This window comes from Ursus arctos, unplaced genomic scaffold (assembly GCF_023065955.2).
Source record: "Ursus arctos isolate Adak ecotype North America unplaced genomic scaffold, UrsArc2.0 scaffold_34, whole genome shotgun sequence".
Taxonomy (NCBI): domain Eukaryota; kingdom Metazoa; phylum Chordata; class Mammalia; order Carnivora; family Ursidae; genus Ursus; species Ursus arctos.
The window spans coordinates 954,379-1,026,467 of NW_026623030.1; the positions used below are offsets into that span (position 1 = coordinate 954,379).

Below are 72,089 nucleotides of genomic sequence, written 5' to 3' on the forward strand. Positions count from 1 at the left end.
TGCCAATCCTGTGCAGAGGGGGCTTCCTGCAATGTGGCCATGAGAATTCAGTTCTTCACCCTCTCTTGTCCTCCAACGATGTCTGAAAGGAAGACATTTCCTTGATGAATTTTCTAGGGACACAGTCAACTTAGCAAAAAAAAAATTATTATTAAAAAAAAAAGAAATTCCACCATTGCTCACACTGGTTCAGGGCACAGATGGTTTCCCTTGTAACTTGTGATCCAACAAAACGTCAGGAATGGAGTGGATGCCTTTGGAATTTCACAAAGTGAAGACAACCTATGGAATGGGAGAGAATATTTATAACATATACATCACATAAGAGGTCAATATCCAAAATTTCCAGGAAAACAATTTCTTACATTCATGCCAGGAAGTAGTTCTGTAAATTGGAGCCAGGTTCCCAGTCATGTTAGACCCGTGCTCTTCAACCCAATGAAACTGTAAAGTAAGGGCACTGTCACCCTTGCTGCTTTCATTTCAAAGTGTGAGTCTTAGAAACTTGGAAAAGAGATCCCTTGCTTGTAAAAATGACAAGGGTCTTATTTACATGTGAAACACATTGTGTAATTAAGGGAGGGCAGAGAAAAAATTTACAACTCATGTTTTCTTGGTAAACAGGAAAAGGAAGGAGCTGAAGGCCTTTCTTTCTTGGTGATCAGTGACAATTTCTTCCACCCCCCAACACATTTTTTTTTTAGATTTATATTTACTGTTAAACACTCAGGCACATTTGTAGGAAATTACTAAGGAGTCAGCCTGGCCTATTCTTGTCTTGTCTTTGTGTCTCCAAAGCATTCCATGTTCAGACTCATCTTTCTTTCCATTTTACCTACCCTCTGGATCTGCCCTGAACATGCTGGGGTGAGCCAGGAGGTAGGTCACAGACCACAGCTGCAACAGAACCATAGAAGAGTGGCTTTGTCCTACCATTGGCTCATTCTCTTTTCCAGTTTGTTTCTCAAGGATTCTGTGTGAATTTATTTCCACGAAAAACAAAATACCCACGGGGTAGTGTTTTCTCCTTTTTCATCTTGTTGCTCATGGCAACTGTCTCTTCTATATTTGTTCACAGTATATTCTGCATATAGTACAGAAAAAGTGCTCAGGTGTATTTCACTTTGCTTTCAAAATTCTTTCATTATGATGCTTATCCTATCTAAACAAGAGTGCGTAAAATAAATGTTTATACTTTTAGAAGGAAAAATAAATGGAAACCACATCTACCCACTCAAAGCAGAGCCACCTTCTAAAAAAATAAAACCAATCAACTGTCTATCCAATCTACAATTAACTGGTATAATGAGTGTGGTATTACTCATCCCATCTATTTCCTACACATTCTTTCCACCTTGGTATGCATCCCCAAACTTTTGAGAATGTGAAACAGTAGGTAGAAAGCAACAAACTCCCTGAGAAGGAAAGGACAATGTGTCCTTTGGGTGAGATCCCAGGAGACGTTATGCTTAAGAGAGCATCCTGGTCAGTGTGGGTTGGGTTTCCTGGGAGTTTTTCATAGCACCTACTGAAGAGAGAAACAAGGTCCTGGGAAAAGAGGAGAGACCCCCTAGACCTCGACACCTGGTCTTGCTCTATGTGTGCCAGTTACTGAGTATGTATCAGGAATATTGTCACAGGTTAAGACTCCCAAGTCCTGTGCTAATTGGCTCAGCATGTCCCCCGGGAGGAGTCCCTGGACACTTCTCTTGAGGGAGAGAGAGGGTGTCCTCTTGACTGACCATGACATTGGTGCTTTGTCATGTCAGGATCAACCTAGCTCAGAACAGAAAGTACTCAAAAGGAATCCAGGCTAGAGACACATAGGCATTTCAAGCTGGTATCATTGTTGCCAGCCCCTTAGTGATGTCAGTTTCCCCATGGATGAGCTTTTTGGATTCATGAGGAAGAATCTGAAAAGGGGATGATCACCTGAGGGAGGTCGCCCCAGATCTCAACATCTATATCACACCCATGTTCTCATCCTAATAGCACACTGCCAACTCACTTGGCTTCCCCTGATCCAGGCAGGTGTGTTTTATCCTCTGCTGAGACAAATCTGTTTGGGGAGGGTCTGGTAGAACATGGGCTATTAGTCTTTCTACACCAGGGAGAGGGGATGTGGAGACTTACCTACTTATGTACTAACTTGCACTCACTCTAATTTTTGTTTTCATCACCATCATCATTTCGATGCTCATGACCAGCTGAGAATCATGAGGGAACAAAATTCCTCACTTGATGGTTTATTAAGAAATGAATAGTTACTCACGTCAAACAATTGTCTGGAAAAGGGTCCACACAACCACGAATCAGGTAAAATGTGCCTTCACGTGGTTTTGTTCATGTCTCTTGTCCTTGAGGTTTGTTCAGCGTCTGGTAGCACATGTTTCCCTCTAGTTCTCTTTGTCTTCTCTTTTAGGATCCCCTGTTCAATGCATTTTGGGGCACCAGAAGACGTTCCACAGTTTCTTGATAATTTCTGATCTCTAAATTTTTTTCCTCTATATCTTAGATTGCAAGCTTTTCTTTGCTATGACCCTGAGGTCATTAGTCTTTTATTATCCAATCTGTAGTCAGTTCCATATAATGTACTTTTGAGATGTGCTTCATTAGGTCTTCCTTTTTGTGGCGGAGATGTATTATCCGTCCTATCATTTTCAGAAAAATTCTCCCTTTTTTGTGTCAGTTTTTAAGTAGCTGGTTAAAAGTCTTTGTTTGATAATCCAAATTATCTGTTGTACTGTATCTTTAAATTTCATTTCGATGCTAACTGAGATTTTCCTTGTTTCATATACTGAGTAATTTTGGCACCTGTCCTGAATCTATCCAGTGTAATGTTATGAAACTGAGATTCCTGTGTAAATCCCAGGTGAAGTTTTTGTTTTAGTAGGTTCTTGACCCAATCAGGTCCAAGCCTCTAGTTTCAAAGAGCCTTCTGTGGAATGTGATTTCTGTGTCAGACAGTTTGCAAAACATTTATTCTCCTATTGGCATCAGTCCTACTTGGAAGCTACACATTGAGCTCCTCAGGTCACATCTGGGATGTAGGTGGAAGTCCCTTCCAGTTCTGTTACCCACATCTTTCCATCCTCCTTACTGTCAGACACTGCACAAGTGCAGCTTAGATGTGAACCACGAACTCATAAACAAGTTACAGCATTGCTTTCCCAGGCTTTTCTCCCTCTACTCTCTCCCCAGGATTTCCAGTTCCCTGGATCTTCCTTCTGGTCTTGTGGATAGAAACCTGTAACTTTGGCTCATCTCCACCGCTGTTCAATTCCCCTGGCAGTGCTGTTGTCTGGGCCATGTTGCCCAAGGACAGAGAAAATTGTGTTAGGGGTCAAAAAGCAAGTTCCCAAATCCACCACTGTTATTTTTCTCACAAGAGAAGTATTTCCTTTCTGAAGGGGCATAGAGAAGGAAAAGAAGAAACTCTAAAAGAAAAGAAAAAGTGGATATCCAATCTTGCTCTGAGTGTTAGAAATCATCTTTCGCACATATCAAGCCAGAACAATGGGCTATTCCGAGATCTCTTTCTGGCTCAAGCTGTTGCCTGGTCCTTTCCCCAGCTGCCTTGACGGCAGGTGGCAAGACTGTGAAGGGAAAATAGGAAATCAGCATGTTTCTATGCTACTTGAAATGTCAATGCCATTCCCAATCTGCCTTGTAGGAGCCTGTTCTAGGGACTCAAATGGCTCCCACTTGCATTATTTCTTGGCTTACAGCAGCATTCATGGGGAATTGTGGTGTCTGCTCACTATATCCTAATTCGAAACTGAGCCGAGTTATATAGTACTTCCATTTTGGTCTATGTTATATGTTGAAACAGGCATTAGGGAAAAGGGAAAATTGAAAATGAATTTTATGACTTTCACAGGAAAAAATAGGATGGGATATTCCACAATGGTTCTATTCCCTCAGTGGTCAAAGTTCCAGAGATTACTTTTATGGTGACCGGTGGGTGAGTGATGACAAAAACCTGAGTAGAAAAATCATGTGTCTACTACCAGACAAATAGATCAAATATAAATGGAATGAGAGCTGGAAAATATAAACCTTATAACAAATAACCTCCTGGGCACTGAGAAATGCCCCATTATCAAACCAGCACATCTTTATTCTGATTCATGTCTCCCTAGGTCATGTACCACGGACAGTGAATCTTTCTTCTTCATTTCTCAGGTTGAGATTTGAGGCTGATGAAGGGAAGTGGCTTGTAATTGAGTGGAATGTGCAGAATGTCCTGGCATGTGCTCCTTTTCCCCTCCTAGGGTTTGCTTACACCTGTGGACCTAACCCTCCATATGGCATGTGGGTAAGAAGCTAGGGTGACTGACAAGCTGATGGGTTTCAATGTTGCATGTCCAACAACAAAAACAAGTATACATGGGACGGTGGCAATCCCGCAGCTGGGGGAGAACCCAGCAACAACCACCAACTCACAGCAGATGTTTCCATTGGTGTCGGCAGTGACACTTTCCTAACAGTAGAGAGATCCTCAGAAGTTGGTGCCCAGCAGAGGGCACAGAAAAAAGGGCCCCAAGACTTTTATGGCCACAGAGAAATACTCATGGTATTGCAGAAACACCAAAGGTCCAGGAGCTCACATGCATGAGGTCTTCAGGAGATCCTTCTCTTCTGGACATATCATGCATAAAAATTCAAATTCTTGACCTTGAGAAGGTACATGTCAAAGTGTTTGAGTCTATTCAGCTAAGATTCGCTGACCAAGCATGTACAAGTATCTAGATTGAAGGGTCAGATCAGAGGTGGAGAGGAGAGGAAGGTGCAGGAAGCATATTTGCATGCAAGCCACTCCCTCCTTGAGGCAGGGAGGGGGAGGAGATAATAGAGGTCTGGGAGAGACAAGCCTGGGATTGGGAGTCTCAGAAGGCAGTGCTGTTGAGGAGTCACCACCATGGCCTGGACTCTGGTCTTTCTCAGTCTCCTCACTCAGGGCACAGGTGAGGTCCTCAGGGAAAGGTCCATGGGGACATCTAAGCTGATCCTTTCTTTCCTCTTCAGGTTCACCTGAGGCCCCAGCACAGAGCTAACTATTGCATTTATCCCTTTTTTAGGTTCCTGGGCCCAGTCTACCCTGACTCAGCCGGCCTCAGTGTCTGGGGCTCTTGGGCAGACAGTTACCATCTCTTGTACTGGAACCAGCAATGACATTGGGAATTATAATCGTGTTTCCTGGCACCAGCAGTATCCTGGCATGGCCCCCAAAGCTCTGATTTATGATGTAAATACTCGGCCATCAGGGATCCCTGATCGCTTCTCTGGCTCCAAGTCTGGCAACACAGCTTCCCTGACCATCTCTGGACTCCAGGCTAAGGATGAGGCTGAGTATTACTGTGCCTCACCTAGAAGTGGTGGCACTTACCACAGTAGTCTAAGTTCATGGGGAAGTAAAACCAAAACCTGTCCTCTTCTGGCAAGTTCCCTCCTTGCTTGGAAGATGCTTCCTCAATCCTAACCATGTATAGAGGAGGCTTCATGCAATATGGCCTTGAGAATTCAGTTCTCTCTCAGGTCCTCTCCCTCCTGCAATATAATAAAATGGAATAGGCTTCCTGGTGCATTGTCTGGGGAACTGTCAGTCTCTTTGTTCCTTTACATGTTCCCGGAAGATGATCTTCCCATTCCTCAATGGTAGGAAGAGACTGACAAAGAGATATTTGTTCTGTATAATTTTCACAGGTCTCAGGGACATCCTTACTTTCGATGACATCCTCTCAGTTCTGTTAGGCCTCGTTGGAATAATTTATCCAGAAATGACCTTGTCTTACTCAACTCAGTGTCCGCCTTACTCTAGTCAACATGATCCACCTTGGTGCGATATTGTTCAGCATGTCAGTGTTTGAGAAAAGAGCAACACAGTGAAAGCTGAAGATCTAGCTGAAGGAATGAGTAGAAAAGGAACACGTTGTTTTTCCAGTGCCCCTTCATCGATGCCCCCATATCCAAGGAGCTGAGCAGGGGATTTGGAGTTGAGTTTATACCGTATGTAGAAGTTCCCCTACCACCGACCAATAAATCTTTATGCAGGATTCAGCCCTGTCTCCCTGACAGGGTGGGCTCTTTTCAACATGGTTCCATTTTCCACATGGGAAGAGAAGGCTTGTCTCCATTCCTCAGGGAAACCCATTATATGTGAGTTTCAAGAGGAGCCAACCCACATTCTACACAAATCCCAGTTATGACAATCACTAAATACAAATACGCATTATATATATCCAAGGATTCTCTGTCCCTTAATTGAGCCTGGTGTAGACCACAGAAAACCTGTTTCAGTAACCAATTGTTCTCAGTTTGCCAGACCCTTCCTAGTTTTTGCAGTGAAAGTGCCACATCCTAGCAATTCCCTCACTCTGGGGCTATTCAGGATGCAAGGTCAGATTACCTAAGAACTCAGTCTTTCTCATTCTGTTCTCTCATTTAGTTACTTTTCCAAATCTCTTTCCAATTACCTCCTTTCTTTTTTCTAAATAATAATTTTTTATTATATTATGTTAGTCACCGTACCGTACATACCTAGTCTTTGATGTAAAGTCCCATGATCCATTACTTGCGTATAACACCCAGTGCACAATGCAATACGTGCCCGCATTAATAAGTATCACCAACTCTCCCATTCCCCCCACCCCTTCCCCTCTGAAGCCCTCAGTTTGTTTCCCAGAGTCCAAGTCTCTCATGGTTCATTCCACCTTCTGTTTACCCCCCATTTTCTTCTTCCCTTTCTTCTCCTGCTGATCTTCCTACTTCTTATGTTCCATAAATGAGTGAAACCATATGATAATTGTCTTTCTCTGCTTGACTTATTTCACATAGCGTTATCTCCTCCAGTCCCATCCATGTTGCAGCAAAAGTTGAGAAATCGTTCTTTTTGATGTCTAAGTGCAGAAAAAGCATTTGAGAAAATACAGCATCCTTTCCTGATTAAAACACATCAGCTTGTAGAGATAGAGGGTACATTCCTCAATCTCATAAAAAGCATTTATGAAAAGCCTACAGCAAATATCACTCTTAATGGGGAAAAGCTGGAAGCCTTTTCATTAAGATCAGGAATATGACAAGGATGCCCACTCTTGCCATTATTATTCAATATAGTACTAGAAGTCCTTGCAACAGCAATCATACAACAAAAAGGATAAAAGGTATCCAAATTGGCAAAGAAGAAATCAAACTGTCTCTCTTCGCAGATGACATATTAGTCTATATGGAAAACCAGGAAGAATCCACCCCCAAACTATTAGAAGTTATAGAGCAATTCAGTAATGTGGTGGGATACAAAATGAATGCTCAGAAATCAGTTGCATTTCTATACACAATGAGACTGAAGAGAGAGAAATTAGGGAATCCATTCCATTTACAATAGCACCAACAATCACACGTTATCTTGGAATTAACTTAACCAGAGACGTAAAGGATCTATATTCTAGAACTACAAATCACTCTTGAAAGACATTCAAGAAAAAGACACAAAAATATGGGAAAATATCCCATGCTCATGGATCAGAAGAATTAACATAGTTCAAATGTCTATGCTACCCAGAGCAATATACACTTTCAATGGCATCCCGATGAAAATACCAATGACATTTTTGAAAGATCTGTAAACAAACAGCCCTTAAATTTGTGTGGAACTAGAAAAGGTCCCAAATCACCAAGGAATTGTTGAGAAAGAAAAACAAAGCTGGGGGCATCACGTAGCCGGATTTCAAGCTATACTACAAAGCTGTGATCACAAAGACAGCATGGTACTGGCACAAAAACAGACACATAGACCAAAGGAACAGAATAGAGAACCCAGAAATGCACCCTCGGCTCTTTGGGCAACTAATCTTTGATAAAGCAGGAAAGAACATCCAGTGGAAAAAAGACAGTCTCTTCAATAAATGGTGCTGGGAAAATTGGACAGATACATGCAAAAGAATAAAACTTGACCACTCTCACACCATACACAAAGATAAACTCTAAATGGATGAAAGACCTCGATATGAGACAGTAATCCATCAAAATCCTAGAGGAGAACATAGGCTGCAACCCCTTTGATATCGGCCACAGAAACTTTTTTCATGACACATCTCCAAAGTCAAGAGAAACAAAAGAAAAAACGAACTTGTGGGACTTCATCAAAATAAAAAGCTTCTAAAGAAAGGGGAGGGAATGAGAAGGGGGAATGAAGCATGACAGACTATGGACTCTGAGAAACTGAGGGCTTCAGAGGGGAGGGGGTGGGGGAATGGGATAGGCTGGCGATGGGTACTAAGGAGGGCACATATTGCATGGTGCACTGGGTGTTATACGCAACTAATGAATCAACGAACTTTACATCAAAGACTAGGGATATACTGTATGGTGAATAACATAATATAATAAAAAATATTATTATAATAAATAAATAAATAAATAAATGTAAAAAAATAAAAACTTCTGCACAGCCAAGGAAACAGTCAAAAAAAATAAGAGGCAGCTCACGGAATGGGAGAAGATATTTGCAAATGACACTACAGATAAAAGATTAGTATCTAAGATCTACAAAGAACTTCTCAAGCTCAATACACGTGAAGCAAATAATCAAATCAAAGCATGGGCAGAAGATATGAACAGACACATTTTCAATGAAGACATACAAATGGCTATCAGACACATGAAAAAATGTTCAAAATCATTAGCCATCAGGGAAATTCAAATCAAAACCACATTGAGATATCATGTTACACCAGTTAGAATGGAAAAATTGGCAAGCCAGGAAACAACAAATGTTGGAGAGGATGTGGAGAAAGGGGATCCCTCTCACATTGTTGGTGGGAATGCAAGTTGGTACAGCCACTCTGGAAAACAGTGTGGAGGTCCCTTAAAAAGTGAAAAATTGAGCTACCCTATGTTCCAGCCATTGCACTACTGGGTATTTACCCCAAAGATACAGACGTAGTGAAGAGAAGGGCCATATGCACCCCAATGTTCATAGCAGCATTGTCCACAATAGCTAAATCATGGAAGGAGCTGAGATGCCCTTCCACAGATGAATGGATTAAGAAGACGTGGTCCATATATACAATGGAATATTACTCAGCCATCAGTTACCTTCTTTCTTCCTCCAATAAACACTCAATACCTTCATGTGTTATTCATCCACCTGGAAATGAGCCTCACATGGACCCCTAAGCATTTGGGTCAAATCACAGAAGGAAGGAACATTTGCTTTTGAGGACACAGCATGAAAACCTAAGTTAGTCCCTCATGTTTGTGGAATGCTGTATAAAGACTATATCTGCATGTTGGATGTGCGTCCTGGTGGAGAAAACCTGAAGGAGGTAGAGGGTCCACTGTCTGGTTATTCTCTGTGGTATCTGGCATAAGTGTGCTTCCAGACGGGAATGACATCAATAGGATCTTTAACAAGTATCTACATGGGCAGAGGAGTGTGGGAGGCACCATTTCCTATTCTAATGAGTCTCTTTTTAAGATGGGGCCACAATATCCTTCTGAGACAGTAGTTAGTATGTTAATAATAGGGAACTTTACAGACTAATCCTAAGCTTAGATATTGTTTGAACAGGATGGGTCCAGTATGACATAATGGGAAGCCATAGCCCTTTATGTTTTGAGTATGTGGAGACTCAAGTTGTAGGAACAGCCTCTTGGGTATTCTGAAAAAGAGAAGCAGTATACACTTAAATATTTTTATGAAAAGATGAGAGCGGTTGCTACTTCAAAAATTTAGGTAAAATTGGTATATGGTATTATGTTAGTTTTAGGTCACTTTTTAAAACATGTTTTTAAATTAATTTATTTGAGAGAGAGCAAAAATTAGAGAGAAAGCACGAGAGGGGAGAGGGAGAAGCATACTCCCACTGAGCAGTGAGTCTGACAGAGGGCTTCATTCCAGGGCCCTGGGATCCTGAACTGATCCTAAGGCAGACCTTTAACAGACTGAGCCATCTGGTGCCCCTTAAAAAATGTTTGTCAACTTTTTCAAAAGTAGTCTCTGCACCCAACATGGCGCTGAAACTTATGAACTTGATCAAGAATCACATGCTCTACTGACTAGTCAGCTATGCACCCCTAACGAGGTTACTTTTTTTTTTTTTTAAAGATTTTATTTATTTATTTGACAGAGAGAGAGACAGCCAGCGAGAGAGGGAACACAAGCAGGGGGAGTGGGAGAGGAAGAAGCAGGCTCATAGCGGAGGAGCCTGATGTGGGACTCGATCCCAGAATGCTGGGATCACGCCCTGAGCTGAAGGCAGAAGCTTAACGACTGAGCCACCCAGGTGCCCCAACGAGGTTACTTTTGATAGAGATGATCTGAAAATTTTTAGGTGTCCAAATGTTCTAAATATTGACTAATATTTTTCTCTGTGTAGTCAGAGAATCAACACTTCAGGCAATTCTCATTGAAGCATTCATAGAATTTCTCATTAAGTGCCAGCCATTTTCCTTGCCATCATTTCTGCATTTTTTCTTACTTTATTTATTTTTAATAATAATATTTTTATTACATTATGTTAGTTACCATACAGTACATCCCTGGTTTCTGATGTAAAGTTCCATGATTCATTAGTTGCATATAACACCCAGTGCACCATGCAATACATGCCCTCCTTACTACCCATCACCAGCCTATCCCATTCCCCCACACCCCTTCCCTCTGAAGCCCTCAGTTCATTTTTCAGAGTCCATAGTCTCTCACGCTTCATTCCCCCTTCTGATTACCCCCTTTTTTATCCCTATCTTCTCCTACTGATCTTCCTAGTTCTTATGTTCCAAGATGAGAGAAACCATATGATAATTATCTTTCTCTGCTTGACTTATTTCACTTAGCATTCTCTCCTCCAGTGCCATCCATGTTGCAGCAAATGTTGAGAAATCGTTCTTTTTGATAGCTGAGTAATATTTCATTGTATATATGGACCACATCTTCTTAATCCAGTTATCTGTTGAAGGGCATCTCGGTTCCTTCCACGATTTAGCTATTGTGGACAAGGCTGCTATGAACATAGGGGTGCATATGGCCCTTCTCTTCACTACGTCTGTATCTTTGGGGTAAATACCCAGTAGTGCAATGGCTGGATCACAGGGTAGCTCAATTTTTAACTTTTTAAGGGACCTCCACACTGTTTTCCAGAGTGGCTGTACCAACTTGCATTCCCACCAACAACGTAGGAGGGATCCCCTTTCCCCACATCCTCTCCAACAATTGTTGTTTTTTGCCTTGTCAATTTTTCCCATTCTAACTGGCATAAGGTGGTATCTTAGTGTGGTCTTGATTTGAATTTCCCTGATGGCTAATGATTTTGAACATTTTTTCATGTGTCTCTTAGCCATTTGTATGTCATCATTGAATAAGTGTCTGTTCATATCTTCTGCCCATTTTTTGATTTGTTTGTTTGTTTCTTGTGTATTGAGTTTGAGAAGTTCTTTGTATATCTTGGATACTAGTCTTTTATCTGTAGTGTCATTTGCAAATATCTTTTCCCATCCCGTGGGCTGCCTCATAGTTTTTTTGACTGTTTCCTTGGCTGTGCAGAAGCTTTTTATCTTGATGAAGTCCCACAAGTTCAGTTTTTCTTTTGTTTCTCTTGCCTTTGGAGATGTGTCATGAAAATGTTGCTGTGGCCGATGTCGTAGAGGTTGCTGCCTATGCTCTCCTCTAGGATTTTGATGGATTCCAGTCTCACATCGAGGTCTTTCATCCATTTAGAGTTTATCTTTGTGTATGGTGTGAGAGAGTGGTCAAGTTTCATTCTTTTGCATATACGTGTCCAATTTTTCCAGCACCATTTATTGATGAGACTGTCTATTTTCCACTGGATTTTTTTCCTGCTTTATCAAAGATTAGTTGCCCAAAGAGCTGAGGGTCCGTTTCTGGGTTCTCTGTTCTGTTCCATTGGTCTATGTGACTGTTTTTTTTTTTAAGTTTTTATTTATTTATTTGACAGAGAGAGACAGCCAGTGAAAGAGGGAACACAAGCAGGGGAAGTAGGAGATGAAGAGGCAGGCTCCCTGCAGAGGAGCCTGATATGGGGCTTGATTCCTGAGCACCGGGATCACGCCTGGAGTCGAAGTCAGACGCTTAACAACTGTGCCACCCAGGCGCCCCATATGTGTCTGTTTTTGTGATCACAGCTTTGTAGTACAGCTTGAAATCCGGCAATGTGATGCCCCCAGCTTTGTTTTTCCTTTTCAACAATTCTTTGGCGATTTGGGGCCTTTTCTGTTACCACACAAATTTAAGGGCTGTTTGTTCCAGGTCTTTGAAAAATGTCATTGTTATTTTGATCGGGATAGCTTTGAAAGTGTAGATTGCTCTGGGTAGCATGGACATTTTAACTATGTTAATTCTTCCGATCCATGAGCATGGAATATTTTTCCATCTTTTTGTGTCTTCTTCAATGTCTCTCAAGAGTGATTTATAGTTTCTAGAATATAGATCCTTTACGTCTCTGGTTAAGTTAATTCCAAGGTAATGTATGGTTTTTGGTGCTATTGTAAATTTACAATTGCTAGTGTATAAGGAATCATCATCTTTAATTTGTCTTGTACAATAAGATACTGGGTGTTGATTTGTGTATATTTTTAATCATATTTGCTTTCCTATTGGAACCTAAGGATATTGTGTACATGTCATCATTTTGTCACTTTTGGATGACGGTCAGATTTAATGTTTGAATATCATGTCTTATTGTGTGGACATAAAAATCCAAAGGGATTGAAATCAGTCAGTTGCTCTAGCCTTTTGCAGAGGGAGAGCTGAATTTGTTTCTGTTACTAACAGAACACAGAACAGAAGCAACCGGTTCATTGTAATGTTCAGGGTTTACTTCCTGCAAGAAGTGCCTGAGATCCAGATAATTCTCAGGAGGCCTTTCCAAAGTGATATCAAGAGACAAATATCCAGTCAATGAGGCTACAAAGCCATGCTCAATGTCCAGCTGACTGATTTATGAAAAAGTCAACTGGTTACCATTTGGTATTGTATAAAATAATAGACACTGATATCTAAATTCTCTCCAAAATTATAGTACGTGAGAATTTAAAATACACGGGAATGACTGCAATTGTCAGTACCAAAGCTATCATATCTATTTCCTTCTGACTCAATCACTGAGGCCACGAGGGAGCTAACAGGTCCAAACCTAGGCCAGAGTGTCATCTAACTTGTGCTCTGAGAAACACCTGTTACAGATATGTGAATAGTGGTACTTAAATGGTTTCTTTAGGACATCCACACTGTGTGGAATTCCAAATCTGTTTCCTGAGGGGACATTTCTCTTGTGGCAGGGACCATCAACCTTGATCAGAATTTCCCCCTTTAAACCATGTTGTTTAGAAAGCACATTAGGTCAGGCATCTCCTTCTGGATGGAGAGGAATTTACCTCAAGAAGGTGCACAGCTCTGAGCTAAGTTAGTCTCTTTGTAGAGAAGATTAAGACAAGAATGTCTTCTCTCCGATGTAATCGACAGAGAAATGCCCTCTGATGAGAGATCCCTGGAGTTGAGCCCTTTAGAATATACCTGACCCCGTTTCCTTCTACCAGATCCACAAGTAGTGGAAAATGAAATCACGATTTTCTTTAGGTTGGTCTCAATGCTCACTGAATTCTCTACACTTCCTGCAATAGTTTTGATATCAAGATCATCAGAGACCAACCCTTGGTCTCCCCGTGCCATTTTGCTCATAAAGATTTCCCTCAGGGGTTGCTTTTATTTGACCTCTAACATTACCTTGGCCCTGAGCCAAAAACTCTCACACTAACAGGAAACCTGTGACAAGGCTGGGGAAGGGGAGAAGCTACCTGGTCTTGAGAGACGAGTCCATGCCACCTGGTATGGTATGTGACTTTTTTCATTCCTGAGGAAGACGGAAAAAAGTCAAATGAACTCTAATGGATTGAAGAGTAATCTAGGGACTTGGTAGTAACTGGGCTGGGAAGAAGGATGGAGGAGAAGGATCACAGCAGGGATTCCAGCTCTCATTCACCTTCCTTCCCTGGTGCTTGGGTTGCACCATGTGCAGCCACCAGGGTATCATGGATATGGATTTAGGGAAGGTCATGAACGTGCTTTACCCTGACCTGTAGAATTCCCAAGAGCTGATTCCTCCTGAGTGCTGCAGAAGAGGACCACGTGGGAGGGGTGATCCAAATCTATTCTGTCTCAATAAGTTGTAACTTGAAAGTCCAACAAACACCTCCAGTCCTCAGACTCAGTGCCCTGTGAGGAAGTGGACCAAAAGAGGCATGAGAACCCATGCTAGTGAGGAGGAGAAGAAGACTGTGAGGCATGTGAATAACTCCAGCTCTGTTTTTGGTGCCTACAAAAGAAAGAGTGAATCTGTCCTAATTCCAGCCTTTCATGGCCCTGTTCTCACCCTCGATCCATATGGCACAAAGGGTAAGTTCTGGGATTATTTATCAACTGCATGGGGATACTCACTGTAGGAACTAAGGGGCATTCCAAGTCTCGTTCCATTTCCTGGGCACTAACATGAGTTGTGTCCTAGAAAATTCATGTCAACGTGTTTTAATCCTTCAGCTATGTTCTGCTGCCCTGGGATGGAAAATTATCTAGAATGCAGGGTAGGTAAGAAGGGGCTGAGGAAAGGCAGATACAGGAAGCACATTTGCATAGAGGCCTTTCCATTTTCTGGGGCAAGGGCAGGGGATAAGTGAGGTCTTGGGGAGCCTGAACAGGGGTAGGGGTCTCAGAAGTCAGTGTTCTTGGGGTGTCTCCACCACGGCCTGGGCTCGGGTCCTCCTCAACTTCCTTACTCAAGGCATTCTTGAAGTTCTGTGGAAGGAACCAAAGGGACATCTGGGCTGATCATTGTCTCCTTTTCCTCAGTTCTTTAAGGCCCCAGGACTGAACTCAGCATGTGTGTTCTTCCCTTTTTAGGCCATGGGCTCGGTCTAACCTAACTCAGCCTCTCTTGTTCTGCAAGACTCTGGGAAAGACTGTCAGTAGCTCCTGTGCTGGAAGCAGCATGATATTGGGGATTCATAATGAAATCTCCTGGTACCAACAGCACCCAGGAATGGCTTTGAAACTGCTGGTTTACTGTACAAAAACAGGGCCCTCAGGTGTCCCTGATTGCTTTTCTGCCTCCAAGTCTGGCAAGACAGCATCCCTGACCATCTCCAGATGCCAGGCTAGAGGTGAGGCTGGTTATCACTGCTGGTAGTATTCATTTCCAACGTTATGGAAAAGTGAGACCAAAACTTCCCCTGTGTTCGCAGGCTCCCCCTTTTCCCTGCAGATGCTTCCCCACCCTCTGCAGAGGGGGCTTCATGAGGGATGGTCCTGGAAATCAGTTTTCCTTTATCTCCTCTGCTTGATCACCAGAACATCCTAGGGTAACACTGCATCTGATGAGTACAATGATGGCTTCCTCTTTGCCTTTGTGCTCTGGTCCCAGAATGGGACTCTTCTCTACTTTTCAATTCAGCCACATAGAAATGAGGAGACTGTCCCCGTTAGCCAGAGCTCTTTCAAAAATGGTTCCTTCTCTTCTAGATTGGAAGAGAAAGCTGTTGGATGTGTCCCTCTTTCCTCAGGAAAGCCAATGCATCCATTTTCCTGATGTGCAACCGATATCTAGCTGGAATTGCAGTTAGAATGGATCACTAATTATATAAACCTAAAAAAATTTATTAAAAGATTTAACAGTAAATCTATGAAGTCCTTGAACAACTGAATAAAGCTAGGCCTGGGTATCAGAAGACCCCAGGGCGACCAACTCTAGTCATGTTGCCAGAAGTTTCCCAGTTGATCACTGGAAATGCCATGTCCTCGCAACAACCTCATTCCCTGTTGGGGAATCAGGAAAGATGGTCACTGAGATGGTGAGGTTTTTGTGTCAACCTGCACGGGGTGCAAAGAGGAAACATTATTTCTGGGTGTCCCTCTGAGGGTGTTCCTGGCTGTGATTAGAATTTGAATTTGTGGGTTCAATACAGTAGATTGTTGTACTTAAGGTGTGTGTGCCTGACCCAGTGCATGAGGGCTTGAGCGGAACAAAGGCCACAGACGGAGGAATTCCCCTCACTGCTAACATCGCTGGTTGAGCTGGGAATCTTATCTCACCTTCTTCTCCCGATGGGCTGGAAGGCCTGGATCCGCTGGCTTCCCTGGTTCTCAGGCCTTTGGGACCTAAGTGAATTATGCCGCTGACTATACTGGTTCTGTAGGTGGCAGATGGCAGCTCACGAACTTCCCTGTCTCAATAATCATGAGAGTCTGTCCTGATTGGATACATTTTAACAAGTATACAAATACATTTTAAATGTATATGTACGATTTTTGTATATTTATATATAATGTAGACCTCATATAATTTATATATATTATACTTATGTACAAAACATATTATATATGTATAAAGTATATTATATACTTATATAAATGCATATAAGTACTTCATATATTTAAAATAGAACAAATAAACACAAACAGAACACAATGTGTATAGTTTGGTTTCTCTGGATAGGCCTCACCCACTTGAGAGCTCAATCTTTCCATAATGTTCTCACCATCAATTATTTTCAAAAATCTTCTCACCACGTACGTTCTTCCTTTCCCCAGTAAACAGGCACCACTATCGTTGTTGAATTATTGAATTATTGAGGCCAGAACAGTGTCGTACATGGAATCCCTCAGCATCTTTGTCAGCACAGTGGGAACGGAGTCTGTGCTACTGAACACAGAATAGTGTCCTGAGTCATGGATCCCTGTCTATGAGAGGCTGGTCAGAGGCTGCACCTGCTGTAGGGTGTGGTTCTTCATGGAGACAAACAAGTTGGCAGAGGGACCATTGTCTGGGTGGGCTCTAGGGCCTCTGGTGGAAGCCCTGCTCCCTGACTGTCATGGCATCAGTGAGATCTTTACAAAGTACCCACATGTGCACGGGAGGGCAGGGAGCCCCCACTGCCACATGGATTCTGTCTCCTCTTAGATGGGACCACAGTTACCTTGTGAGAAATTAATCTCTATTTTCATAATAGGGAAATTGCCAGGAAAATCACAGGCTAGATGTGGAGTGAACAGGATCACTCCAATATGAGATCTGTGGAGCTTCCATAGCCCTTCTGTCTCGTATGCTGTGCCTCAAACTGCAAGAACAGTCTTTTGTCTCCTCCAATAATTCAACAGTACCTAATTCAAAATCTTCTTTTAAAAGATGAGAAAATAGACACTTCAGATAGAATGATTTGAAATGTTTTAGAAGTCCGTGAGGCCAGCTAATCCACCCGTGCTTTTATTATACTACATGGGAAGGAATCAGCACGTGAAGGAGTAACCATTCATGTGTCCATTGATTTTCTGGGTCAGATACCATACATATGATCTGGATATTTTCTCTCTCTTTCTCTCTCTACCCCTTAACTTGCTATTATGAAAGGAATCTCTGTACTTATTATATCCTGAATGATACAACCTAGATATTGATTTTTGTGATTTTAGAAACTTTACATGCTTTAGCTGTATTGTGCATTCATCATATTATGTGCAAGTGTTCAATTTGCCTCCTTTTGTGGTAATCAAGCTTATTATTTCTGTGATGTGTGATTGTGTGGGCAGAATACTCAAAAAGACTTGACATGAAACCCTTAGTCCTCTATTATGGAGGCCCTGAGGGTGCTGCTAGTACTCACAGAGATGAAAGAGATGCATGCTATCTCCTCGGGAAGAGCAGTGTTGGTTTTCTGCAGGAAGCATGTGGACACCAGAATGTTCACAGGCGGTCTCTCTGCTGTGATCCCAAGATGCAGTGATCCAAACTAAGGGGCTGCAAGTCTAGTTTCAGATGCGTCCCTGATTCTGACAAGGTCATGATCTAGTTATGATGGTATTCTTATCCAAAAATTAGACATCATTACTTAAACAATGGTCTAAATAGTTTAGTAGTTGAATGTTTAAAGCACATAAAGAATCTCAAGTCCCAAACGATTCTTGTTTCCCAGAACACTTTTCCTTGCCCCCATCCCAGTGGTCACCACTCTCCTCATCCCATGGTCTGGTCCAGAGACATATTGTTCAGAAGCTCTTGAAGCCACTGTCTTATGGTATGAATAGTGATATGAAAAGTCTCATCAGAGCATCTCTATTCCACAAAACTCCTAGAAAGGATCCGTGAGTGCTGAACAGTTTTTCTCCAAACCCACCTGCTACTAGAAAACACACTAGATCAAACATCTCTGTGGATGAAGAGACTTTGCTTAGGAAGGACCTAGCTGTGAGGTCAGGTCACAAATGTGCACCAAGAGGCAGATAGAGAACATCCTGTGTTTCCTGGGCACACAGACTTGCCCTGTGAGATGTCCTTGGAGCGGGACCCCCGAGGCCAATCTTGACTCCCGTCTCCTTCTCCCAGAGGCTCAGACCCTGAATCCTTTCTCTGGATTTCAATGAGGTATTTCTCCACCCTCCTCGGCTGTCTCTCTTGCATTATTCTTATTTCTTAATCATGTTGAGAATAAAAGCATTTTCTCAATATCCCTATTTTGTCGTCCTCGAACCAGCTGGGGCTGGATTAATTCAATGTGTGATGTTTCCTCAGCCCTGAGCCACCTCCCCCTACACACTCTTTCCCTGCGATGTGGCTTCCTGGTGACTTTGAGAAACAGAATGTGGGCCACCCAGTGTGGCAGGTTCCATATTTCGTTATGTGCGAAATAAAGGAAAAATGGGAAGGATCTCAAATTGCACCAGAAAGGATCAGAGGTTGGGACAGAGCTGGGAGATTTGGAGGGTGGGCAGGAGGAGGAGCAGAGCATGGGTTTCCAGCTCCCTCAGCTGCCTTCCCTGGTGCTTGGCCTTTATCCTCTGTGGCCACTAGGAAGCAGTGAGGACCTGAATTTGGGAAAAGCAATTTTTGCTGTTCTCTTATCCTGGAGGTAGGTCCAAATGTGCTTCTGGAGCCACTCTACGTGCGACACAAGGGAAGGGGGGCCTAATATCTGTTATATTCCAGTAGTTCCCTTTATGGAAGTTCCGGGAAACATCTCCTAATCTCAAGGCACTGTAGAGCAGGAGAGTGAGTCTTGAGAAAATTAACTGAGGGCACCAAGAGTGATTTGAGGGAGAATGAGACCCCAGCTCTGCCTGTGCTCCTGGCGAGAGGAGTAATTGAATTTCCCCTAATCTCAGCCGCCTGGAGAGCTTCCCTAACCCTCCTCCTGCACAGCAAAGTGGTCCTGGGATTCCACCCCCAGCCACACCAAGACTTCCCCAGTAGAAGGCAAGGATATATCAAGGCTGGCTTGAAATCCTGGGGTCTGTCACAGACTCTGCCTCTCGTGATTCAGCGAATGCATCTGACGTGTTAACATCTGGACACCTAGGCTTTGTTACCAGCGATGAAGAAGTATTTGGTATAGAGAATCACATCAGAGTGGGTGAGGAGAGGCAGGGCAGGAAGTACATTTGCATGGAGGCCCTCCCTTCTCTGAGGAAGGGGGAGTGGATATGAGAGTTTTGGGGGAGCCAGGCTCAGGGTTGGGGTCTGGGAAATCAGTGCTCTTGGAGCGTCTCCACCATGGCTTGGGCTCTGGTCTTCCTCACCCTTCTCACTCAGGACAAAGGTGAGCCCTCCAGGAAAGGGAGCACAGGGACATCTGGACTGATCCTTTGTCTCCTCCTCAGACTCACCTGGGGCCCCAGCACTAAACTCACTAGATCATGTTCATTCATTTTTCAGGATCCTGGGCACAGTCTTCCTTAACTCAGCCTCTCTCAGTATCTGGGGCCCTGGGTCAGACCATCACCATCTCCTGAGCTGGAAGCAGCAGTAACATTGGGAGTGGTAATTATGTCTCTTGGTATCAGCAGCTCCCAGGCACGTCCCCCAAACTCCTGATTTATAATGTAAATACTCAGCCATCAGGGATCCCTGACCCCTTCTCTGGCTCTAGATCTGGAAACATGGCCTCCCTGACCATCTCCTGTCTCCAGCCTGAACATGAGCCTGAGTATTACTGCTGCTCATATGGTGGTAGCGACAATTTTTCACAGTGATCCCATTTCATGAGGAAGTGAGACCAAAACCTGCCCTCTGTTCACAGGCTCCCTACTTGCCCTGAGATGCTCACCCAACATGGGGACATCTGGATGCACATTTCCATGGAGGCCCCTTCATTCTCTGGGGCAGGTGCAGTAGTTTCTTTAGGAATTCACACTTCGCAAATGTCGTAGCCCGTTTCCTGAAAGACCTGTCTCTTCTGAAACGGACCATTCAACCTGATTTGTATTTCTCCTTTATTTTTAAAAAAAAATTTTAAAGTTTTATTTATTTATTTGACAGAGACAGCCAGCCAGCGAGAGAAGGAACATGAGCAGGGGGAGTGGGAGAGGAAGAAGCAGGCTCCCAGCAGAGGAGCCTGATGCTGGGCTGGATCCCAGAACGCTGGGATCACGCCCTGAGCTGAAGGCAGACGCTTAACTGCTGAGCCACCCAGGCGCCCCAATGGTATTTCCCCTTTAAACCATCTAATGAGAAAGCACACTATGTCAGGCAGCTCTTTGTGAGTGGAAAGGACTTCTCCCCAGGAAGGTGCACAGCTATGAGTTGTTAGTCTCTGTACAGAGGAGATTAAGTGAAGAATGGCTTCTGCCCCATGTGATAGAGAAATGCACTCTGATGTTAAGTCCCAGAGCTGGGCTCTTTAGAGTAATCCTGACCCCAGTTCCCTTCTACCTACTTCACAAACCCTGGAAAACTGCTCCTGTTTACTTTGGCTGTTTCAGATGCTGACTGAACTCTCTTTCTCATTCTCTCTCCCAGTATTTTTTGATTCAAAAGTATAAGTAACTAATACTTTTTTTTCTCACCTGTGCCATTGTTCTCATCCCGGCTTTCTTCAGGATATGGTTTAATTTGACCTCTAATATTTCCTCGGCCCTGAGCCAAAACCTGCCACACTAACACAAACCGTGTGACAAGGCTGTTAAGGGGGAAAAGCTAGCTACTTCTGAGCGGTAGGGTCTGAAGCCCCTGTTGTGGCAGGTGACCCATTCCTTTCTTGAGGAAGATGGATTTAAGAGGAATCTCAGGACTTGGTACTGACTGGAGGGGGAAAAAAGAAGGGGGAGAAGGGGCAGAGAAGAAATTCCAGCTCTCACTCAGCAGCCTTCCCTGGTGCTTGGGTTGCACCATCTGTGACCAACAGGGGGCAGCAAGGACCTGGATTTGGGGAAGGTCATGACTGAGATTTACCCTGACCTATGCAGAGTCCCAAGAGCTGATTCCTCCTGAGTCATGCAAAGGAGGACCATGTGTGAAGGGTGATCCATAACCATTTTGCCCCAATAAGTCCCCTGCATGAGAGGCCAAGAGACACCTCCAGGCCTCAGCCTCAGAGTCCTGCAAGGAAGGGGACTGAGAAGGAGGAGGACCCACCCTACTGTGGAGGAGAGGAAGAAGATAAGGGATGTGAACCACCCCTGCTCTGTTTTTGGAGCCTGCCATGGAAAGAGTGAATCTCTCTAACTCCAGCCTCTCTGGTTCTTTTCCCCAGGCACAATCAGCACAACACAAGTGGAAAGGAATGGGATCATTCCTCAACTATATGGGGACTCCCACAGTAGGAACTAAGGGACATTCCAAGTCTGGCTCCATTTCCTGGGCAGAAACATGAGCTCTGTCCTAGAAAATCCATGTCAAATTATTAGAATCCTTCAGCTAAGTTCTGTTGCCTCGTGATGCAGATATACCGAGAATGAAGGGTCAGAAGCAAGGGGGTGAGGAGAGGCTTGTGCAGGAAGCACATTTACATGGAGACCTCTTCCTCTTCCAAGCAGGGGACGGGGGTTAGAGGAGGGGACAGCCAGCCTTAAGGTTGGGGTCTCAGAAGTCAGTGCTCTTGGGGCGTCTCCACCACAGCCTGGGCTCTGGTCCTTCTCACCCTCCTCACTCAGGGCACAGTTGAGGCTTCCATACAAGGGACCATGGGTACATGTGGGCCCATTTTTTTCTCCTCGTCGGTATGACCAGCCCCACAATGAATTAAAAAGGGTGTGTTTTGTACTTTTCAGTGTCCTGGACCCAGTATGCCCTAAATCATAATCAGCTTCCCTCAGTATCTGAGTCTCTGGGAAGGGCTGTCACCATCTCCTGTGCTTGAAGCAGCAGTGATAATGGGGCCTCTGACTATGTCTCCTGGCAGCCACAGTACCTGCGATCGAATCTAAAACTTTTGATTCATTGTGTCAATAAGCAGCCCTCAGGGATCCCTGATTGCTTCTCTGGCTCCAGCTCTTTCCACACAGCCTCCCTGACCATCTCTGGGTTCCAACCTGAGGTTAAGGCTGATTATGACTGTGACTCATATACAGCCAGTGACAGTTATCACAGTGGTGGAAATTCATGGGGATGTGACACCAAAACCTATCCTGAGCTCACAGGATCTCTCCTTGCTCCGAAGATGATTGCCAATCCTGTGCAGAGGGGGCTTCCTGCAATGTGGCCACTAGAATTCTGTTCCTCACCCTCTCTTCTCCTCCAATGACGTCCGAAAGGAAGACATTCCCTTGATGCATTTTCTAGGGACAGAGTCAGCTTCCTCTTCTTTGTGTGATGTGTTCCTGGGTGGTCATTCCTTTTAAATCTTCAGTGATGGGAGCAGAGTAAGTGGAGACCCCAACTAAGTACACTCCACCTGTTCTTGGGGAAAGTCTCACTCTAAATTCCACCATTGCTCACACTGCTAGAGGGCACAGCTGGTTTCCCGTGTAACTTGTGATCCAACAAAACGTCAGGGATGGAGTAGGATGCCTGGAAATTTCACAACGTGAAGACAACCTATGGAATAGGAAAGAATATTTATAACATATACATCGTATAAGGGGTTAATATCCAAAATTTCTAGGAAAAACAATTTCCTACATTCATGCCAGGAAGTACTTTTGCAAATTGGAGCCAGGTTCCAAGGCATGTTAGACCCATTCTCTTCATCCCAAAGAAATTGTAAAGCAGGGACACCGTCACCTTGATGTTTTCATTTCAAAGTGATGAGTCTCAGGAACTTGAGAAAGAGATCCCTTGGTTGAAAACCTGACAACGGTCTTATTTACCTGTGAAACACATTAAGTAATTTAAGTGAGAGCAGAGAAAAAATTGACAAATCATGTTTTCTTGGTAAATACAAAAAGGAAAGAGAGGAAGGCCTTCCCTTCTTGGTGATCAGAGAAAATTTCTCCCCCCCAAAAAAACACTCCTTATTTTTATTTTTTTAGATTTATATTTACAATTCAAGAATCAAGGCACATTTGTAGGGAATTACTCAGGAGGCAGCCTGGCCTATTCTTGTCTTGTCTTTGTGTCTCCAAAGCATTCCACGTTCAGCCTCATCTTTCCTTCCTTTTTACCTGCCCTCTGGATCTGCCCTGAACATGCTGGGGTGAGCCAGGAGGGAGGTCACAGACCACAGCCGCAACAGAACCATGGGAGAGTGGCTTTGTCCTACCAAAGGCTTGTTCTCTTTTCCAGTTTGTTTCTCATGGATACTGTGTGTATTTAAATGAAAAGCAAAATACCCACGGGGCATTGTTTTCTCCTTTTACATCCTGTTTCTCATGGCAACACTGTCTTCTATATTTGTTCACAATCTGCTCTACGTAAAGGACAGGAAAAGTTCTCAGGTATATTTGAGATTGTTTTCCAAATTCTTTCATGATAATGCTTATCTAAACAAGAGTGCATAAAATAAATGTTTATACTTTTACAAAGAAAAATAAATGGAAACCACATCTACCCACTCAAAGCAGAGCCACCTTTTAAAAAATAAAACCACTCAGCTGTCTATCCAATCTGCAATTAACTGTATACTGAGTGTAGTATTATTCATCCCTTTTATTTCCTATACATTCTTTGCACCTCTGCATGCATCACCAAACATTTGGGTGAAAAGTGTGTAGAAAAGTGATACAGTGAGTGTAAAGCAAGAAACAAGCTGAGAAAGGAAAGGACAATATATCCATTAGGTAAGATCTCAGGAGACATTAAGCTTAAGAGAGCATCTGGGCCAGTGTGAGTTAGTCTCCCGGGAGTTTTTCATGGTACCCACTGAAGAGGAGAGATAAGGACCTAGGAAAAGGTGAATATTGTCACAGGTTGACTCCCAAGTCCTGTGGGACACTTCTCTTGAGGGAGAGAGAGGGTGTCCTCTTGACTGACCATGACATTGGTGCTTTGTCATGTCAAGACCAACCTAGCTCAGACCAGAAAGTACTCAAAAGGAATCCAGGCTAGAGACACACAGGCATTTCAAGCTGGTATCAGTGTTCCCAGCCCCTTAGTGATGTCAGTTTCCTCATGGATGAGCTTTTCGTTTTCTTGAGGAAGAGTCTGAAAAGGGGATGATCGCCTAAGGGAGGTCACCCCAGATCTCAACATCTATATCACACCCATGTTCTCATCCTAATAGCACACTGCCAACTCACTTGGCTTCCCCTGATCCAGGCAGGTGTGTTTTATGCTCTGCTGAGACAAATCTGTCTGGGGAGGGTCTGGTAGAACATGGACTATTAGTCTTTCTACACCAGGGAGAGGGGATGTGGGGACTTGCTTCTTATGTACTAACTTGCACTCACTCTAATTTTTGTTTTCATCACCATCATCATTTCGATGCTCATGACCAGCTGAGAATCATGAGGGAACAAATTTCCTCGCTTGATGGTTTATTAGGAAATGAATAGTTACTCACGTCAAACAGTTGTCTGGAAAAGGGTCCACACAACCACGAATCAGGTAAAATGTGCCTTCACATGGTTTTCTTCATGTTTCTTGTCCTTGGGGTTTGTTCAGCTTCTGGAAGCACATGTTTCCTTCTTGTTCTCTTTGTCTTCTCTTTTAGGATCCCCCATTCTATGCATTTTGGGGCAGCTGAAGAGATTCCACAGTTTTTTTATAGTTTTTGATCCCTAAATCTTTTTTCCCTCTGTATTTTAGATTGAACGCTTTTCCTGCTATCACCCTGAGGTCATTAGTCTTTTATTTTCCAATCTCTGGTAAGTTCCATATAATGTACTATTGAGATGATCTTCATTATGTCTTCTATTTCTTGGCTGAGATGTACTATCCCTCTGGTAATTTTCAAAGAAATTCTCCCCTTTTTTTGTTTCAGTTTTTAAGTAGCTGGTTGAAAGTCTTTGTGAGAAAATCCAAATAATCTGTCGTACTGGGTTAAGTATCTTTAAATTTCTTTTCCAGGCCAGCTGAGACTTTCCTTGTTTCATATACTGAGTAATTTTGGCACCTGTCCTGAATCTATCCATGTTATGTTATGAAACTGGGATTCCTGTGAAAATTCTAATGGAAGGTTTTGTTTTAGTAGATACTTGACCCAACCAGGTCCAAGCTCGTAGTTTCAAACAGCCTTCTGTGGAATGTAATTTCTGTGTCAGACAGTTTGCAAAACCTTTGCCCTGCTATTTGCATCTGTCCTAAGGGGAAGCTACAGAGTGAGCTCCACAGGTCACATCTAAGATGTCTTTGGAAGTCCTTTTCCATTTTGTTACCCACATTGTTCCATTCTCCTTAGTATCAGACACTGCACAAGTGCAGTTCAGAGATGAACCATGAACTCATAAACAAGTTGCAGCATTGCTTTCCCAGGCTTCTCTCCCTCTACCGTCTCCCCAGTATTTCCAGTTCACTGGAACTTCCTTCTTGTCTTGTGGACATATCCGTGGATTTATGGCTCCACTCCACTGCCATGCAATTCCCCTGACAGTGCTGATGTCTGGGCCATGTTGCACTAGGACAGAGAGGATTGTATTTGGGGCCAAAAAGCAACTTCCTAGGGCCACCACTGTTATTTTTCTCACAAGAGATGTACTTCCTTTCTGAAGGGACATAGAGAAGGAAAAGAAGAAACCCTAAAAGAATGGAAAATTGGATATCCAATGTTGCTCTGAGTGTTAGAAATCATCTTTCTCACATGTCAAGCCAGAATAATGGGCTATTCCTGGATCTCTTTCTGTCTCAAGGTGGTGCCTGGTCCTGGCTCCCAGCTGCCTGAGGGCAGGTGGCAAGACTCTGAAGGGAAAAGAGGAAAGTCAGCATTGTTTCTACGCTACTTAAAATGTCAATGTCATTCCCAATCTGCCTTATCGGAGCTTGTTCGAGGGACTCAAACAGCTCCGATGTGCATTATTTCTTGGCTTACAGCAACATTCATGGGGAATTGTGGTGTCTGCTCACTATGTGCTAATTCAAAACTGAGCCAAGTTATAGTACTTCCATTTCTGTCTACGTTACCTGTTGAAACAGGCATTAGGGAAAAGGAGAAATTGAAAATGAATTTTAAAAGTTGCACAGGATAGAAATAGGAATGGATACTCTATAATGGTACTATTCCCTCAGTGGTCCAAGGTCCAGAGATTACTTTTATGGTGACCAGTGGGTGAATGGTGATGAAAACCTGAGTAGAAAAAAATGTGACTATTGCTAGACAAATAGATCAAATATAAATGGAATGAGAGCTGGATAATATAAATCTTATAACAATTAACCCCCCAGGCAATGAGAAATGTCCCATTATCAAAACTACACAACTCTATTCTGATTCATCTCTCACTAGAAAGTGTACCATGGACAGTGTAGCTTTCTTCTTTATTTCTCATGTTGAGATTTGAGGCTGAGGAAGGGCAAGTGGCTTGTTCGTGAGTGGAATGTGCAGAATGTCCTGGCAGGTGCTCCTTTTCCCCTCCTAGGGTTTGCTTACACCTGTGGACCTGACCCTCCATATGGCATGTAGGTAAACAGCTGAGGTGACTGACAAGCTGGTGGGTGTCAATGTTGCATGTTCATCAGCACAAACAAGTATGGGTGGGACTGTGGCAGCCTGCAGGTGGGGGAGAGCCCAGCACCAACCACCAACTCACAGCAGATGTTTCCATTGGCATCAGCAGTGATGCTTTCCTAATAGTAGAGAGATCCTCAGAAGTTGATACCCAGCAGAGGGCACAGAAGGAAGGGCCCCAAGTCTTGCATGGTCACAAAGACATAGTCCTGGTATTGTGGAAACACAGAAGGTCCAGGAGCTAACATACCTGAGGTCTTCAGGAGATCTTTCTCTTCTGGGTGAATCAGGCATAAAAATTGCAATTCCTGACCTTCAGAAAACACATGTCAAAGTGTTTGAGTCTAGTCAGCTAAGCTCTGCTGCCCAAGGATGCAAAGTATCTAGAATGAAGTGCCAGATCAGAGGGGGTGAGGAGAGGAAGCTCTAGGAAGCACATTTGCATGCAGGCCACACCCTCCTGAGACAGGGATGGGGAGGAGATAATAGAGGTCTGGGAGAGACAAGCCTGGGATTGGGGGACTCAGAAGGCAGTGCTGTTGAGGAGTCACCACCATGGCCTGGACTCTGGTCTTTCTCAGTCTCCTCACTCAGGGCACAGGTGAGGTCCCCAGGGAAGGGTCCACGGGGACATCTAAGTTGATCCTTTCTCTCCACTTCAGTTTCACCTGAGGCCCCAGCACAGAGCTAATGATTACATTTATCCCTTTTTTAGGTTCCTGGGCCCAGTCTATCCTGACTCAGCCGGCCTCAGTGTCCGGGGCTCTGGGACAGACAGTTACCATTTCTTGTACTGGAACCAGCAATGACATTGGAAGGTATAATGATGTTTCCTGGCACCAACAGTATCCTGGCATGGCCCCCAAAACTCTGATTTATGATGTAAATACTCGGCTATCAGGGATCCCTGATCGCTTCTCTGGCTCCAAGTCTGGCAACACAGCTTCCCTGACCATCTCTGGACTCCAGGCTGAGGATGAGGCTGAGTATTACTGTGCCTCATATAGAAGTGGTAGCATTTATCACAGTGGTCTAAGTTCATGGGGAAGTAAAACCAAAACCTGCCCTGTTCTCACAGCCTCCCTCCTTGCTCTGAAGATAATTCCCCAAACCTAACCATGTATAAAGGGGGCTTCATGCAATATGGCCTTGAGAATTCAGTTCTCTCTCAGGTCGTCTTCCTCCTGGATTGTAGTAAAATGGAACCAGCTCCCTTGTGAATTGTCTGGGAAACTGTCAGTCTCTTTGTTCCTTGACATGTTCGCAGAAGATAGTGTTCCCAATACTCAATGGCAGGAAGAGAGGGATAAAGAGACGTGTGCTCTGTATAATTTTTACAGTTCTCAGGAACGTCATTATTTTAAATGACATCCTCTCGCTCCTGTTAGTCCAGGTGGGGGTCATTTATCCAGAAATGACCTTGTTTTACTCAACTAAGTGTCCACCATACTCTAGTCAACATGACCCACCTTGGTGGGATATTGTTCTGCACGTCAGTGTTTGAGAAAACAGCAACTCACTGAACAGCTGAAGATGTAGCTGAAGGAATGAGGAGAAAAGGAACATGTTGTTTTTCCAGTGCCCCTTCTTGTGGACCCCATATCCAAGGGGCTGAGCAGGGGATTTGGTGTTGAGACTCCATTGTATGTAGAAGCTCCCCTCCCCTCAGAACAATGAATCCCTATCCTGGATTCTGCCCTGTCTCCCTGACAGGGTGGGTTTTTCCAACATGGTTCCATTTTCCACCTGGGAAGAGAAGGCTTCTCTCCAATCCTCAGGGTTCCCCACTGTATCTGATTTTCATAAGAAGCCAGCCCAGGTTCTATCTGGTATCCCAGTTATGACAAATCACTAAATATACATTCACATCATATATATGCAAATATTCTCTGTCCCTTAATTGAACCTTGTGTACACCACAGAAAACCTGTTTCAATACCCAATTGATCTCAGTTTGCCAGAATTTTCCTAGATTTAGCAGTGAAAATGCCACGTCCTAGCAGTGCCCTCACTCTGGGGCAATTCAGGATGCAAGGTCAGCTTACCTGAGAACTCAGTCTCTCTCATACTGTTCTCTCCCTTAGTTAACTTTCCAAATCTCTTTCCAGTTGGCTCCTTTCTTCCTCCAATAAATGGTCAATACCTTCATGTGTTAATCATCCAGGCTGGGAATTTGCCACAATGGACCCCTAAGCATTTGGGTCAAATCACAGTGGGAAGGAGCATTTGCTTTTGAGGACAAAGCATAAAGACCTGAGTTAGTCCCTCATGTTTGTGGAAGGCTGTACACAGACTATATCTGCATGTTGGATTTGTGTCATTGTGGAGAAAACCTGTAGGAGGTAGAGGGGCCTCTGTCTGGTTATTCTCTGTGGTATCTGGCATAAGTGTGCTTCCAGACTGGAATGACATCAATAGGACCTTTAGCAAATATTGACATGTGCATAGGAGGGTAGGAGGCACCATTGCCTATTCTAATGAGTCTCTTTTAAGGTGGGGCCACAATATCTTTCTGAGAAAGTATTTAGTATGTTAATTATAGGTAACCTTACAGAATAATCCTGCATATAGATATTGTGTGAACAGAATGGCTCCAATATGACATAATGGGGCTGCTGTAGCCCTTTGTGTCTTGAGTGTGTGGAGACTCAAGTCGTAGGAACAGCCTCTTGGGTATTCTGAAATGGTGAAGCAGTATACACTTAAGTACTTTTATGAAAAGATGAGAGAGTGGTCGCTACTTTCCAAATTAGGTAAAATTGGTGTGCGAGATTTTAATAGTTTTAGGTGGAGAGAGGTCACTTTTTAAAACATGTTTGTTAATTAAGTAATTTATGACCTTGAGAGAAAGAGAAAATGAGACAGAAAGCACCAGTGGGGAGAGGGAGAGGGAGAAGCATACTCCCAGTGAACAGTGAGTCTGACCCAGGGCTTCATCCCAGAAACCTGGATCATGAACTGAGCCGATGGCAGACCCTTAACTGACTGAGCCACCTAGGTGCCTCTTAAAATTTTTTTTAAGTTTTTGAAAAGTGGTCTCCACACCCAACATGGTGTTGAAACTTATGAACCTGATCAAGAGTCACACGCTCTCCTGACTGAGCCAGCCAGGCACCCCTAATGAGATTACTATTGATAGAGATGATTTGAAATATTCTAAGTGTCCCTATGATCTAAATCTCCAGCAGTGTTTTCCTGTTCAGTGCAATCAGGGAATCAGCACCTCCGCTCAATTCTCATTGATGAGTTCATAGAATTTCTCATTAAGTGCCAGTCATTTTTCTGGGCATCATTTCTGCATTTTTTATTTTAAAATTGCTTGTGTATAAGGAATCATCATCTTTCATTTGCCTTATAAAGTAAGATGCTGGGTATTGATTTTTATATTATTAATCACATTTGCTATGTTTCTTATTGAATCATAAGGATATTGTGTTCATGTGGTCATTTTGTCACTTTTGGGTGATTGTGGGATTTATTGTTTGAATATCATGTCTTATTGTATGGACACAAAATTCCAAAGGGTTTGAAATCAATCAGCGGCTCCTGCCTTTTGCAGAGGGAGAGCTGAATTTGTTTCTGTTACTAACAGAACACAGAACAGAAGCAACCGGCTCATTGTAAAGTTCAGGGTTTTATTCCTGCAAGAAGTGCCTGAGATCCCGAAAATTCTCAGGAGGCCTCTCCAAAGTGATTTCAAGGGACAAGTATCCAGTCAACGAGGCTACAAAGTCATGCTCAGATGTCCAGGTGATTGACTTATGAAAAAGTCAACTTTTTGGTATTTTATACATACCAACCATTTGGTATTGTATAAAATAATAGACATGGTTTTCTAAATTCTCTCCAAATTTATACTACATGAGAATTTAAAACACACAAGAATGACTGTGATTGTCAAAACCAGATCTATCACCTCTAGCAATGACCCTTTTCCTTCTGCCCCAATTGCTCAGGCCATGAGGTAGCTAACTGGTCCAACCCTAGGCCAGGATGTCATCTCCCTTGTGCTCTGAGAAATACCTGTTCAAGATATGTGAATAATGACACTTAAATTGTTCCTTCAGAACATCCACACTGCGTAGAATGCCTAATGTGTTTCCTAAGGGGACATTTCTCTTGTGGCAAGGAACAGTCAGCCTCAATCAGAATTTCCCCTTTATTTTTTTTTATATTTATTTATTTATTCATTTATTTATTTATTATTTGCTTTTTCAAGGAGGCTTTTTTATTTTTTATAATAATTTTTTATGTTATGTTAGTCACCATACAACAAGGAGGCTTTTTATTTTTTTTCTAAAGATTTTATTTATTTATTCGACAGAGATAGAGACGGCCAGAGAGAGGGAACACAAGCAGGGGGAGTGGGAGAGGAAGAAGCAGGCTCAAAGCAGAAGAGCCTTATGTGGGGTTCGATCCCATAACGCTGGGATCACGCCCTTAGCCGAAGGCAGACGCTTAACCGCTGTGCCACCCAGGCGCCCCAAGGAGGCTTTTTAAATAAAGCATTTAGGGTCCGCTGGGCAGCTCAGTCATTAAGTGTCTGACATTGGCTCAGGGCGTGATCCAGGCATTCTGGGATCCAGCCCCACATCAGACTCCTGTGCTGGGAGCCCGCTTCATCCTCTCCCACTTCCCCTGCTTGTGTTCCCTCTCTCGCTGGCTGTCTCTCTCTCTGTCAAATAAATAAATAAAATCTTAAATAAATAAATATGCAAAGGATTTAAATTAGAAGTTCTTTTACGTACATGTCTTTTTGTCTACATATGGTATATCAAAATTTTCCTTACATGACATCATCCTGTTTATTACTAAACTAGGTCTTTGGAAGAGCAAGTAGAGCTTTTTTATATATACACTAAGCTACCCACATTTTAATACTAATAATTATTGAAGCTTTCTCCCTTTAAACCGTGTTGTTTAGAAAGCACATTAGGTCAGGCATCTCCTTCTAGATGGAGAGGAATTTACCTCAGGAAGGTGCATAGCTCTGAGGTAAGTTAGTCTTTCTGCAGAGAAGATTAAGACAAGAAAGAATTTCTGTCCAATGGACTCAACATAGAAATGTACTCTGATGAGAGGTCCCTGAAGTTGAGTCCTTTTGAGTAATCCTGACCCCAGTTCCCTTCTACCAGATGCACAAACACTGGAAAACGAAATCATGGTTTTCTTTAGGTTATCCTCAATGCTGACTGAGTTCTCTATCCTTCTGCAATAGTTTTTATATCAACATCAAGAGAAACCAATCCTTTCTCTCTCCATGCCATTGTTCTCATCCAGACTTCCTTCAGGGGTTGGTTTTATTTGACCTCTAACCCAAGAACTGTCACACTATCAGGAGCCCTGTGACAAAGCTGTGGAGGAAGAAAATCTACCTGGTCTTGAGAGGCGGACCCAAGCCACCTGGTGTGGTAGGTGACCTATTCCATTCCTGAGGAAGATGGAGACAAAGACAAATGAACTCTAATGCATTGAAGAGAGATCTAGGGACCTGGTAGTGACTGGAGGGGAAGAAGGAAGGAAGAGAAGGATGACAGGAAGGATTCCAGATCTCACTCAGCTGCCTTCCCTGGTGCTTGGGTTGCACCATCTGTGGCCACCAAGGCGAAGCATGGACCTGGATTTGGGGAAGGTCATGGCTGTGATTTACCCTGACCTGCATGAAGCCCCAAGAGAATATTCTTCTTGAGTCCTGAAAGGAAAGACCACGTGAGATGGTTGATCCAAATCGATTGTGTCTCAATAAGTTCTCACTCAAAATCCAAAAACACCCCCGACCTCAGGCTCAGAGCCTTGTGATGAAGGTAACCAAACGATGCATGAGAACCCACCTTACTGAGGTGCAGAGGAAGGCTGTGAGACGTGTGAACAACTCCAGCTGTTTTTGGTGCTTACAAAGAAAGAGTGAATCTCTTCTAATTCCAGCCCTTCTGGATTTTTTCCCACCGTCAATGCACACAGCACAAAGGTAAGTTCTGGGATTATTTGTCAAATACATGGGGACTCTCACAGTAGGAACGAAGGGACGTTCCAAGTCTGGCTCCATTTCCTGGGCAGTGACATGCACTCTGCCTTAGAAAATCCATGTCAAAATGTTTTAATCCTTCATCCAAGTGCTTCTGCTTTAGATGCAGAAATTTCTAGAATGAAGGGTCAGATAGGAGGAGGTAAGGAGAGGCTGGTAGGAAGCATATTTGCTTGAAGACCCCTCATATTCTGAAGCAGGGGGAAGGTATAACAGAGTTGTGGTGCAGCCAGGCCCGGGGTTAGGGCTCAGAAAGCAGTGCCTTTGGGACCATCCCCACCATGGCCTGGATTCAGGTCTTCCTCACCCTCTTCACCTGGGCCACATGGAGCCTCCAGGAAGGACCACAGGGACATCTGGGCTGGCATTTTGTCTTCTTTTCCTCAGTTTCTTTGAGGCTCCAGCACTGATCTCAGGAGAGTGTGTTACTCTGAGTTAAGGGCCACTCATTTTCCATTTCGTTTGTTCTGGATATTTTATCTTTCTTTTTTTTCTCACTTTCTATAGTTATGAAAACATCTTGCTTCATTCAACCTGAATGATAAGGATTTTGGCATTAATTTTTGTTTTATTTTAAGTTACTTTGGCTTTATTGATTATCAGTTATTAATCATATTTGTGAAAATGGCCACTTTGTTCCCATTCAGGACAGTCTTGCTTCTTATTTATTTAAAGCACTTATTCATGCTTTCTTTTGAGGTCACAAAAATGCAGAATAATAAAATCAAATAGTGTTCCCTGCACTGTGATGACCTGAATTTGTTCTAACAGAGCATGGATTGTACTAACAGAACATGGATCAGAATATATTCAGCTACCGTAAGTACCACACAAGAAGAACCTGGACTCCTGGATTGTACCCAGGGAACCTCTCTATAGCGATCACAGGAGACAATGATCTAATCACAAGACTACTAACTGACCCCGAAAACTAACTGATGGATTTAAGAGGTCATTAAGTGGTTACCATTTTATTATTATCTCAGTAATACACATCATTAATTCTGAAGTAATATAGGACACATAAGTTAAAAACACACATGAACAATGCTTTCAAATAAGAATGCTATCACTTTCTCCTGGTACAGATTTTCTTTTCCACACTGCCATGTACACCAATTATTTCCTCCCACCTTTGACTAAGGGATGACTTCTTTTGGGCTTTTCAACAGTCTTTCTTGGGGTATGACCAAGGACACTAAAATAGGTTTATCCAAACATTCACACTCTAGAAATATGCCCATTTCCTGAGTGCACGTTCCTATTTCTGTTCTCACAAGGACTGTCAGCCTTGATCTGAGTCTTTGACACAAACCCATCTGTTTATAAAACATGGTAGGTTAATATAATAGGCTGGTGATGGGTAGTAAGGAGGGCACGTATTGCATGGTGCACTGGGTGTTATGCGCAACTAATGAATCATCGAACTTAACATAAAAAAACCAGGGATGTAGTGTATGGTGACTAACATAATATAATAAAAAATATTATTATAAAAAAAGAAAACATGATAGGTCAAAAATCCCTTTGTGTATGAAAAGAGTTTGCTTCAGAAGACACACAGCTCTGAGTGGGAATTCCTTTCAATATACACTAAGGGATAGGATGAAGAATGTCCAAATACCTGTGAGCCACAGACACACTGTCTGCGGAATTGTCTGGGGAGAGTCACAGCCTCTGCTCTGTGTGATATGACTCCAGAAGGTAACTCTTTCAAACTCCTCAACAGGAGAACAGAGGCTGAAGGAGATGCCTACTTAGTGCAATGACCACAACTCTCAAGAAAATCCTCACTTTACATGCCTCCATCTCCTACACCAGTGGAGATTGGCCTAGAGAAAGGACACTTGAATTCTCATTGACTTACTCTCCTCTCTATCGTGCTGTAATCAGGATGACCCTCCTTGAACACAGGCAGCAACCTCTTTGACCTTGTCTGCAATCACTTCCTGTGAGACATGATTAAAGGCAAGGGAACTAAAAAGAAGACTGAACTCTTGGGATCTCATCAAGACAAATGTATTCTGGACAGCAAAGGAAACCGTTGAGAAAACTAAAAGACAATGTACAGAATGGGAGAATATATTTGCAAATGCCTTATCAGATAAATGGTTAGTATCCAAAATCTATCAAGAACTTATCAAACTCCACAACCCAAAAACAAATAATCCGGTCAAGAAATGGGCAGAAGAGAGGAATGACATTTCTCAAAAGAGTGTATACAATTGGCCAACAGACACATGAAATATGCTCTACATCACTTGGCGTCAGGGAAATACAAACCAAAACCACAATGAGATGCCACCTCACACCAGGTAGAATGGCTAAACTTAACAAGTCAGGAAACAACAGATGTTGGCAAGGATTCCGAGAAAGCGGAACCCTCTTGCACTGTTGGCGGGAACGCAAGCTGGTGCAGCCACGCTGGAAAACAATCTGCAGGTTCCTCTAAAAGTTGAAAATGGAGCTACCCTATGACCCAGCAATTGTACTACCAGGTATTATTCCAAATTACAAATATGCTCCGAAGGGGCACCTGCACCCCAGTGTTTATAGTAGCAATGTCCACAATAGCCAAACGATGGAAAGAGCCCAGATGTCCATTGACACATGAATGGATAAAGAGGATGTGGTTTATAAATGTGTACATACACACAGATATAAAATAGAATATTACTCAGCCATCAAAAGTATGAAATCTTTCCATTTGCAAGGACAGTTGGAACTAGAAGTTATTTGCCTGAGCAAAGTGAGTCAATCAGTGAAAGACAATTATCATACAATTTAACTCATATGTGGAATTTAAGAAACAGAACAAAATCAGAGGGGAAGAGAGGGAAAATGAAATAAGACAAAATCAGAGAGGGAAACAAACCATGAGAGACTCTTAACTACAGGAAACAAACTGAGGGTTGCTGGAAGGGAGGTGGATAATGGGATGGGGTAACTGGGTGATGGGCATTAAGGAGGGCACTGGATGTTATATGCAACTTCTGAAACACTTAACTCTACCTCTGAAACTAATTATACATTATATGTTAATTAATTGAATTCAAATTTAAAAAAATAAAAAAATTTAAAAAGAAGTCCATATCTTTTAGCGATATTAAAGGAATTACAGGGAAAAGAACGATGACCCTCCTTGCTGGGTTAATTCAGGAAAACAGCAGCAGCAGGAGGAAGAGATGCCTTTGGAGGGGCCAGGGGCCTGGTATTGAACAGGGAGGGCAAGGAAGCTGGAGTAGAGGAACACGGGAGAGATTTCCTGATCCCACTTAGCTATCTTCACTGCTCCTTGGGTTGCACCATGGGAGGGCACCATGGGGCAATGAGGGCATGCATTTGTAGAAGGGCTTGGTTGTGGTTTACCCAGTCCTGGTGAAGACCCAAGAGCTCTTTCATCCATGGGACCCTCCTATTGGGGAAAAGGGATGATGTTTTTCCCATCTGTTGCATTGTGTTTTGTCCAGGCCATGGGACCCTGAAGGAAAGATAGGAAACTCGCCATGGGTTTGATGTTGCATCAAATGTCAGTGCCTTCCCCAATCTATTCTCTGTGCTTCAGTTTTCTAGGGATGGGACCATCTAACCCTTTCCAGGGCCCCTGAGATTATGGTGGTATGCAGAGGGAGAAATGGCGGTGTCTTGTTTTCCTAACTTAAATGTAACCCAAACGGGATAATGCTGATGTTAATATGGAAATTTGTCAGTTTGAGCCATAGGGAGTAGAAAAGGGGGAAAACTGGAAAAGAGTTTCAAAAGCTTTTAGAGGAGGTTCCACTGTGTCTGCTAACATCCCTCCATGCAGCAAAGTTGGAGAGGGGCCAGGAAATGGGGACTAGGCAGTGCTGGGACAAAAGGGTGTCAGAACAGGGTCCCTGTCCTGGCACCAAGGCAGGACATTAGAGACCCAGGAGAGGGGCTTGGCCAGAGGAGATTGCTCAGGTCTCCTGGGGCAGACCTGGTGCCCAGGGCAAGGCTGCTGGGGACATGCAAAGCATTCTGCCCAGACCGTGTTTGCAGTCGGGGTCTTGTGGGTCCTCTAGGAGCTCTAGTCCCTTCGCTTTGGCTTCTCCCAGGTTTCCCATCAGCATCCAGTCCCTGGAAGCCAACAGGGTTGACAAGAAAGGGCTTCAGCCAAATGATGGCCTCCTTCCAAAGGGAGGGTCCTTGTGTGTCAGCCAGAGGGGAATCGAGGGGGATGGCGGGCCCTAGGGAGTGGAAGAAGCAGAGGTCGAGGGGGTGGCGGTAGCAGAGAATGTCCCTCTTGACTCTGAAATACCTCCTTTGTTTCACTGTCCTCTGAGTGTGCTTAGTACCACTGAGCATCCTGATGGTCCTGGCTGGGAGGCTCTGACCCTGCCTCCCCCGTGTCTACTGCAAGGAAACCAAGAGGGAACTGGTTTGGGGCACAGCCTTGCCCTCCTCCCTCCCCACCTCCCAGGCACCAGGGCAGGGGTTGTTGGGACCACAGGAGGGAAACTGAGGCTGCCCTAGGTTCTCCAGGACTCCAGCAGGCACCAATATGTCCTCAGCTCCCGGGGCAGGAGAGACCCAGGTGCTGCTGCATGGTGTGGAGAAGGGAGAGCTAAGAGTAGAGCCTGAACCCCAGGCTTGCCAGGTGCACCTGAGTAGTTGTATCTCCCAGAGCACTAAGGAAGGGCAGAGTGTTCCAGGCACAGAGCCAGGGACATGGCCCTCAGTGCACTGGGGGAGTTGGCAATGGGCAGGTGCAATTCCTTGCACCACCACCCTGCAGGTCGTCCTTTCCACAGGGTCCCTGCTCAAGCTGATGGCCACATTGAATTGGTGTCCAGTTTATCCTTTCTCCTGTGTGTGTCCTGTTGCTGCTGCCTGTTGCGGGTTGTGATCATGATGTTTTTCCAGTGATGTGTAGCTACTGCCTATTGTATGCATACATGACTCCGTATGCCACGTTGATTTACAGTGAATGGTCACCTCTTCTAGGAAGACCACATGTGGACAGTTTAGGAAACTCAGAGAGGGTCGTTAAGGAGCAAAGACAAGAAAGGTTTTGCTAATAGCAGATGGGGGCTTCCCATGCACTGCAGGCCCCCCTGACTTACCTGCCAGTGTGGTACCTACCAGTGAAGATTATTGTTTTAGCCTTTCATTTAGAGAAGGAAGAAAGTCAAGAAAACTGAAACACACACACACAGACATACACACAGAGAGGGACACACACATACACACACACACACAGAGGGGCAACTGCGTGGCACACTTGGTTAGGCATCTGCCTTCAGCACAGGTCAAGATTTGGAGTCCTGGGATAGAGCCCCACAGCTCAGCAGGGAGTCTGTTTCTCCCTCTGCCCCTCCTCCTGCTCCTTCCCTCTCACTCTCTCTCTCTCAGATAAATAAATAAAATCTTGTACACACACACACACACACACACACACACACACACACACACACGTGACTGAGAAAACAACTCTAGGCTAAAATGGAATGGAATCTTGAGCAATATGACATTTATAATGAATACCAGTCTTGGGCACACAGACATGTTCGTCATCAACCTGCCCTTGCCTTCTCAGGTTCATCCCTCCATAGAACACCTGCCATGGGCAGCATAATTTTTATTCTTTGCTTTTAGGTTGAGAATCAGAGTAGGGGAAAGGGAAGCTGTTTGTTTAAGGATAAAAGGGCTGAAGGAGGAAGAGCAGACACAGATGTACAGCTGTTGCTCCTGGCCTGTGCTCCTGGTTCCCTCCAGTGGTTTCCTCACACCTGCACACCTTCTTCTCTATAGTGCAGGTGGTGAGTGGTTAGAGATGACTGATTCACTAGTGGGATCCAGTGTTGAGATGCTTCAGCACAAAGGAGTTGGGGTGGGATCAGTGATGAGCCTGCAGCAAGGGGAGACCCTGCCTCCCTCCCCACCAACAGCAGGTGTTTGTGTATCATAGACAACAACACTTTCCTAACCATATAGAGACTCTGAAGAGTGGGCACCCTTCAGAGGGCATTTCCTGGGCAACACAGGCCTGGGATCCCCAAGGAGACACAGTCATGTCATAGCAGAGACACTGAAAACCAGGTACCCATCAACTCAAGGGACTTCAGCACATCTGTGTGTTCAATGAAGTTATTTACAAATAAGCTGATGGGTTTTGATGTTGCACATGCACCAGTACAAACAAGTAGGGGTGGGGACGGTGACAGCTTGCAGCTGGATGAGAGCCCTCTGCCACCACCAACTCACAATAGATGTTTCCACTGGGGTGGACAGTGACTCTTTCCTAAGAGTAGAGACATTCTCAGAAGGACCCCAGCAGAGGGCATAAAAAAAGGGGGCCCTGCCTCAAATGTTCACAGAGACACGGTCATGGCAGAGCAGAAACACAGAAGGGCCAGAAGCTCATCACCATGAGTATCAGGAGCTCTTTATCTTCTGGACAAACAAGGCATAGATATTCAAGTTCCTGACTTTCAGAAATACATGGAAAGTGTTTCAACTTTTCCACTAAGCTCGGTTCTCCAAAGATTCAGAAGTATCCCTCTTATTCAGGGCACAGGTGGGGTCTCCAGGGAAGGCACCATGAGGACATCTGGGTTGTTCCACTGTTTCTAGTCAGACTCCCCTGAGGTCCCAGCACTGACCTATTAAGGTTGTGTTTTTCCTCTTTTTGTGTTTCTGGGCCCAGACTGCCCTAACTAGTTTCCCTCAGGGCCTGGGGCTCTGGAAACAGGAATGACATTGGCAGGCATAATGATGTCTCCTGGCACCAACAGCATCTGGGCATGGCCCCAGATATCTGATTTATAATGTCCATACTCGGCTGTCAGGGATCACTGATCCTTTCTCAGGCTCCAAGCCTGGAAACACAGCTTCCCTGACTATCTCTGGGCTCTAGGATGAGGATGAGGATGAGTATTACTGTTGCTCATTTGCTGATAGCGGCACTTTTCACAGTGGTCCGAGTTCATGAGGAACTGACATGAAAGCCTGCCTTGTGCTCACAGGATCTCTTGTTGTTCTAAGGATGCTTTCCAAGCCCTTTGAACCAGGGGCTTCATGCAGCATGCTCTCGAGAATTATGTTCTCTCTCAGGTCCTCTCCTTGATCAACATAAGATCCAGGAGCCACACTCCCTCTGCTCTTTTCCTTTGGTACAATGATGGCTTCTTCTTTCCCTTTTTGCTCTGTCCCAGAGTGGGACTTTTCTCATCTTTTCAACTCAGCAACAAAGAAATGAAGAGTCAGTGTCTCCACCAGCACAGGCTCTTTCTACAAGATCTCCTTTTCTTCTAGAAAGGAAGACATAGCTGATGGGTTTGTCCCCCTTTTCTCTGGAAAGTCAAAGCATCTTTTTCCCTGATGAACAACCAGTGTGTAGCTGGAGCTTCAGTTGTGATTAATTGCTAATTATATAAAAATAAATTAAGTACTTTAATAATTTATAAATAGATCCATGAATTGTTTGAACAACTGAATGAAGCAAGGCTTGGGCATCGGAAGATCTAAAGACGCACGTCATGTTGCAGAAGTTTCCCACTTTAGCACCGGAAGTGCCATGTCCTCACAACAGCCTCATTCCCTGGTGGGGTATCTGGAAAGATGGTCACTGTGATGGTTAAGTTTTTGTGTCTATCTACATGGGTCAGAGGGTGCCCAGATGCAACATTATTTCTGGGTGTTGATGGTATTCCTGGCTGAGATTAGAATTTGAATTTGTGGGTTCAGTACAGCAGATTGCTGTTCCTAAAGTGTGTGTGAATGACACAATCCATGAGTCCTTGAGTGGATCGGGAAGCCAGACATGGAGGAACTCACCTCCCTCATCTCATCTCTGGTTGAGCCGGAAATCTTATTTCAACTTCTCCTGCTCTTAGACCGGAATTCACATCATTGGCTTCCATGGTTCTCGGGCCTTGGACTCTAGGTGAATCACACCATTGACCTTCTGGGGTCTATAAGTTGCAGATGGAAGCTCATTAACTTCCATGCTTCAATAATCATGTGCACCAATTTTCATATATATAAAATTCCATATGTATGAAAAAATATTTTTAAATGTATATGTATCTTTTTTGTACATTCTATATAATATATATTTCCTATAATTTATATGTATATAATTATGTGCAAAACATTATATAGTTACGTACAAAATATGATATATATTTATATATCTATACACATTGCACATAATATATTTAAAATATAAATACACACAGACATATATATATATATACACACACACACATGCGCACCCACAACTCATATTAGTTCTGTTTCTGGGGAGAGCCTTGAATAATAGTCGCCCACTTGAAAGCTCAGTCTTTCCATAATGTTCTCACCGTCAATTATTTTCAAATCTTTTGACCACCTACCATATTCCTTTCCCTGATAACAGTCAGCAACTTTAGGCTTGAATCATCAAGGCCAGAACAGTGTCATATATGGAAACCCTTAGCAGGCGGGTCCCAGCACAGTGGAAAGGGGGCCTGTGCTACCAAACAGGATAGTGTATTGAGTCATGGACCATTGTCTATGTGAGGCTGGTCAGAGTCTGCACCTGCTGTGGGGTGTGGGTCTTCACAGAGACAAACAAGTTGGCAGAGGGACCACTGTCTGGTTGGCCTGAGGTCTTCTAGTGTAAGACGTCTCCCTGACTGTCATGGCATCAGTGAGATCTTTACAAAGTATCCACATGCGCACAGGAGGGCAGGGAGCCCCCATGCCACTTCAACTGTGTCTCCTATTAAAAGGGACCACAGTTTCCTTCTGAGAAATTAGTTTCTATTTTCATAATAGGGAAATTACCAGGAAAATCACAGGCTAGATGTCAAGTGAACAGGTCAATTTAGTATGAGATCTGTGGAGCTGCCATTGCATCTTGTATGGTGTGACTCAAACTATAGGAACAGTCTTCTATGTCTTCTCAAATAATTCAACTATCCATATTTTCAAATCTTTTTTTTTGAAGATGAGAAAAGAGACACCTTTGATAAAACAACTGGAAATGTTTTAGAAGTTCTTAAGGTCAGTATATCCATCGATGTCTTTTTTTTTTTTCTCCATCTGAAGTCTGCAGTTCAATTTTTTTTTCTGTTCAGTTAGCCACTGTATAGTACATCATTAGTTTTTGATGTAGTGTTCAATGATTCATTAGTTACATATAAACCAGTACTCACCACAACATGTACCTTCCTTAATACCCATCACCTGGATACCCCATGCCCCGATCCCCTCCCCTCTGAAACCCTCAGATTGTTTCCTGGAATGCATAGTCTCTCATGGTTCATCTTCCCCTATCATTCCCCCCTCCTTCAGTTTTCCCTTCCTTCCCATAATGTCCTCTGTTCTATTCCTTATGTTCCACATAAGATAATTGTCTTTCTCTGCTTGACTTATTTCACTTTGCATAATCCCTTTCAGTTCCATCCAAGTCAATGCAAATGGTGGGTATTCATTCTTTCTGATAGCTGAGTAATATTACGTTGTATATATGAACCATATCTTCTTTATCCATTGGTCTGTTGAAGAGCATCTAGGCTCCTTCCACAGTTTGGCTATTGTGGACACTGTTGCTATCAACATTGGGGTGTATGAGCCCCTTCTTTTTAGTACATCTGTATCTTTTGCTTAACACCAGTAGTGCAATTGCTGAGTCATAGGGTAGCTCTATTTTTAGCATCTTGAGGAACCTCTATACCATTTTCCAGAGTGTATGTACCAGCTTGCATTACCACCAACAGTGTAAGAGGGTTGCCTTTTATCCACATCCTTGTCAACATTTTTTTATGCCTCCTTAATTTTTGTCATTCTATCTGCTGTAAGGTGGTATCTCATTGTGGTTTTGATTTGTTGAGCATTTTTTTAGTGTGTCTGTTAGCCATTTGTGTGTCTTCTTTGGAGAAGTGTCTGTTCATGTCTTTTGCCCATTTTTTGACTGGATTATTTGTTTCTTTGGGTGTTGAGTTTGAGAGGTTCATTACAGATCTTGGATGTCAGCCCTTTTCTCTAATATCATTTACAATATCTTCTCCCATTCCATAGATTGTCTCTTAGTTTTGTTGACTGTTTCCTTTGGTGTGCAGAAGCATTTTATCTTGATGAATCCCAAAAGTTCATTTTTGCTTTTGTTACCTTGACTTTAGAGACGTGTCTTGAAAGAAGTTAAGTGGCCTGTGTCAAAGAGGTTACTGCCTACATTCTTCCCCAGGATATTGGTAGATTCCTGCCTTATGTGGGTGCTTTTATTATTCTACATGGGAACGGAATCGGCATGTGAAAGAATCACCATTCACATGCCCATTCATTTTCTGGGTCAGATCCCAGACATGCTGTCTCGATATTTTTTCTCTCTTTCTCTCTGTCTCTTTTAATTTGCTATTGTTTATGGAATCTCTATATTTATCATAACCTAAAAGAAAAGAACGTAGTTATTGATTTTTTTATTTTAAAAAATTTACATGCTTTAGCTCTATTACTCATTCATTATTTTATGTGCCAGTTTTCATTTTGCCTCCTTTTTGAGGCAGTCAAGATTATTATATCTATGTCACGTGTAATTACGTGGGCACATTATTGCAGCAGAATTTTACATAAAACACTAACTCTTCTATTATAGGTGGTGCTGATGGTGCCTCTAGAACTCACAGAAAATGGAACAGGTGCAAGGCAGCTCCTCGTGAAGATCAGTGGTTGGTGTTTTGCAGGAAGCATCTGGATGCTTGGGATGTTCACAGGAGGTCTCTCTGCAGCCATCCCAAGACTAATGGGCTGCAAATCTCATTTCAGATGGGTGCTGATATTGACAGTGTCATGATCTATTACTCTATTATTCTCCAAAATATAGACATCATTAACTAAACAAAGGTCTAAATAGTTCAGTAGGTGAATGTTTCAAGCACACAAACAATCATCTCACAATCTAAACTATTCTTTTTCCCACAAACACTTTTCCTTTTCCTCCATACCAGAGACCACCACTCTGTTCATCCCATGCTGTGGGCCAGCGACACATTGTTGAGAACTTCTTGTAATCACCTGTCAGGTGGTATGAACAGTGACATGAGAAGAGTGTCATCAGAGCATCTCTATTCCATAAAATTCCTCGAAAGATCTGTCAGTGCTGACCAGTTTTTCTACAAATCCACCTCCTCTTACAAAAACACACAAGTTTCTTGCTGTGGATAAGCAGACCTTGCCCCAGGAAGAACACAGCTGTGGTCAGGTCACAAAGTGTGCACGAAGAGACAGACTGAGAACATCCTGTGTCCCCTGTAGCACACAGACTTGCCCTGGTGAGAAGTCCCTGGAGCTGGGTCCTTGAGGCCAAACTTGACTCCTGTCCCCTTTTCCCAGAGGCTCAGAGCCTGAATCATTTCTCTGGATTTCAATGAGGTATTTCTCCACCCTACTCCCCTCTCTCTTTCTTGCATTATTCTTCTTTTCTAATCATATTGAGAATGCAATCATTTTCTCAATGTCCCTCTTTTGTCAGACCATCACCATCTCCTGTGCCAGAAGCAGCAGTAACATTGGGAGTGGTAATTCTGTCTCCTGGTGTCAGCAACTCCCAGGCACATCCCCCAAACTCGTGATTTATAATGGAAATACTCGGCCATCAAGGAACCCTGATCCCTTCTCTGGCTCCAGATCTAGAAACATGGCCTCCCTGACCATCTCTGGGCTCTAGGCTGAAAACAAGGTTGAGTATTACTGATACTCATATGGTAGGTAGCTACACTTTTTCACAGTGATCCCATTTCATGAGGAAGTGAGACCAAAGCCTACCCTCTGTTCAAAGGCTCCCTACTTGTCCTGAAGGTGCTCACCCAACATGGCAACATCTGGATGCACATTTCTATGGAGGCCCCTTATTCTCTGGGGCAGGTGCAGTAGTTTCTTCAGGAATTCACACTTCACAAAATTCGTAGTCCGTTTCCTGAAAGTCCTGTCTCTTCTGAAAGGGACCATTGAGCCTTGATTGGTATTTCCCCTTTAAACCATCTAATGAGAAAGCACACAAGGTCAGGCAGCTCTCTGGGAATGGAAAGGACTTTACCCCAGGAAGGTCCACGGTTATCACTTGTTAGTCTCTGTACAGAGAAGGTTAAGTGAAGAATGTCCTCTGCCCCACATGACAGAGAAATGCACTCTGATATTAACTCGGAGAGTTACGCTCTTTAGAGTAATCCTGACCCCAGTTCCCTTCTACCTAATTCACAAACCCTAGAAAATTGCTCCTGTTTACTTTGGCTGTTTCTGATGCTGACTGAACTCTCTCTCTCTTTATCTTTCTCTCTCCCAATATTTTTTGTTTCAACAGAAGTAAAGAATATTTTTTTTCCGCCTGTGCCATAGTTCTCATCCAGGCTTTCTTCAGGGGATGGTTTAATTTGACCTCTAATATTTCCTCAGCACTGAGCCCACAACTGCCACACTAATACGAACCCTGTGACAAGGCTGTTCAGGGGGACAAGCTACCTGGTTCTGAGGGGTAGGGTCTGAAGCACCTGGTGTGGCAGGTGACCCATTCCTTTCTTGAGGAAGATGGATTTAGGAGGGATTTAAGGATTTGGTACTGACTGGGGGGGGGAGGAAGGAAAGAGCAGAAGGAGCAGAGCAGAAACCATGAGAGACTATGGACTCTGAGAAACTAGCTGAGGGCTTCAGAGGGGAGGAGGGTACAGGAATGGGATAGGCTGGTGATGGGTAGTAAGGAGGGCATGTATTGCATGGTGCACTGGGTGTTATACATAACTCATGATTCATTGAACCTTACATCAAAAACCAGGGGTGTACTGTATATTGACTAACATAATATAATAACAAAATATTATTAGAAAGAAAGAAAAAAGAAAGAAAGAAAGAAAGAAAGAAAGAAAGAAAGAAAGAAAGAAAGAAAGAAAAAAAAAATTCCAGCTCTCACTCAGCAGCCTTCCCTGGTGCTGGCTTACACCATCTGTGACCAACAGGGGGCAGCAAGGACCTGGATTTGGGGAAGGTCATGACTGAGATTTACCCTGACCTGTGCAGAGACCCAAGAGCAGATTCTTCCTGAGTCATGCAAAGGAGGACCATGTGTGAAGGGTGATCGAAATCTAATTTTCCCCGATAAGTTCCCTGCATCGAAGGCCAATGGACACCCCCAGGCCTCAGCCTTGAGTCCTGCAAGGAAGGGGACTGAAAAGCAAGAGGACCCACAATACTGAGGAAGAGAGGAAGGAGATAAGGAATGTGAATAATCCCCTGCTCTGTTTTTGGAGCCTACCAAGGAAAGAGTGAATCTCTCTAACTCCAGCCCCTCTGGTTCTTTTCCCCAAGCTCAATCAGCACAACACAAGTAGAAAGGAATGGGATCATTTCTCAATTATATGGGGATTCCCACAGTAGGAACTAAGGGACATTCCAATTCTGGCTCCATTTCCTGGGCAGAAACATGAGCTCTGTCCTAGAATACCCATGTCAAAGTACTGGAATCCTTCAGCTAAGTTCTGTTTCCCCAGAATGCAGATATACCTAGAATGAAGGGTCAGATCAGAGGGGGTGAGGAGAGGCTTGTGCAGGAAGCACATTTGCATGGAGGCCTCTTCCTCTGCCAAGCAGGGGATAGAAATTAGAGGAGGGGGACACCCAGCCTTAAGGTTGGGGTCTCAGAAGTCAGTGCTCTTGGGGTTTCTCCATCACAACTAAGGCTCTGGTTCTCCTCACCATCTTCACTCAGGGCAGAGGTGAGGTCTCCATAGAAGAGACCATGGGTACATGTGGGCACTCCTATTTCTCCTTTCCTCAGTCTTAACTGGGGCCCAGTAATGAGTTAAAAAGGGTGTGTTTTGTACTTTTCAGTGTCCTAGACCCAGTGTGCCCCGAATCAGCCTCACTCAGTACCTGGGGCTCTGGGAAGGACTGTCACCATCTCCTGTGCATGAATGAGCAGTGATATTGGGGCAACTGACTATGTCTCCTGGCAGCAACCGCACCTGCGATTGACTCTTAAAACTGTAATTCATTGTGTCACTAAGCAGCCCTCAGGGATCCCTGATCGTTTCCCTGGCTCTGGCTCTGACAACACAGCCTCCCTGACCATCTCTGGGTTCCAACCTGAGGTTAAGGCTGATTATGACTGTGACTCATATACAGCCAGTGACAGTTATCACAGTGGTGGAAATTCATGGGGATGTGACACCAAAACCTATCCTGAGCTCACAGGCTCCCTCCTTGCTCTGAAGATGATTGCCAATCCTGTGCAGTGGGAGCTTCTTGCAATGTGGTCACGAGAATTTAGTTCTTCACCCTCTCTTGTCCTCCAAGGATGTCTGAAAGGAAGACATTCCCTTGATGAATTTTCTAGGGACAGAGTCAGCTTCCACTTCCTTCTGTGATGTGTTCCAAGGTGGTCATTCCTTTTAAGTCTTCAGTGATGGGAGCAGAGTAAGTGGAGACTCCACGTAAGCACACTCCACCTGTTCTTGGGGAAAGTCTCACTCTTAATTGCACCATTCCTCACACTGGTAGAGGGCAGTGCTGGTTTCCCTTTGTGTCTTGTGATCCAACAAAACGTCAGGAATGGAGTGGATGCCTTGGGAATTTCACAAAGTGAAGACCACTTATGGAATGGGAGAGAATATTTAAAACATATACATAGCATTAGTGGTAAATATCAAACTTTCTGGGAAAAACAATTTCTTACATTCATGCCAGGAAGTATCTTCGCATCTTGGAGCCAGGTTCCCAGTCATGTTAGACTGATTCTCTCATCTGTCAAAGAATCTGTAAAGTAGGGACACTCTCTTCCTTGCTGTTTTCATTTTAAAGTGATGAGTCTCAGGAACTTGAGAAAGTGATCCCTTGGCTGTACACCTGAAAAGGGTCTTATATGTGTGCGAAACACATTAAGTAATTTAACTGTGGGTAGAGAAATATTTACAACTCATGTTTTCTTGGTAAACACAAAAAGTAAGGAGAGCAAGGCCTTTCTTTCTTGGTGATCAGAGACAATTTCATTCCCACCCAACATTTTTTTTTTTTTTTTAGTTTTGTATTTACTGTTAGAGTCAAGGCACATTTGTAGGGAATTACTCAGGATGCAGCCTGGCCTATTCTTGTCTTGTCTTTGTGTCTCCAAAGCATTCCATATTCAGGCTTATCTTTCCTTCCATTTTACCTGCCTTCTGGATCTGCCCTGAACATGCTGGGGTGCGCCAGGAGGGAGGTCACAGACCACAGCCGCAACAGAACCATGGGAGAGTGGCTTTGTCCTACCATTGGCCTGTTCTCTTTTAGAGTTTCTTCTCAAGGAGTCTGTGTGAATTTATTTCCACGAAAAACAAAATACCCACAGGGGTAGTGTTTTCTCCTTTTTCATCTAGGTGCTCATGGCAACTGTCTCTTCTATATTTGTTCACAGTCTGCTCTACGTAAAGGACAGGAAAATTGCTGAGGTCTGTTTGAGTTTGCTTTCAAAATTCTTTCATTATGATGCTTATCATATCTAAACAAAAGTGCATAAAATAAATGTTTTTATTTAAGAAGGAAAAATAAATGGAAACCACATCTACCCACTCAAAGCAGAGCCACCTAAAAAAAAAAATAATAAAACCTATCAGCTGTCTATCCTATCTGCAATTTACTCATATATTGTGTGTGGTATTATTCACCCCTTTTATTTCCTACACATTCTTTTCACCTTGGTATGAATCCCCAAACTTTTGGGAATCTGAAACAGTGAGTAGAATGTGACAAACTAGCTGAGAAAGGAAAGGATAATGTGTCCTTTGGGTGAGATCCCAGGAGACCTTAAGCTTAATAGAGCCTCAGGATCTGTGTGGGTTGAGTTTCCTGGGAGTTTAGCACAGCACCTACTGAAGAGGACCGACAAGGCCCTGGGAGAAGATGAGAGACTTCTAGAACTGGAAACCTGGTCTTGCTCTATGTGCGCCAGTTACTGAGTATCTAGCAGGAATATTGTCAGGGTTTAGGACTCCCAAATTTTCTACTAACTGGCTCAGCATGTCCTCCAGGAGGAGTCCCTGGACACTTCTCTTGAGGGAGAGAAAGGGTGTCATCTTGACTGACCATGACATTGGTGCTTTGTCCTGTGAAGACAAACCTAGCTCAGACCAGAAAGCACCATGTTTTATGCTCTCCTGAGACGAATCTGTTTGTGGAGTGGCTGGTAGAACACGGACTATTGTCTTACTACACTAGAGAGAGGTGTTATAGAGACTTAGCTGTTTATGTAATAACTTGCACTCACTCTAATTTTTGTTTTCATCTCCATCATCATTTCGATACTCATGACCAGTTGAGAGTCATGAGGGGACAAAATTCCTTGGTTGATGAATTACTACAACATCAATACTTACTCAAGTCAAACAGCTGTCTGGAAAAGAGTCCACACCTGCACAAATCAGAAAAAATGTGCCTTTCTTTATGTTTCTTGTCTTTGGGGTTTGTTCAGCTTCTGGAAACACGTGTTTCCTTTTAGTGCTCCTTGTTTTCTCTTTTAGGATACCCTATTCTATGCATTTTGGGGCACCTGAAGAGGTTCCACAATTTTCTGATAATTTTTGATCCCTAAATCTTTTTTCCATCCATAATTTAGATTGCATACTTTTGTATGCTATGACCCTGAAGTCATTAGTCTTTTCTTTTCCAATCTGTAGTCAGTTCCATATAATGTACTTTTGAGATGTGCTTCATTATGTCTTCTATTTCTTGGCTGAGATGTACTATCCCTCTGGTAATTTTCAAAGAAATTCTCCCCTTTTTTTGTGTCAGTTTTTAAGTAGCTGGTTGAAAGTCTTTGTGAGAAAATCCAAATTATCTGTCGTACTGGGTTAAGTATCTTTAAATTTCTTTTCCAGGCCAGCTGGGATTTTCCTTGTTTCATATACTGAGTAATTTTGGCACCTGTCCTGAATCTATCCAGTGTTATGTTATGAAACTGGGATTCCTGTGTAAATCCCAATTGAACTTTTTGTTTTAGCAGATACTTGACCCAATCAAGTCCAAGCTCCTAGTTTCAAAGAGCCTTCTGTGGAATGTGATTTCTCTGTCAGACTCTTTGCAAAGCCTTTGTTCTGTTATTTGCATCTGTCCTAAGTGGAACTACACATTGAGTTCCACAAATCACATCTGGGATGTCAGTGGAAGCCCCTTCCAGTTCTCTTACCCTCATCTTTCCATCCTCCTTAGTGTCAGACACTGCACAAGTGTGGCTTAGAAATGTTAAGGAGGGCACGTATTGCATGGTGCACTGCGTGTTATACACAACTAATGAATCATCGAGCCTTACATCGGAAACCGGGGATGTACTGTGTGGTGACTAACATAATAAAATAAAAAATCATTATTAAAAAAAAAATGAATCACGAACTCGTAAAAAACTTACAGCATTGTTTCCCCAGGCTTGTCTCCCTCTACCATCTCCCCAGTATTTCAAGTTCCCTGGATCTTCCTTCTGGTCTTGTGGATAGAAACCTGGATCTTTGGCTCCTTTCTACTGTTATGAAATTCCCATAAAAATGCTGATGTCTGAGCCTTGTTGCACGAGGACAGAGAGGATAGTGCTTTGGGCCAAAAAGCAAGTTCCCAAATTCATCACTGTTATTTTTCTCACTATACAAATATTTCCTTTCTGAATGGGCATAGAGAAGGAAAAGAAGAAACCCTAAAAGAAAAGAAAAAACGGTTATCCAATCATGCTCTGAGTGTTAGAAATCATCTTTCTCACATGTCAAGCCAGAACAATGGGCTAGTCCTGGATCTCTTTCTGTCTCAAGCTGGTGCCTGGTCCTGGCTCCCAGCTGTCTTGAGGGCAGGTGGCAAGACTGTGAAGGGAAAAGAGGAAAGTCAGCACTGTTTCTATGTTACTTGAAATGTCAATGTCATTCCCAATCTGCCTTGTAGGAGCTTGTTCTAGGGACTCAAACAGCTCCCACGTGCATTACTTCTTGGCTTACAGCAGCATTTATTGGGGAATTGTGGTGTCTGCTCACTATGCCTTAAATGGAAACTGAGCCTGATAACAGTACTTCCAATTTGGGCTATGTTACCTGTGGAAACATGCATTAGGGAAAAGGGGAAATTGAAAATGAATTTTAAAACTTTCACAGGAAAGAAATAGGAAGGGATATTCCACAATGCTTCTGTTCCTTCACTGGTACAAGGTCAAGAGATTACTTTTATGGTTCCCAGTGGGTGAGTGGTGGTGTAAAACTGAGTAGATAAAACATGTGTCTACTGTCAGACGAATAGATCTAATATAAATGAAAGGAGAGCTGGAAAATATAAATCTTCTAACAAATAACCCTCTGGGCACTGAGAAATGTCTCATTATCAAACCTACACAACCCTATTCTGATTCATCTCTCACTAGATAATGTACCATGGACAGTGAAACTTTCTTCTTCATTTCTCAGGTTGAGATTTTCGGCTAAAGAAGGGCAAGTGGCTTGTTCATGAGTGGAATGTGCAGAATGTCCTGGCAGGTGCTCCTTTTTCCCTCCTAGGGTTTGCTTCCACCTGTGGGCCTGACCCTCCATATGGCATGTGGGTAAGTAGCTGGGGTGACTGACAAGCTGATGGGTTTCAATGTTGCATGTCCATCACCACCAACAAGTATGGGTGGGACTGTGGCAAGCCTGCAGCTGGGGGAGAGCCCAGCACCAACCACCAACTCACAGCAGATGTTTCCACTGGCATCAGCAGAGACACTTTCCTAACAGTAGAGAGATCCTGAGAAGCTGGTGCCCAACAGAGGGCACAGAAGGAAGGGCCCCAAGTCTTGCATGGTCACAGAGAAATACTCATGGTATTGCAGAAACACAGAAGATCCAGGAACTCACATGCATGATGTCTTCAGGAGATCCTTCTCTTGTGGACATATCAGGCATAAAAATTCAAATTCTTGACCTTCAGAAGGTACATGTCAAAGTGTTTGAGTCTATTCAGCTAAGATTCACTGACCAAGGATGTACAAGTATCTAGGATGAAGGGTCAGATCAGAGCCGGTGAGGAGAGGAAGGTGCAGGAAGCACATTTGCATGCAGTCCACGCCCTCCCTGAGGCAGGGAGGGGGAGGAGATAATAGAGGTCTGGGAGAGACAAGCCTGGGATTGGGGGTCTCAGAAGGCAGTGCTGTTGAGGAGTCACCACCATGGCCTGGACTCTGGTCTTTCTCAGTCTCCTCACTCAGGGCACAGGTGAGGTCCCCACGGAAGGCTCCTTGGCAACATCTAAGCTGATCCTTTCTCTCCTCTTCAGGTTCACCCGAGGCCCCGGCACAGAGCTAACTATTGCATTTATCCTTTTTTTAGGTTCCTGGGCCCAGTCTACCCTGACTCAGCCGGCCTCAGTGTCTGGGACTCTGGGACAGACAGTTACCATTTCTTGTACTGGAACCAGCAATGACATTGGAAGGTATAATGGTGTCTCCTGGCATCAACAGTATCCTGGCATGGCCCCCAAAACTCTGATTTACAGAGTAAATACTCGGCCATCAGGGATCCCTGATCGCTTCTCTGGCTCCAAGTCTGGCAACACAGCTTCCCTGACCATATCTGGACTCCAGGCTGAGGATGAGGCTGAGTATTACTGTGCCTCAGCTAGTAGTGGTGGTACTTATCACAGTGGTCTAAGTTCATGGGGAAGTAAAACCAAAACCTGTCCTGTTCTCACAGCCTCCCTCCTTACTCGGAAGATGCTTCCTCAATCCTAACCATGTATAAAGGCGGCTTCATGCAATACGGCCTTGAGAATTCAGTTCTCTCTCAGGTCCTCTCCCTCCTGCAATGTAGTAAAGTGGAACAGGCTTCCTGGTGAATTGTCTGGGGAATATCAGTCTCTTTGTTCCTTTACATGTTCCCAGAAGATGATCTTCCCATTCCTCAATGGTAGGAAGAGATTGACAGATCTTTGTTCTGTCTAATTTTCACAGGTCTTAGGGACGTTCTGTCTTTCAATGACAGCCTCTCACTTCTGTTAGGCCTCGTCGGAATAATTTATCCAGAAATGACCTTGTATTACTTAACTCAGTGTCTGCCACACTCTAGTCAACATGATCCACCTTGGTGGGATATTGTTCTGCATGTAGGTGTTTGAGAAAAGAGCAACACGGTGAAAAGCTGAAAATCTTGATGAAGGAATGAGTAGAAAAGGAAGATACTGTTTTTCCAGTGTTCTTCTTCAATGCCCCCATATCCAAGGAGCTGAGCAGGGGATTTGGAGTTGAGATTATACCATATAGGGAAGCTCCCCTACCATCTGACCAATAAATCCTTATGCTGGTTTCAGCCCTGTCTCCCTGACAGGGTAGGCTCTTTTGAATATGGTTCCATTTTCTACATGGGAAGAGAGGGCTTGTCTCCATTCCTCAGGAACCCCATTATATCTGAGTTTCAAGAGGAGCCAGCCCACGTTCTACAAGGAATCCCAATTATGACAAATAACTAAGTACAAATACACATTATATATATCCAAGGATTCTCTGTCCCTTAAATGAGCCTGGTGTAGACCACAGAAAACCTGTTTCAGTAACCAATTGTTTTCAGTTTGCCAGAACCTTCCTAGTTTTTGTTGTGAAAGTGCCACATCCTAGCAATTACTCTCTCTGGGGCAATTCAGGATGCAAGGTCAGCATAACTAAGAACTCAGTATCTCACTCTGTTCTCTCATTTAGTTACTTTTAAAAATCTCTTTCCAGTTACCTCCTCTCTTTATTTTTTAGTAATTATTTTTTATTATATTATGTTGGTCACCATACAGTACATCCCTAGGTTTTTTTTTTTAATGTTTTTTATTATATTATGTTAGTCACCATACAGTACATCCCTGGTTTCTGATGTAAAGTTCGATGATTCATTAGTTACATATAACACCCAGTGCACCATGCAATACATGCCCTCCTTAACGCATCACCAGCCTATCCCATTCCCCCAACCCCCTCCCCTCTGAAGCCCTCAGTTTGTTTCTCAGAGTCCATAGGCTCTCATGCTTCATTCCCCCTTCTGTTTTCCCCCCTTTCTTCTTGCCTTTCTTCTCCTACCAATCTTCCTACTTCTTATGTTCCATAAATGAGTGAAACCATATGATAATTGTCTTTCTCTGCTTGACTTATTTCACTTAGCATTATCTCCTCCAGTTCTGTCCATGTTGTAGCAAATGTTGAGAAATCGTTCCTTTTGATGGCTGTGGGCAGAAAAAGCATTTGAGAAAATATATCATCCTTTCCTGATTAAAATCCTTCACAGTGTAGGGAGAGAGGCACATTCCTCAATTTCATAAAAACCATCTATGAAAAGCCTACAGCAAATAACATTCTTAATGGGGAAAATCTTGAAGCCTTTTCCTGAAGATCAGGAACACGACAAGGATGCCCACTCTCGCCATTATTTTTCAACATAGTACTAGAAGTCCTTGCAACAGCAAGCAGACAACACAAAGGGATAAAAGCTTTCCAAACTGGCAAAGAAGAAGTCAAACTGCCTCTCTTCACAGATGAGATGATACTCTATATGGAAAACCCAAAAGAATTCACCCCCAAACTACTAGAACTTATAGAGCATTTCAGCAATGTGGCGGGATACAAAATCAATGCTCAAAAATCAGTTGCATTTCTACACACGAGCAATGAGACTGAAGAAAGAGAAATTAGGGAATGCATTCCATTTACAATAGCACCAAAAATCACACATCATCTCGGAATTAACTAAACCAGAGACATAAAGAATCTATATTCTAGAAATTACAAACCATTCTTAAAGACATTGAAGAAAAAGACACAAAAAGATGGGAATATATTCCATGCTCATGGATTGGATGAATTATCATAGTTAAAATGTCCATGCTACTCAGAGCAATCTACACTTTCAATGGCATCCGATGAAAATACCAATGACATTTTTCAAAGAACTGGAAAAAAAAAGCCCCTAAATTTGTGTGGAAACAGAAAAGGCCATGAATCGCCAAGAAGTGTTGAAAAGGAAAAACAAAGCTGGGGGCATCACAATGCCAGATTTTGAGCTCTACTACAAAGCTGTGATCACAAAGACAGCATGGTACTGGCACAAAAATAGACACATGGACCAATGAAACAGAATAGAGAACCCAGCCATGGACCCTCAGCTCTTTGGGCAACTAAGCTTTGACAAAGCAGGAAAAAACATCCAGTGAAAAAAGACAGTCTCTTCAATACGTGGTGCTGGGTAAATTGGACAGCTACATGCAAAAGAATGAAACTTAACCACTCTCTCACACCATACACAAAGATAAACTCCAAATGGATGAAAGACCTCAATGTGAATCAGGAATCCACCAAAATCCTAGAAGAGAACATAGGCAGCAACCTCTTTGATATCAGTCACAGCAACTTTTTTTTAATGACACATCTCCAAAGGAAAGAGAAGCAAAAGAAAAAATGAACTGGTGAGACTTCATCAAGAAAAAAGCTTCTGCACAGCCAAGGAAACAGTCAAAAGAACTTAGAGGCAGTCCACGGAATGGGAGAAGATATTTGCAAATGACACTACAGATAAAAGATTAGTATCCAAGATCTACAAAGAACTTCTCAAACTCAATACACGTGAAACAAATAATCAAATCAAAAATTGGGCAGAAGATATGAACAGACACTTTTCCAAAGAAGACATACAAATGGCTAACAGACACATGAAAACATGTTCAAAATCATTAGACATAAGAGAAATTCAAATCAAAACCACACTGAGATACCACCTTAGACAAGTTAGAATGGCAAAAATTGACAAGGCAGGAAACAACAATTGTTGGAGAGGATGTGGAGAAAGGGGATCCCTCCTACATTGTTGGTGGAAATACAAGTTGTTACAGCCACTTTGGAAAACAGCATGGAGGTCCCTTAAAAAGTTAAAAATTGAGTTACCCTCTGATCCAGCAATTGCACTACTGGGTATTTACCCCAAAGATACAGACATAGTGAAGAGAAGGGCCATATGCACCACAATGATCATAGCAGGATTGTCCACAGTAGCTAAATCGTGGAAGGAGCCGAGATGCCCTTCAACAGGTGACTGGATTAAGAAGACGTGGTCCATATATACAATGGAATATTACTCAGCCATCAGTTACCTCCTTTCTTCCTCCAATAAATGCTCAGTACCTTCATGTGTTATTCATCCAGGCTGGAAAGGAGCCTCACATGGACCCCTAAGCATTGGGGTCAAATCATGGTAATAAGGAGCATTTGCTTTTGAGGACACAGCATAAAAACCTAAGTTAGTCCCTCATGTTTGTGGAAGGCTGTAGAAAGACTATATCTGGATGTTGGATGTGTGTCCTGGTGGAGAAAACCTGAAGGAGGTAGAGGGGCCTCTGTCTGGTTATTCTCTGTGGTATCTGGCATAAGTGTACTTCCAGACGGGAATGACATCAATAGGATCTTTAACAAGTATCTACATGGACAGTGGAGTGTCGGAGGCACCATTTCCTATTCTAATGAGTCTCTTTTTAAGATGGGGCCACAATATCCTTCTCAGACAGTAGTTAGTATGTTAATAATAGGGAATCTTACAGAGTAATCCTAAGCATAGATATTGTTTGAACAGGATGGCTCCAGTATGACATAATGGGACTGCCATAGCCCTTTATGTTTTGAGTATGTGGAGACTCAAGTTGTAGGAACAGCCTCTTGGGTATTCTGAAAAATTGAAGCAGCATACACTTAAATATTTTTATGAAAAGATGAGAGTGGTAGCTGTTTCAAAAATTTAGGTAAAATTGGTATATAATATTATTTTAGTTTTAGGTGAAGAAAGGTCAGTTTTTAAAACATGTTTTTAAATTAATTTATTTGAGAGAGAGCAAAAATTAGAGAGGAAGCATGAGTGGGGAGAGGGAGAGGGAGAAGCATACTCCCTCCAAGCAGTGAGTCTGACCCAGGGCTTCATTCCAGGGCCCTCGGATCATGGACTGATCCTAAGGCAGACCCTTAACAGGCTGAGCCATGTAGGTGCCCATTAAAAATTGCTTTTCAAGTCTTTCAAAAGTAGTCTCCACACCCAACATGGTGCTGAAACTTATGAATCTGATCAAGAGTAACATGCTCTAGTGACTGAGTCAGCCATGCACCCGTAATGAGGTTACTTTTGATAGAGATGATCTGAAAAATTTTAGGTGTCCAAATGATCAAAATATTGACTAGTATTTTTCTCTACAGTGTAATCAGAGATTCAATGCTTCAGGCAATTCTCATTGAAGCGATCATAGAATTTCTCATTAAGTGCCAGCCATTTTCTTTGACATCATTTCTCTTTTTTTTTATTTTTTAAGATTTTATTTATTTATTCGACAGAGATATAGACAGCCAGCGAGAGAGGGAACACAGCAGGGGGAGTGGGAGAGGAAGAAGCAGGCTCATAGCGGAGGAGCCTGATGTGGGGCTCGATCCCATAACGCCGGGCCACACCCTGAGCCAAAGGCAGATGCTTAACTGCTGTGCACACAAGAACCCCTTTTCTTTTTTTTTTCAGATGCAGATATTTTAATAATATTTTTAATGTATTATGTTAGTCACCATACAGTACAACCCTGGTTTCTGATGCAAAGTTCGATGATTCACTAGTTGCGTATAACACCCAGTGCACCATGCAATACGTGCCCTCCTTACTACCCATCACCTGTCTATCCCATTCCCCCACTCCCCTCCCCTCTGAAGCCCTCAGTTTGTTTCTCAGAGTCCATAGTCTCTCATGCATCATTCCCCCTTCTGATTACCCCCTCTTTCTTTATCCCTTTCTTCCCCTACCGATCTTCCTAGTTCTTATGTTCCATAGATGAGAGAAATCATATGATAATTGTCTTTCTCTGCTTGACTTATTTCACTTAGCATTCCCTCCTCCAGTGCCATCCATGTTGCAACAAATGTTGGGAACTCGTTCTTTCTGATAGCTGAGTAATATTCCATTGTATATATGGACCACAGCTTCTTAATTCAGTCATCTGTTGAAGGGCATGTCGGCTCCTTCCATGATTTAGCTATTGTGGACAATGCTGCTATGAACATTGGGGTGCATATGGCCCTTCTCTTCACTACGTCTGTATCTTTGGGGTAAATACCCAGTATTGCAATGGCTGGGTCATAGAGTAGCTCAATTTTTAACTTTTTAAGGGACCTCCACACTGTTTTCCAGAGTGGCTGCACCAACCTGCATTCCCACCAACAATGTAGGGGGGATCCCCTTTCTCCACATCCTCTCCAGCAATTGCTGTTTCCTGCCTTTTAATTTTTGCCATTCTAACTGGCGTAAGGTGGTATCTCAGTGTGGTTTTGATTTGAATTTCCCTGATGGCTAATGATTTTGAACATGTTTTTATGTGTCTGTTGGCCATTTGTATGTCCTCATTGGAAAAGTGTCTGTTCATATCTTCTGCCCATTTTATGATTTTTTTATTTGTTTCTCACGTATTGAGTTTGAGAAGTTCTTTGTAGATCTTGGATACAAGTCTTTTATCTGTAGCATCATTGGCAAATATATTCTCCCATTCCGTGGGCTGCCTCTTAGTTTTTCTGATTATTTCCTTGGCTGTGCAGAAGCTTTGTATCTTGATGAATTCCCACATGTTCATTTTATCTTTTGTTTCTCTTGCCTTTGGAGATGTGTCATGAAAAAGGTTGCTTTGGCCGATGTCATAGAGGTTGTTGCCTATGTTCTCCTCTAGGATTTTGATGGATTCCTGTCTCACATCAAGGTCTTCCATCCATTTATAGTTTATCTTTGTGTATGGTGTGAGAGAGTGGTTAAGTTTCATTCTTTTGCATGTAGCTGTCCAATTCTCCCAGCACCATTTATTGAAGAGACTGTCTTTTTTCCACCGGATGTTTTTTCCTGCTTTATCAAAGATTAGTTGCCTAAAGAGCCGAGAGTCCATTTCTGGGTTCTCTATTCTGTTCCATTGGTCTATGTGTCTGTTTTTGTGCCAGTACCATGCTGTCATTGTGATCACAGCTTTGTAGTACAGCTCGAAATCTGGCATTGTGATGCCCCAGCTTTGTTTTTCGTTTTCAACAGTTCCTTGGTGATTCGGGGCCTTTTCTGGTTCCACACAAATTTGAGGACTATTTGTTCCAGTTCCTCGAAAAATGTCATTGGTATTTTGATCGGGATAGCATTGAAAGTGTAGATTGCTCTGGGTAGCATGGACATTTTAACTATGTTAATTCTTCCAATCCATGAACATGGAATATTTTCCCATCTTTTTGTGTCTTCCTCAATGTCTTTCAAGAGTGATTTATAGTTTCTAGTATATGGACCCTTTATGTCTCTGATTAAGTTAATTCCAAGGTAATGTATGGTTTTTGGTGCTATTGTAAATGGGATGGATTCCCTAATTGCTGTTTCTCAGTCTCATTATTCGTGTATAGAAATGCAACTGATTTCTGAGCATTGATTTTGTATCCTGCCACATTACTGAATTGCTCTATCACCTCTAATAGTTTGGGAGTGGATTCTTTTGGGTTTTCCATATAGAGTATCATGTCATCTGCGAAGAGAGTCAGTTTGACTTCTTCTTTGTCGATTTGGATATGTTTTATACCTTTTTGTTGTCTGATTGCCTTTGCAAGGACTTCTAGTACCATGTTGAATAATAGTGACGAGAGTGGGCATCCTTGCCGTGTTCCTGATCTTAAGGGAAAGGCTTCCAGCTTTTCCCCATTGAAAATAATATTTGCTGTACTTTTTTCATAGATGACTTTTATGATCTTGAGAAATGTACCCTCTATTCCTACACTCTGAAGGTTTTAATCAGGAAAGGATGCTGTACTTTGTCAAATGCTTTTTCTGCATCTATTGACAGAATCATATGATTTCTGAATTTTTGTTTCTGGATAAAATCTAAGAAACTGATAGATTTGTGAATGTTGTACCACCCCTGCATTCCAGGGATGAATCCCACTTGGTCATGATGGATAATCCTTTAATGTACTGCTGGATTCTGTTAGCCAGGATCTTGTTGAGAATTTTGGTGTCCATATTTATTAGGGAAATCAGTCTATAATTCTCCTTTTTGTTGGGGTCTTTGCCTGGTTTGGGGATCAATGTAATATTGGCCTCATAGAATGAGTTTGGTTGCTTTCCTTCTGTTTCTATTTATTGAAATAGCTTTAGGAGAATAGGTATTATTTCTATTTGAATGTTTGGTAGAATTCCCCAGGAAAAACATCCGGGCCTGGAGTTTTATTTTTTTGAAGGTTGTTCATCACTGACTTAATCTCTTCATAATTAATTGGCCTGTTTAAAAAATCAATTTCTTCCTGTTTCAGTCCTGGTAGTTTATGGGTTTCCAGGAAGGCCTCCATCTCTTCCAGATTGCTTACTTTATTGGCATAAAGCTGTTGATAAAAGTTTCTAATAATCCTTCCAATTTCATTGGTGTTGGTTGTGACCTCTCCTTTTTCATTCATAATTTTATTAATTTGGGTCCTTTCTCTATTCTTTGGATAAGTCTTGCCAGGGGTCTGTCAATTTTATTAATTCTCTCAAAGAACCAGCTTCTATTTCTGTTGATCTGCTCTACTGTACTCCTGGTTTCTAATTCATTGATTTCTGCTCTAATCTTGGTCAACTGCTTTCTCGTGCGTGGATTAGGCCTGTCCCTCTGTTGCTGTTCCAGTTTCTTGAGGTGAGTATATAGAAACTGCATTTTAGATTTTTCTATTCTTTTGAGTGAGGCTTGGATGGCTATGTGTTTCCCCCTTAGGACTGCCTTTGCAGTATCCCAAAGGTTTTGGACCATTGTGTTTTCATTCTCGTTGGTCTCCATAAATTGTTTAATTTGATTTTTGATTTCCTGGTTTATCGAATCATTCCTGAGCAGGATGGTTCTTAGTCTCCAAGTGTTTGAGTTTCTTCCAAACTTTTCCTTGTGGTTAAGTTCCAATTTCAAAGTGTTGGGGTCTGAGAATATGCAGGGAATAATTTCAGTCTTTTGGTATCGGTTGAGACCTGGTTTGTGTCCCAGAACATGGTCTATTCTTGAGAATGTTCCATGGGCATTAGAATAAAATGAGTATTCTTTGGTTCTGGGGTGTAGTGTTCTATATATATCTGTGAGGTCCAGCTCGTTGAGAATGGCATTCAAAGCCTTTGTTCCTTTACTGAGTTGTTGCCTGGGTGTTCTGTCTATTTCTGATAGTGGAGTGTTGAGGTCCCCTACTATTAATGTATTTTCATCTATATGTCTCTTTATTCTGGTTAAGAGTTGGCTTGTGTATCTTGCTGCTCCCCTGTTGGGGGCACATATATTTATAATTGTCATCTCCACTTGTTGGATACATCCTTTAAGAATAATATAGTGCCATTCTGTGTCTCTAACTATAGTCTTTAGTTTAAAATCCAATCTATCTGATATAAGAATTTCTACCCCAGCTTTCTTTTGAGGTCCATTTGTGTCAAAGATGGTATTCCATCCCTTTATGTTCAGTCTGAATGTATCTTTGGGTTCAAAATGAGTCTCTTGTAGACAGCAAATGGATGGGTCATTTCTTTTTATCCAATCTGCAACCTTGTTGCTTTTTATAGGAACATTCAGGACATTTATGTTGAGACTGAGTATTGAGAGATATGATTTTAATGATGCCATGTTGCCAGTAAAGTCTTTGTTTCTATTGGTTGTGACTTTCTGTTCTGTATCACTCTTGGGGCCTTTTTACATTTATAGAACCCCCCTTAATATCTCCTGGAGGGCTGGTTTCATGGTTATGAAATTGGTCAATGACTGGCAATTCTGGAAGGTCTTTATTTCTCCATCAATTCTGAATGACAGCCTTGCTGGATAAAGGATCCTTGGTTGCATGTTTTTCTCTGAAAGTGCTTTAAAAATGCCCCCCAACCTTTTCTCTCATTCCAGGTCTGTGTAGACAGGTCTGACGTAATTCTGATAACTTTGCATTGGTACATGAGAGATTTCTTTGCCCTGGCCGCTTTCAATGCTGTGACCTTGGATCTAGTATTTGCGAAATGCACTATGACGTGACGTGGCGTAGGTTTGTCTTGGTTGAGCTTGGGAGGGGCCCTCTCTGCCTCTTGGACACGAATGATTGATTCCCTTGCTAGATTAGGGAAGTTTTCAGCTACAATTTGTTCAAATATCTCTTCTAGACCTCTGTTTTTCTCCTCCCCCTTGAGGATGCCGATGATTCTTACATTGGATCGTATCATTGAGTCAGTGATCTCGTGTAACCTACATTCATGGGCATGGAATTTTTTAAGTCCAGATTCTATTTTCGCTTATTCTTCTACTAACCCATCCTCCAATTCACTAATACGTTCTTCTGCCTCAGTGACCCTGGCCTTCAGAGCATCTAGTTTTGACTGCAAATGGTTCATAGAATTTTTAATTTCTTCCAGATTTGCTCTCATTTCCACCCTTAGAGATTCTATATTCTCATTAATATTTTTGTTAATACTTTTTTCAAGTCTACACATCATCTTGACCATTGTTACTCTGAATTCCATTTCTGATAATTTGGTTATATCCATATCCATTAGTACTGTGGCAGAGGCCACAGTCTCATTGTCTTTCTTTGCTGGGGGGGATTTCTCCTTCTCATCATTCTGATGAGGAGAGTTGCGGGGTTGTCCAGAGCCCAAATTATTGACCAGGACCCAGGCAGTGTGCACTTCTCTTACAGGGACCTTAGGGATGTGGGCTTCTTGATTTTTCACCCTGACTTCTGGTGGAGGGGCCTGTCACGCTGCAATAGTTTTGATATCAAGATCATGAGAAACCAACCCTTGGTCTCCCCGTGCCATTGTGCTCATCAAGATTTCCCTCAGGGGTTGCTTTTATTTGACCTCTAACATTACCTTGGCCCTGAGCCAAGAACTTTCACACTAACAGGAACCCTGTGACAAGTCTGGGGAAGGGGAGAAGCTACCTGGTCTTGAGAGGTGAGTCCAAGCCACCTGGTATGGTATGTGACTTATTCCAATCCTGAGGAAGACGGAAAAAAAGTCAAATGAACTCTAATGGATTGAAGAGGAATCTAGGGACTTGGTAGTAACTGGGCTGGGAAGAAGGATGGAGGAGAAGGATCACAGCAGGGATTCCAGCTCTCATTCAGCTTCCTTCCCTGGTGCTTGGGTTGCACCACGTGTGGCCACCAGGGGGTACCATGGATATGGATTTAGGGAAGGTCATGAATGAGAATTCCCAAGAGCTGATTCCTCCTGAGTGCTGCAGAAGAGGACCACGTGGGAGGGGTGATCCAAATCTATTCTGTCTCAATAAATTCTTACACGAAAGTCCACAAACACCTCCAGTCCTCAGACTCAGAGCCCCTTGAGGAAGTGGACCAAAAGAGCCATGAGAACCCATGCTATCGAGGAGGAGAAGAAGGCTGTGAGACATGTGAACAACTCCAGCTTTGTTTTGGTGCCTACAAAAGAAAGAGTGAATCTGTCCTAATTCCAGCCTTTCCTGGCCCTGTTCTCATGCTCGATCCACATGGCACAAAGGGTAAGTTCTGGGATGATTTGTCAACTGCATGGGGATACTCACTGTAGGAACTAAGGGGCATTCCAAGTCTCGCTCCATTTCTTGGGCACCAACATGAGTTGTGTCCTAGAAAATTCATGTCAACGTGTTTTAATCCTTCACCTATGTTAGCTGCCCTGGGATGGAAAAGTATCTAGAATGCAGGGTAGGTAGAAGGGGTGAGCAAAGGCAGATACAGGAAGCACATTTGCATAGAGGCCTTTCCATTTTCTGGGGCAAGGGCAGGGGATAAGTGAGGTCTTAGGGAGCCTGGACAGGGGTAGGGGTCTCAGAAGTCAGTGTTCTTGGGGTGTCTCCACCACGGCCTGGACTCAGGTCCTCCTCAACTTCCTTACTCAAGGCATTCTTGAAGTTCTGTGGAAGGAACCAAAGGGACATCTGAGCTGATCATTGTCTCCTTTTCCTCAGTTTTTTAAGGCCCCAGGACTGAACTCAGCATGTGTGTTCTTCCCTTTTTAGGCCATGGGCTCGGTCTAACCTAACTCAGCCTCTCTTGTTCTGCAAGACTCTGGGAAAGACTGTCAGTAGCTCCTGTGCTGGAAGCAGCATGATATTGGGGAGTCATAATGAAATCTCCTGGTACCAACAGCACCCAGGAATGGCTTTGAAACTGCTGGTTTACTGTACAAAAACAGGGCCCTCAGGTGTCCCTGATTGCTTTTTTGCCTCCAAGTCTGGCAAGACAGCCTCCCTGACCATCTCTAGATGCTAAGCTAAAGGTGAGGCTGGTTATCACTGCTGGTAGTATTAATTTCCACGTTATGGAAAAGTGAGACCAAAACTTTCCCTGTGTTCGCAGGTTCCCCCTTTTCCCTGCAGATGCTTCCCAACCCTCTGCAGAGGGGGCTTCATGAGACATGGTCCTAAAAATCAGTTCTCCTTTATCTCCTCTGCTTGATCACCAGAACATCCTAGCGCAACACTGCCTCTGATGAGTACAATGATGGCTTCCTCTTTGCCTTTGTGCTCTGGTCCCAGAATGGGACTCTTCTCTACTTTTCAATTCAGCCACATAGAAATGAAGAGACTGTCCCCGTTAGCCAGAGCTCTTTCAAAAATGGTTACTTCTCTTCTATATTGGAAGAGAAAGCTGTTGGTTGTGTCCCTCTTTCCTCAGGAAAGCCAATGCATCCATTTTCCTGACGTGCAACCGATATCTAGCTGGAATTGCAGTTAGAATGGATCACTAATTATATAAACCTAAATAAATGTATTAAAAGATTTAACAGTAAATCTATGGAGTCCTTGAACAACTGAATAAATCTAGGCTTGGGTATCACAAGACCCCGGGGGCGACCAACTCTAGTCATGTTGCCAGAAGTTTCCCAGTTTAGCACTGGAAATGCCATGTCCTCGCAACAACCTCATTACCTGTTGGAGAATCAGGAAAGATGGTCACTGAGATGGTGAAGTTTTTGCATCAACCTGCACAGGGTGCAAAGAGGAAACATTATTTCTGGGTTTCCCTGTGAGGGTGTTCCTTGCTAAGATTAGAATTTGAATTTGTGGGTTCAATACAGTAGATTGTTGTACATAAGGTGTGTGTGCCTGACCCAATGCATGAGGGCTTGAGCGGAACAAAGGCCACAGACGGAGGAATTCCCCTCACTGCTAACATCGCTGGTTGAGCTGGGAATCTTATCTCACCTTCTTCTCCCGATGGGCTGGAAGGCCTGGATCCGCTGGCTTCCCTGGTTCTCAGGCCTTTGGGACCTAAGTGAATTATGCCACTGACTATACTGGTTCTGTAGGTGGCAGATGGCAGCTCAAGAAGTTCCCTGTCTCAATAATAATGTGAGTCCGTCCTGATTAGATACACTTCACAAGTATACAAATATATTTTAAATGTATATGTATCATTTTTGTATATTTATATATAATGTAGACCTCATATAATTTATATATATTATACTTATGTACAAAACATGTTATATATGTATAAAGTATATTATATACTTATATAAATGCATATAAGTACATCATATATTTTAAAATACAACAAATAAACACACACACACATATACACACATACACACACACAACACAATGTGTATAGTTTGGTTTCTCCAGATAGTCGTCACCCACTTGAGAGCTCAATCTTTCCATAATGTTATCACCATCAATTATTTTCAAAAATCTTCTCACCACGTACATTCTTCCTTTCCCCAGTAAACAGGCAGCACTTTAGTTGTAGAATTATTGAATTATTGAGGCCAGAAGAGTGTCGTACATGGAATTCCTCAGCATCCTTGTCAGCACAGTGGGAACCGAGTCTGTGCTACTGAACACAGAATAGTGCTCTGACTCATGGATCCCTGTCTATGAGAGGCTGGTTAGAGGCTGCACCTGCTGTAGGGTGTGGTTCTTCATGGAGACAAACAAGTTGGCAGAGGGACCATTGTCTGGGTGGGCTCTAGGACCTCTAGTGTAAGCTGTGCTCCCTGACTTTCATGGCATCAGTGAGATCTTTACAAAGTACCCACATCGCACGGGAGGGCAGGGAGCCCCCATTGCCACTTGGATTCTGTCTCCTCTTAGATGGGACCACAGTTTCCTTCTAGAAATTAGTCTCTATTTTCATAATAGGGAAATTGCCAGGCAAATCACAGGCTAGTTGTGGAGTGAACAGGATCAATCCAACATGAGATCTGTGGAGCTGCCATAGCCCTTCTGTCTCGTATGCTGTGCCTCAAACTGCAAGAACAGTCTTCTAGGTCTCCTCAAATAATTCAACAGTACCTGTTTCAAAATCTTCATTTAAAAGATGAGAAGATAGACACTTCAGATAGAATGATTTGAAATATTTTAGAAGTCTGTGAGGCCAGCTAATCCACCCGTGCTTTTATTATACTACATGGGAAGGAATCAGCACGTGAATGAGTAACCATTCATGTGTCCATTGATTTTCTGGGTCAGATACCATACATGTGATCTGGACATTTTCTCTCTCTTTCTCTCTCTATCCCTTAACTTGCTATTATTAAAGGAATCTCTGTACTTATTATATCCTGAATGATACAACCTAGATATTGATTTTTGTGATTTTAAAAACTTTACACGCTTTAGCTGTATTGTGCATTCATCATATTATGTGCAAGTGTTCAATTTGCCTCCTTTTGTGGTAATCAAGCTTATTATTTCTGTGATGTGTAATTGTGTGGGCAGAATACTCAAAAAGACTTGACATGAAACCCTTAGTCCTCTATTATGGAGGCCCTGAGGGTGCTGCTAGTACTCACAGAAATGAAAGAGATGCATGCTATCTCCTCGGGAAGAGCAGTGTTGGTTTTCTGCAGGAAGCATGTGGACACCAGAATGTTCACAGGCGGTCTCCCTGCTGTGATCCCAAGACACAGTGATCCAAACCAATGGGCTGCAAGTCTAGTTTCAGATGCGTCCCTGATTCTGACAAGGTCATGATCTAGTTACTATGTTATTCTTATCCCAAAAGTAGACATCATTTCCTAAAGAAAGTTCTAAATGTTTAGTAGTTGAATGTTTAAAGCACATAAACAATCTCAAGTCCCAAACGATTCTTGTTTCCCAGAACACTTTTCCTTGCCCCCATCCCAGTGGTCTCCACTCTGCTCATCCCATGGTCTGGTCCAGAGACAGATTGTTCAGAATCTCCTGAAGCCTCTGTCTTATGATATGAATAGTGATATGAAAAGTCTCATCAGAGCATCTCTTTTCCACAAAACTCCTTGAAAGAAGTTGTGAGTCCTGAACAGTTTTTCTCCAAACCCACCTGCTACTAGAAAAGCACACTAGGTCATACATCTCTGTGGATGAAGAGACTTTGCTTAGGAATGACCTAGCTGTGAGGTCAGGTCACAAATGTGGACCAAGAGGCAGATGGAGAAGATCTTGTGTTTCCTGGGCACACAGACTTGCCCTGTGAGATGTCCCTGGAGCAGGACCCCTGAGGCCAATCTTGACTCCCATCTCCTTCTCCCAGAGGCTCAGACCCTGAATCCTTTCTCTGGATTTCACTGAGGTATTTCTCCACCCTCCTCAGCTCTCTTTCTTGCATTATTCTTATTTCTTAACCATGTTGAGAATTCAATCATTTTCTCAATATCCCTCTTTTGTCGTCCTTGAACCGACTGGGGCTGCATTAATTCAATGTGTGATGTTTCCTCAGCCCTGAGCCATGTCCACCTCACACTCTATCCTTCTGACGTGGCTTTCCTGGTGACTTTGAGAAAGAGCATGTGGGCCACTCGATGTTGCAGGTGCCATATTTCATTATGGAGGAAATAAAGGAAAAATGGAAAGGATCTTGAATTGCACCAGAAAGGGTCAGAGGTTGGGACAGAGCTGGGAGGATTTGGAGGGTGGGCAGGAGCAGGAGCAGAGCATGGGTTTCCAGCTCCCTCAGCTGCCTTCCCTGGTGCTTGGCCTTTATCCTCTGTGGCCACTAGGAGGCAGCGAGGACATGAATTTGGGAAAAACAATTTTTGCTGTTCTCTTATTCTGGAGGTAGGTCCAAATGTGCTTCTGGAGCCACTCTATGTGCGACACAAGGGAAGGGCGGCCTAATATCTGTTGTATTCCAGTAGTTCCCTTTATGGAAGTTCCAGTAAACATCTCCTAACCTCGAGGCACTGTAGAGCGGGAGAGTGAGTCTTGAGAAAATGTTAACTGAGGGCAGCAAGAGTGATTTGAGGGAGAATGAGACTCCAGCTCTGCCTGTGCTCCTGGCGAGAGGAGTAATTGAATCTCCCCTAATCTCAGCCAGCCTGGAAAGCTTTCCTAACACTCCTCCTGCACAGCGAAGTGGTCCTGGGATTGCTCCCCCAGCCACACCAAGACTTCCCCAGTGGATGTCAGGGATATTCCAAGGCTGGTTTGAATTCGTGGGGTCTGTCACAGACTCTGCCTCTCATGATTCAGTGAATGCATCGGAAATGTGTTAGTATCTGGACACCTAGGCTTTGTTGCCCAGGGATGAAGAAGTATTTGGTATAGAAGATCACATCAGAGTGAGTGAGGTGGCAGGGCAGGAAGTACATTTGCATGGAGGCCCTCCCTCCTCAGAGGCAAGAGGAGTGGATAAGAGAATTATGGGGGAGCCAGGCTCAGGGTTGTGGTCTGGGAAATCAGTGCTCTTGGAGCGTCTCCATCATGGCCTGGGCTCTGGTCCTTCTCACCCTCCTCACTCAGGACACAGGTGAGCCCTCCAGGAAAGGGAGCACAGGGATATCTGAGCTGATCCTTTGTCTCCTCCTCAGACTCACCTGGGGCCCCACCACTAAACTCACTAGATCGTGTTCATTCATTTTTCAGGATCCTGGGCACAGTCTTCCCTAACTCAGCCTCCCTCAGTATCCGGGACCCTGGGTCAGACCATCACCATCTTTTGAGCTGGAAGCAGCAGTAACATTGGGAGTGGTAATTATGTCTCCTGGTATCAGTAGCTCTCAGGCACTTCCCCAAACTCCTGATTTATAATGTAAATACTCGGCCTTCAAGAATCCCTGATCCCTTCTCTGGCTCCAGATCTGGAAACACGACCTCCCTGACCATCTCTGGGCTCCAGGCTGAAGATGAGGCTGAGTATTACTGATGGTCATATGGTGGTAGCTACAATGTTTCACAGTGATCCCATTTCGTGAGGAAGTGAGACCAAAAACCTGCCCTCTGTTCACAGGCTCCCTACTTGCTCTGAAGGTGCTCACCCAACATGGGGACATCTGGATGCACATTTCTATGGAGGCCCCTTCATCCTCTGGGGCAGGTGCAGTAGTTTCTTTAGGAATTCACACTTCACAAAAGTCGAAGTCCATTTCCTGAAAGTCCTGTCTCTTCTGAAACGGACCATTCAGCCAGATTGGTATTTCCCCTTTCAACCATCTAATGAGAAAGCACACATGTCAGGAGCTCTCTGGGAATGGAAAGGACTTTACCCCAGGAAGGTGCACAGTTATGAGCTGTCAGTCTCTCTACAGAGAAGGTTAAGTTTAGAATGTCTTCTGCCCCATGGGATAGAGAAATACACGCTGATGTTAAGTCCCAGAGGTGGGCTCTTTAGAGTAATCCTGACTCCAGTTCTCTTCTACATAATTCACAAACCCTGGAAAACTGCTCAAGCGTACTTTGGCTGTTTCCGATGCTGACTGAACTCTATCTCTTTCTCTTTTTCTCTCCCTATATTTTTTGATTCAACAGTATAAGTAACCAAGAGGTTGTTTTTTTTTCCTCGCCTGTGCCATTGTTCTCATCCTGGCTTTTCTCAGTGGATGGTTTAATTTGACCTCTAATATTTCCGCAGCCCTGAGCCAAGAACTGCCACACAAACACAAACCGTGTGACACGGCTGTTAAGGGGACAAGCTAGCTACTTCTGCGGGCTAGGGTCTGAAGTGGCAGGTGACCTGGTGTGGCAGGTGACCCATTCCTTTCTTGAGGAAGATGGATTTAAGAGTTATCTAGGGCTTGGTACTGACTGGAAGGAGAAAAAGGAAGGGGGAGAGGGAGCAGAGAAGAAATTCCAGCTCTCACTCAGCAGCCTTCCCTGGTGCTTGGGTTGCACCATCTGTGACCAACAGGGGGCAGCAAGGACCTGGATTTGAGGAAGGTCATGACTGAGATTTACCCTAACCTATGCAGAGTTCCAAGAACAGATTCCTCCTGAGTCATGCAAAGGAGGACCATGTGTGAAGGGTGATCCATATCTATTTTGCCCCAATAAGTCCCCTGTGTGCGAGGCCACAAAACACCTGCAGACTTCAGCCTCAGAGTCCTGCAAGGAAGGGGACTGAGAAGCAGGAGGACCCACCCTACTGAGGAGGAGAGTAGGAGATAAGGGATGGGAACAACCCCCTGCTCTGTTTTTGGAGCCTGCCATGGAAAGAGTGAATCTCTCTAACTCAAGCCCCTCGGGTTATTTTTCCCAGGCACAATCAGCACAACACAAGTGGAAAGGAATGGGATCATTCCTCAACTATATGGGGACTCCCACAGTAGGAACTAAGGGACATTCCAAGTCTGGCTCCATTTCCTGGGTGGAAACATGAGCTCTGCCATAGAAAATCCGTGTCAAATTATTGGAATCCTTCAGCTAAGTTCTGTTGCCCCGGGATGCAGATATACCGAGAATGAAGGGTCAGAACTGAGGGGGTGAGGAGAGGCTTGTGCAGGAAGCACATTGGATGAAGGCCTCTTCCTCTTCCAAGCAGGGGTAGGGGATTAGAGGAAGGAGGCAGCCAGCCTTAAGGTTGGAGTATCAGAAGTCAGTGCTATTGGGGTGTCTCCACCATGACCTGGACTCTGGTCCACCTTACCCTCCTAAGTAAAGGCACAGGTGAGGCCTCCATGCAAGGGACCATGGGTACATGTGGGCCCATCTGTTTGTCCTCCTCGGTATTACCAGCCCAGTAATTAATTAAAAGGAGTGTGTTTTGTACTTTTCATTGTCCTAGACCCAGTGTGCCCCGAACCAGCCTCCCTCAGTACCTGGGCCTCTGGGAAGGACTGTCACCATCTCCTGTGCCTGAATGAACAGTGATATTGGGCATCTGACTGTTTCCTGGCAGCAACAGCATCTGCGATCAACTCTTAAACCCATGATTCATTGTGTCAATAAGCAGCCCTCAGGGATCCCTGATCGCTTCACTGGCTCCAGCTCTGGCCACACAGCCTCCCTGACCATCTCTGGTTTCCCAACGGAGGATGAGGCTGATTATGACTGTGACTCATATACAGCCAGTGGCAGTTATCACAGTGGTGGAAATTCATGGGGATGTGACACCAAAACCTGTCCTGAGCTCACAGGCTCTTTCCTTGCTCTGAAGACGATTGCCAATCCTGTGCAGAGGTGGCTTCCTGCATTGTGGCCATGAGAAATCAGTTCTTCACCCTCTCTTGTCCTCCAACAATGTCTGAAAGGAAGACATTCCCTTGATGAATTTTCTAGGGACACAGTCAACTTAGTGCAATAAAAAATTATTATAAAAAAAAATAAATTCCACCATTGCTCACACTGGTACAGGGCACAGCTGGTTTCCCTGTGTAACTCATGATCCAACAAAACGTCAGGAATGGAGTAGGATGCCTTGGAAATTTCACAAAGTGAAGACAACCTATGGAATAGGAGAGAATATTTATAACATATACATCACATAAGAGGTCAATATCCAAAATTTCTAGGAAAACAATTTCCTACATTCATGCCAGGAAGTAGTTCTGTAAATTAGAGCCAGGTTCCCAGTCTTGTTAGACTGGAGCTCTTCATCCCAATGAAACTGTAAAGTAGGGGCACTGTCACCCTTGCTGTTTCATTTCAAAGTGATGAGTCTTAGGAACTTGGAAAAGAGATCCCTTGCTTGTAAAAATGACAAGGGTCTTATTTACATGCGAAACACATTGTGTAATTAAGGGAGGGCAGAGAAAAAATTTACAACTCATGTTTTCTTGGTAAACAGGAAAAGGAAGGAGCAGAAGGCCTTTCTTTCTCTGTGATCAGTGACAATTTCTTCCCCCCCAATACATTATTTATTTTTATTTTTTTATTTTTTTTTATGATTTTTTTTATTATATTATGTTAGTCACCATACAGTACATCCCCGGTTTCCGATGTAAGGCTCGATGATTCATTAGTTGTGTATAACACCCAGTGCACCATGCAATACGTGCCCTCCTTACTACCCATCACCTGTCTATCCCATTCCCCCACCCCCCTCCCCGCTGAGGCCCTCAGTTTGTTTCTCATAGTCTATAGTCTCTCATGCTTC

The 72,089-nt window shown here is 43.4% G+C and overlaps 2 gene segments (V, D, J or C); both read left to right on the forward strand.

The window, feature by feature from the left end:
- The first annotated feature begins 4,886 nt into the window (after positions 1–4,886).
- Positions 4,887–5,482, forward strand: LOC125283010 (immunoglobulin lambda variable 2-18-like). The segment is given in 2 exon segments: positions 4,887–4,967; positions 5,082–5,482. Coding segments are annotated over 2 exon segments (447 nt in total).
- Positions 5,483–27,336: 21,854 nt separating this feature from the next.
- LOC130542420 (immunoglobulin lambda variable 2-14-like) lies at positions 27,337–27,930 on the forward strand. The segment is given in 2 exon segments: positions 27,337–27,415; positions 27,530–27,930. Coding segments are annotated over 2 exon segments (447 nt in total).
- Positions 27,931–72,089: the final 44,159 nt, after the last annotated feature.